This window comes from Leptonotus elevatus, chromosome 21, assembly GCF_054856555.1.
Source record: "Leptonotus elevatus isolate MCC_2025b chromosome 21, RoL_Lele_1.0, whole genome shotgun sequence".
Lineage (NCBI taxonomy): Eukaryota > Metazoa > Chordata > Actinopteri > Syngnathiformes > Syngnathidae > Leptonotus > Leptonotus elevatus.
The window spans coordinates 16317660-16389748 of NC_141259.1; the positions used below are offsets into that span (position 1 = coordinate 16317660).

The 72089-nt window shown below is 43.5% G+C and overlaps 1 protein-coding gene across 1 annotated transcript; it reads right to left on the reverse strand.

Annotated features, from left to right (window-relative positions):
* Positions 1-5767: 5767 nt before the first annotated feature.
* Positions 5768-36277, reverse strand: LOC147156154 (cadherin-10-like). The gene is made up of 12 exons (XM_086065567.1): positions 36094-36277; positions 28484-28831; positions 17827-18121; positions 14937-15056; positions 14479-14646; positions 14035-14216; positions 12236-12489; positions 11329-11465; positions 11120-11241; positions 10591-10699; positions 10171-10422; positions 5768-7636 (listed from the first exon to the last, which is right to left on the reverse strand). Exons 2-12 carry the CDS (start codon positions 28685-28687, stop codon positions 7146-7148), a joined length of 2334 nt encoding a protein of 777 aa, XP_085921693.1. The 5' UTR covers positions 28688-28831; positions 36094-36277; the 3' UTR covers positions 5768-7145.
* Between the last annotated feature and the right edge of the window lie 35812 nt (positions 36278-72089).

Genomic DNA, 72089 nt, shown 5'->3' on the forward strand with positions numbered 1-72089 from the left:
AACAAACACTAACCACAACAAAGTACAAGGAAAACTTGACGTCATGGGAGCCAACAACAACCCCAACTTCCACAACCAGCCACACAAAAGCCCGTTTCAATGTATCCGCACAAGTTTCTTACCGTTTGAGCAGTTCGTCCACACGGCGGCGCCGCTTCGGAACTTTTGGAACCGGGCTTTCAAAAACAAGCTCCATACTTCCAACGTGAATACTCTTCCAGTTTGATGACGTATGCTCCAATTGTCGCGTGAGTGCGCGCGAACCGCGCGAACCGCCGGTCCGTCAACAATGGCGGATAGCCGTAGTATACTGTATGTCTTTATATTTCGATACTGTAAATGTTTTGGATCATATGCCGAGAAACCTTTCTTAGGAGAAGTAATATGGCGGCCTCGCGGCTTCAAAAGTCTATTCAGATCAGTGGTTTGTCTTCTTCGCTGATTCTTCTTTTATGCTTTCCTCCCCGTGGCTGCGCGACAGCGCCACTCCAGACTTGGCATATACATTGCAGCTGTTAAACAGCTTTCTTCTTTTGGACACACGCGTGTCTTGATACGTTTCTGTATGAACAAGATTCTTTTGAGGAACGTGTACCGTGTGAACAGGTCCTAAGTGCGCCCGCCCAGGCAACTAAATACACGCAAATTGACGAGACAACGAGCCCCAACCTGAACAAGACGCAAGTGTCTTGATTGGTTGGCACAAGGGAGGCGGCTGATGAGAACAGGTGGAGATGAAAAACAAACGAGCGCACAAAAGTAAATGGAATCGGAACAAAGTCGACAAAAACACACAACACGTCGAACTGCAGACATGTCCATTGAGAGTATTTTAAAATGATACGACAGCACACCAGCTCAGCCACTTGTTTTGCAGCGGTTTTGCAGTGGTTCTTAATCTTGTTCACACTATTTTCTTTTGTCCAGTGTGAATGTGAAAACAAATTCAACAGCGGCCGACAATAACGTCTTCGTTTTGCTGACCCCAAGGTCTCACAAGACTTCTGTGCAAGCGTAAACCAGCCCGCCAGGCTCAGTTTAGGACGCGCGTCCCTAAGATTTTCTTCCTTTCACGTCCAACATTCTCATCGTCTCATTTGCGCTTCTTGTAAATCTTCCCGCCGCCGCTGTTAAAACACTTGATGAGGCCCCAAGGTCGTCTTATGGGGCCTGTGAGGGCCCGGTACTTTTCCAAATGTATTTGCCGTTTCTTTTAACCTTCCAAGAGAGATGAGATCATCTCCAGACATGTGAGTTATAAATCTGGCACAGGAAGACAAATAAAGCTTTGCCCCCCCCCCCCCCCCCATTTTCCTTATTAAAAGGTGACTTCATAGTTTGTCACCTTTAAAGTCAAAGCTGCATAATGGAGGACATTGAGCGCTGTTTACTGTCATCTTCATATTACTGATGAAGACAAAGCCAAACGAGCGTTGACGAGACAAGAAGCAAAATGAAGAAAGAGTTTTGCTGCTCTCTGCTGGTCGATGTGCAACTGTTAACACAATGGAAAATAAATGGCAGGCAGGCAGGCCATGTTAGGGCAAAAATTCAGGTTGAGGGTGCAAAGACTTGGTGTTTATTGCAATAAGGGGGGAAAAACATGCACACACTTGAATACTTTCCTTAACATAAAGGAAATATGCTAAAATACGACTACTAATAATAATCATAAACTTTAATAGACATTTTAATAAAGACATTAGGGTTTCAAATATGGTTTCTATTTTTTGATAGGGATTTAAATGAGGTGTTCCATGGTTTGAATTGCAATTTTGGTTTCAGGTCAAGGTTCTGTTTTGAAGTTAGGGTTTCAAGTCTGTGTTAGGTTTTCAAATAAGGTTTAAATTGTGTGTTCTGTTTTTTTTTTTTGTATTCGGGTTTCAAGCCTCGCTTAGGATTCCAAAGCAAGTCCTGTCTTGAAACCCTAATTTGAAACTCTCATACACTAACAAAAGAATTTAACCTCATTTGTAACCCTTACTTAAAAAAAAAAAAACTTGTCTTGAAACGATTTCAAACCATGAGGGTTTCGAGTCTTGATCAGGATTAAAAAATTAGGGTTTTTTTCACCTTCCTTGGTTTTCTTTGGTCCTTCCTCGGGTCTCCTGACGGCGGTGTTCGGTTTAGGTGAACGGTATAGGATTTTTTAATAGTTTTTTGGTGAACTAACGAATACACTCACACATGCACGCACACACGCACGCACGCACCCCCACACACACACACACATACTCACCCACATACAAAATAATAACAATAAAAAAAAATAAAAATAAAAAAAAAATAAAAAGAGAGCAATGATGATGACATTACCGAATGAACAATACTGAGCTCTTAATAAAAATAAATAAATAAATAAATAAATAAATAAAATAAGGGTTTCAAGTCAGGATTTGGTTTGGAAAAGAGCGTGTTTGGACCTCAAATTGGGGCTACGAGGCAATGTTAGGCTTTCAAGTTAGGTTAGGTAGGGTTTCACCATGTTTAGGGTTTCAGGGCCAAGCAAACATGTTGTGCTTTCAATCATCCAGGAGGTGGCGCCAGATAGTCAAAGAAGAAGATGTCTGGCACGGCAACGTTTTGTATACTTGACAAAACAAAACCAGGCCCTGAAAAGGCTTCCACGTACAAGAGAAGCAAAAATGCTCTCTCGGTCCAAGCTTTTATTGTCCGTCACATCCCGCACGGCGGAGCAAACGGGCGTACGTTACTCGGATTTGATTCAGTCTGACAGAGTAATAGCCGAGGCGGGCACGATGCATCCAATATGTTTTTTTTTGTTTGCCCATTTCATCTCGGCACTTCGGTTTCCCCACAGAAAAAAATCCAGAAGGGCCGTGAACATGCAACAATTTGTTTGCTCGTTAAGATGCAGATTCTTAATTGCTTTTGCTGGCAATTATAACAAAGTCGTCGGTACGCTATTGTCGCCATTGATGCCTTGCCTTTTTGTGCTTCCCAAGTCATTTGAGAGGGAACGGGCCGTCTCTCGCCTTTCTCATTGTTTTGAATGTTCGTGCCACGTCCGCGCACCGAAATTGCTTTCAAGCCGAGAGCGAGCGCGAAGGCGAGCGAAATAGAAGTTGCGGCGCGATGATCCATCCTGGCGCGGGGCCACTTCGGGACGCTGACCTCGGCTGCGGGCAGGTTGCTCTTCATGCGCTTGGAAGTCACACCCTGCAAGGCCATCTGGACCGTTCGGATTTACTCCCTTGCGCGCCGTTCTGCTTCCCGACGGGGGGGCCTGCGCGCTCCACCTGTGATTTCCAGAACATGCGTGCCAATGTGGGACAAAAGTATTGGGACACAAAAGCCATCTCAAGCCTTTTTTATTTACAAGATTTTTATTTACCTATAAGAAGATATCACCTGGCCACAAACGTATTCTCTAAAACAGGGGCCACCAACTCAAGTCCTCGAGGGCCCCCCTATCCTGTCTCGTCCAACACGCCTGATTCAAATGATCAAAATCGCTATCAAAGCTTGCAGATGAAATGATCATTCGAATCAGGTGTGTTGGAGCAGGGAGTGATCTTTAATGCGCCTCTCATACTCACATCTCACATTCACCTTTAATGCACGTATCAATCCAAAGAACGACATTTTTGAGAATGCTGCTGAGATGGTCATTCGAATCAACTGTGTTGGAGGAGGGACACGTCTAAAACATGCAGGACTGCGGGCCCTCAAGGACCCGAGTTGGTGACCCCTGATCTAAAACTGTTATCATTGATACCTCCAATGGGGGCTGCCATCTTGAAGTCATGTCAACAGAGGGCGCGTTTTGATTCTTTGGTTCTCCGGGGGCCTTATTCTGCATGCTTTAGACGTTTCCCTCCTCCAACACAGTTGATTGAAATGACCATCTCATCAGCATTCTCAAAAATGTCGTTCTTTGGATTGATACGTGCATTAAAGGTGAATGTGAGACGTGAGTACGAGAGGCGCATTAAAGATCACTCACACCTCGACACTCCAGGATTGCGCTAAGCCGCCGTCTCGGCTTCTGCCCATCAACCCTCTCGCTGCAACAGTTGCTCAAGCAGAGCACAAGATGGCCGATCTGCTAACTGTAAGCCTATTCAAGATGGCGCACAGCGAGAAATTCAACAACAAACACATTCAGTACGTGTTTGGCTGCTTCCGCTTGCACGAATAATCAAGAGCCAGCAGGACGTCCCAAATCTCGGGGCGAGCACGTGGCCGTCAGTAACGCACGTGCAGGCGCCAAGGCAAACGGCGTGCGCTAACGTCCCGCACGGGACTCCCACCCACACCTCCTGAAAACCTTGACGCGGCGACATGCGGCAGAAAGGTGTCAGGACACTCGGTGACTCGCAGATGCCCACCAGCCAAAACGATCTGCACCACTGACCAAAGGTTTTTTTTTGTCGCTTTGGATCCTTTTGCCGCTTGGAAGAGAGACCGGCATGAGGTTGGAAGGAATTTCTCAGAGAACTTGTTCTGGATGTTCTTCAATGGAATCTTGGATGGATTTGGGGATCAGGCCAACCAATTTTGCAAAAGAATCTGTATTCTTTGTAGTCTTGGAAGGCGACGGGTTCGAGGCAGAGGTACCTTAATCGTTCATGTGCAAGTTCTCTGAATTGAACCCATCGCTGAGAGGCAATGGGCAACAAAGGCGTCAAGGATCCACATCTTATGTCAGTACCTGAGTGGAGGGATGGACACAAATAGAAAGAAATGAATTACTCACCCACACACACACACACAAAAAAAATAATAAAAAAAAAATAAAAAAAAATAAAATAAAAAAATAAAAAAGAGCAATGATGATGACATTTCCGAATGAACAATACTGAGCTCTAAAAAAAAAAAAGAAAAAAAAAGAAAGAAATGAATTCCAGCCGTGATACACACTTCGATTGGGAAAGGTTTTTGTTTGTTTTGGAAACTGCTCGTTCTGACAACATGCAAACACCAAACAGAAGTCAAATGTGAACACGCTCACCTGATGTGACGCACGTTCCCTTTTTTGAGGGTCAACCTTTCGAAATCCAGCTCAGACCTCACGATGCTTCCAATATGACATCAGATGAAATCTTGCGGGGGAAATGTGGTCTCGGCCTTTTAAAATAGCGCAGGTTCGAGACACGAGCAAGCACTGCGGGTGGGCCGCATCGCGACATTTCCCTTTGCATATTTTAGTAGCGTGAAACCAGCAGCAAATAACCAAGCGCAAGCTTGTTTCCGGTGAGTCGGCAGGGGGGCATGAAAACATTGTGAGGCGGCCGCCGCCGGTACGACGCTTCGGCAACGGAGATGTTTGCCAGGCTGAAGTCGAACCTTTGAGAGGCCTCTCGCATAAGCAAGTGCAACTGTAAATGCCTCATGGAAGGTTAGAGATGGTTAAGGAAGATTCTTGATCTCATCAAGTGAAGTTATTGCTAATGTGGGCCAGCACTGCTCGCTCCGACATCCCCCAGCCGCTTCGCCACTGGGGGGTCACGTGTCATGTTTTATTCCATGTGACATGCAAATGGGTTTCTTACATCAAAGGCGACATGTTCTGCTTAATCATGCACTCGCATGGTGCGTCCAGATCGGAACCCCGAGGAGAGGCAGCCGCCTTTTCCCCCTTCTCTTTTTAAAGCTCAGCGGTGGCCACTGAGGTCCAATTAGTTGCAACATTTCTTGGACCTTATGTACGGCGCTTGGATCAATCGTGATGCTCACGCTGCTCCGCGTTTTACTTCTTAGACTGAAAATCATGGAAATAAAACAGCCCTAAGAACCCGAGAAAGCAACTTTGTCTTCATTTTATTGTGAAAATAAATATAAAAATATAAATATAAAACAATATGACTCGGCATTCGAGCAGCATGAATCCAGTGTTTTTCCTACAACGTACACTTTCTGGTTACATGTTACGCCTACATAATGAAATGACTCCAGTTTGACAAATTAACTGCACCGACCGTTCACATGGACATTTCTCATCAGACAAATAATAGCAAAGATTATAGTATAGAATGTTTAAAAACACTTTTGTACATGTACACTTTTGCGTGGGCTCCCAAACACAATCCGGCGCCATTAAACATTGAGTGTATACAATACTGCTATCGCTCTGCTCAGTTACAAAACACATCTCCACGCCATGTTCACAAAAAAAAAAGTCCTAAAAGTCATCAAAAGGCATCTTTACTTATTATGACCAAAAACAGTACAACTTTGAGAACTGGACAGTCACGGTTGAGTTCGTATCCCCCGTTGGCCTCGCGTGCGCACGCGCGTGCACGTGTGGGAGTCAAACAGACAACTAGTGGACTAGCGCACTAGCTAGCGCATCAGTCATAAACAGATAATTAACTTGATACATATAGGCTGACGGCAGAGGTGGCAAATAACAGGTCCAGAAAGTAAAAACCCTGCCACGGTTTGGCTTTAGCCCCAGGTGCCAGCTAGCGAGCTCCCTAGCATCTGTTAAGTTATTAACATTGTTTTTCAGTTTCAATTTATATTTTAGCCGTTTTGGATTTAGTTATAGCTGTGTAGCTCAATGAATAGTATTGTATTCTTATCTGTCTCACTTTTATGAGAAGGGAAACGGGTTTCTTCCACTGCTATCTTGAAGGGAGTTTAGTCTAGTACCGGTCTCAGCCGGTCGGAAGAGGGGAGGCACAGGCTGATGTATTATTGTTTTTCTCTAATCTGATTTGTATTCCTGGGAACTTGCTGAACTTGCTGATGGGAGGAGACTTTTCGTATTCATCCACTTTTCAATAAATAATGATGTGCAGCGGAAGGAGACACACAATCTGAACAGAACACGCTTTGAGTGTCGTCAATTGTTGTCATCAGAAGCTTCTGTAATAATGATACCTTTGCAAAGGGACTTCTTCACCAGAATCTCACCATTCAGTTAATTGAACACGCAAAGAGTAGAATAACAAATATTATCTACTCTAACACATCCGGGCTAGGGAGCTCGCTAGGGAGCTCGCTAGCTAGCACCTGGGGCTAAAGCCTAACCGTAGCAGGGTTTTTACTTTTTACTTTTCTGGACCTGGATTTGCCCCCTCTGGCTGACAGTAGACTCGCTAGCTCACAGGCTAGCAGGACAAAGGATGTGTCTGACTAGCTTGCTAACAAACAACCCGACTGGGTCGGGGCTCCTTCTAGGTCTCCCGATCCGGGCTTCTCCCGATGTACATTTCCGCCAGCTTCTTGAACTGCGGCCCCCAGCTGCTGAGGTAATCGTACTCCTGGTCCCCCTCGGTGGCGGCGGACTCCAGCGAACTGAGCGATTCCGCCAGCGAGCCACTGCCTTCGTAAGCGTACGTGGCCAGCGAGTCATAAGGGGGAGCGGTGGGGTCGGAATCGTTCTCTTGGAGCCTCCCGTTAATGAAGTCTCTGACGTCCGCGTTATCCTTTATGGGCGATGTCCTCCGAAAGGAAAAGAGCATTTCGGGGATGATGTCCCTGCGTAGCTTGTTAGCATCCATCACCTCTGGATTGCGCAGCGTCCCGATGTCAAAGGCCTGCGTGTCCTCCTCGCCGCCGCCCTCGTCGTTGTAGCTGACCACGTTGTCCCGGACGTCGTCTTTGGATATGATCAGAGGCTCTTTCTTCCTCTGCCTCTTCAGGGCGGCGAAGAGAACCACGATCACTGCACAGAAACAATAGGAACGGCTAAGTGGGAAGAAAAATTCCAATTGAGGCCCAACAAAGTTACAATCAACACTGGCTGATATTATATTGCCTATAAATGCCCTTAGAGGGCAGCAAAGCACCTTTTTCGATTAGACAAGTCTATGGAGGGACTAAATAACTCTAACATAGCTGACGCTACAAGATGATACCCCAGCATTATCTACACACATTGCTATAAAAACAGGGAACCTACTGAAAGAAAGATTAGAGTCTCTTCTATCATCAGGAATAAACAACTATATTTCTATCTGTTTTTGTTTTGCAGCAATTAGCATTAGAATATAGCTCGGTTTCATCTTTATTCACAAATCAGTGGGGAAAACAGCTTGTTTGCAACATGGCCCCGGTTGATCTCTTATACTTTGCCGCCACCTGCCGGCCGTTTTTGTAATAACTACCATTGCTTCAACCTCTACTGCAGTTCAGAGGCTGCATTAAAGCCTTCTGTATATGGAAAACATAACAATGGCATGAATATGTCTTTGGGACACTGGTAATACTTAAAATAGAACATATTTGTACATAATGAAAAGAGAGAAAGGGTAAATGGCATACATGCTACCATGTAGCAGGGCATTAGCGAGCAGCAGTGAGCAGAGTGGAAAACACATTTGCTGCCATTGATGAATCCTCAGCACTGCCTGAGGCTTTTGCCTCTTATTATTAAAGATTCAGTGAGAAAGCTTTTTAATTTATTTTCCCTTGAATGGCCCGGCGATTGTATAAGATGCACTTCGCTCGGAGGATACTTTTAATGCTGGCCGGCGCACGGCCTCTCAAATCGCCTTTCAGTTTTTTGGCAGCAGCGACGCAGTCAGCGGCTACTGAGTCAGAGTGGAAAACAATCTCTAGAATTTTCGACGAGCACGAGTCCTTCACCTTTTATGTCCTCACTGCGGGCGGCGCGGTTGTCCACTCGCCTCCCGCCAGAGTGCTAATTACAAGGCGGCGCGCGTGGGGTCACACGGGGGCGCAAGGTGGCCGTTCCGAGCGGCGCCTTGCGATCATTTGTGACGGATTGGTCGCCGCGTTCTCCGACGTGACAGAAGGGGACATAGTAAGGAGGACACACGCTCATTCTCATGTCCAACGGGTGCGCCCATGCTGAGGCCTGCGTGATATTTTGCTAAGCGCGAAACCCGTTAGGTGGTGAGTCAGATGTTTTGACAGTTTGCTGGGGAGAGTTGGTTGTGGGTTAAACTGTCAGTACACCAAAGTCGCTCTTTGGCAAAAGGTTTGGACATTTCATAACCAAACAACAATTCAATGGAAGTGGACTACAGACACCTTAGTTAACCCTGGATAATAGTTTTTGTTCCGAACCTATACCAATTTCTCATGGAAAGTTCTCCCAGGTGTGTGGAAGCTGGAGATTGGTATGCAAACAGACACACTGGAACATTGTTAAAATAATTAGCTTGTATGAGTTGGGTCAAAAGTAACCCGATTATGGATCACAAATGGACCGATCCACTTTATGGGTCAATTCGACTCAACTTTCTGGGTTATTTCATACAAAATGACACCACTTCTTAATCCAAGTAAAGGATCTGACCAATATTTATGAGTTGTTTTACACTAAAAGACCCATTTCTTGACTCAAAGTAAAGTGGATTTGTTTACTCATAGTTGGGTTATTTTTGACCCAACATGGAAAAACAGAACTCATGGTAATGCGAAAATGAAGAGAAGGAAAATTGATAGTATAGTTAGCTTCTAGGCTATCAGTTAGCACCTGTAGGTTGGAGACATCAACCCCCTTCACCATTCTCTTAAATCCTTTTTCCAGACTCAATCCATCATTGTCACCAAGACCCTGATCCCTGCCCTGATAACTAATCTTGCAACCAGGTCCTGCATTTATCTGGGGTGCCTTGCAAGCCCACGGATGGGCTGCATTACCGTATGTCCAGAACTCTGCTGCCAGAATTCTCACCCGCTCAAAGCCTTGGCAGGACATCACCCCCCACCCCTTGCATATTCACTGGCCCCCAATCAAGTTTTGTGTACTCTGATCCTAATGACCAGTAAATTCCTCCATGCTTTTGGCCCACCAAACAGTTTCCATTTTTTACCACGTTACAGTCCCCTCTCAATATTCGCAAAAGAACAACAGATGGAAACGGGCATGTCCGTTTTGCGCATTTTCAGTAAATTTGCTTAAACATTTTCAAAACAATGGGATAGAAACTTGACTAGTGTTTGCTATGAATGAAATCAGGTCCATCTGGTTTCCACTGATCATTCTTAAGACGCTTCTACTCGTGGTAAATCCAGTCGCTTAGAAATGGTCTGGAAAGACACACGCCTGAATCCACAAGCGTGTGTCTGACCACAAACGGACAAATGCTTGTCTTTGATTTTGTGAAACATTTTGAGTGGAAGAAAAATCTATTTCGTTTCTATCATCTGCTGCCGGCATGTCAAGCTTCATATTTTTGACGACAGAGCTTGTCATAGTTGCAAAAGTCTGGCATTGGCAGAACTCACTGAGCAGAATGATGACGCAGAGCAGGATCGCCACCAGGGCGCCGGTGGTGAGTCCATCGGAGAAGGGCAGCACCTCAGGGTTGCACGACTGCATGTTGCCCCGGCTGTCGCAGGCGCAAACGCGCACGATCAACGTGCTGGTGCTGCTCTGGATGGGGTAGTCGTTGTCCGAGATTAGCACGGGCAGAAAATAGACGCTCATCTCGCGCCGGCTGAAGCCTCCCCGCCGGGTGAGGATATTGGCGGTGTTATCTGCAGGATGAGGATGGAGAGCACAGAATTGCTATCAAACCTTTGATAACCTCGTCATAAGTCGCGGCCGAGCTGGACTGCTAATATTTTTTGTAAAAGTCACCACATGACTGGAGTTTTAATGACGCTGATGCAGAATCCAGAGTAAAAGTCACCAAAGTTTCTCACCTTCCTGGTCACTTATGGTGAAGTTGGGATTGTCTGCCTTTATACTGAAGACAAACTTGTGGCCGACCAGGGGCTCGTCCGTATCCACTGCACTGATGGTCTGAATCAACTGTTTGAAAGAAACCCAAAAAGTATTAGCAACGCAAAAGCTAGTTTGGGGAATTACAATCCAAAGATGACAGTGAGCACAATGATCTGCAAATGAGCTCATTAAAGAATGAGCTGCCTCTCGTTTTGGCTCTGCTGTGAACAACAACAACTCTTGGACGGCGACACGGACGCGCGACTGCGCGCCGCTAACGTGCTAACAGCAGCCTTCTTCCTCTCTCAAAGTCAGCGAGAGCGACCGCTTTCGCTGCCAACTGGTTTGGTGCGTTGCCCAATGACAGTTAGGACTGCTGTTTGTTCTCTCAACTTTACTTTTTCCCGTCGGGCATGAGAGTTGTGCCTTCAGTGTGAAATATGAAATGTGCTTCAAATGTGGAATGCTGAGCTTATGCTCAACATTTTTCACTGGTTAACAACGTACCTGTCCTGCTTTGACGTTCTCGCAGACAAACGTGTCGTAAGACATGGCAAACTCGGGGGCGTTGTCGTTCACGTCCAGCACTTTGATGAATACCGGCACGCGGGCAACCTGACGCGGGTTGTCTACCAACAGACCAAGCGGTTTAGATTGTCAGCGGCTCGTTAGTAGCGCACAGAAATGACCAACGGGCAAAAAGTTAAAAGACGCACTCATTTCCGAAGCCATCACGGAGATGTTGTGCCATTTGGACATTTCCCTGTCCAAAGCCTTGCGGGTTGTGATGGTGCCATTTGACGAATCGATGTTGAAGAGCCTCTCGAGGTCGGTGTGACGATCAATGGAGTATCTGCGCCAATTTGCCCAAAAACTCATTAGTGCCACCAAACTTTCTACCACCAATACATGCTACATCTTTCGTTTCCAAGGGACAAAGATGTTGTCATTGTACGCCGCAAGCGTCGGAGCATAATCTACTGCCATTGCTTTTGTGTCATGTTGCCAAACAGGAAACAGCCTTCGGGGCTGCGATGGTTGGTTTGCCACTCAGCTTTGCATTTCTGCTGCTTTTGCAATGTATGCCCTTCCGTTCTTTTTACTGTTCAGATCGTGAAGGTTGAGCAGACTGTCGCGCATGGTATGTGCTGAGCCGAGTTAATCCATACCAATAATTTGACCTTGATTCCTCTTTTAGTAGCCTGTCGAATTCTCGATCCTTTTCTTTTTTGTGTGCCTCTTCTCGTTGTGGCAGCTGGTCCACAAAAGCTGTCAATTATTGTTAAAGTGTTGGGCGTTTGCCGTTTACTCAAAAGTAGCAGACGTGTTTTCTATGCTGCCAAAATGGCTGCGCTAACGCCCAGTTTGGGACGCACGACGTCAACGTCCAGATCTCTTGGTGAACAGGGCTCCAAAAAAGATGTTACACGCTGTTTAATGCTACTCATAGTTTACTGCTAAATTAAGCTCAAGAACATTAAGTTAACTCGTATAATGCTAATGCTAATTAACATCTATGTTGTGAATGAATCTCTTATCTCAAGGCACCACAGTAAAATGAAATAAACTGTCATTTACATACTGCCTGTTTAATGTTGCTTAGTTTTTGAGTGTGTCGCGTACTTGACCATTTTGTTTTCGGCGTCGGGGTCCCGGGCCGACACCATCCCCACAAAGCTGCCGGCGGCCGTGTCCTCGTGCACCTCGATGATGTAAGGGTTGCGGGCAAAAACGGGCGGCTCGTTCACGTCCTCCACTGTGACCTTGATGGTGGCAAAGTCCTTGAACTGCAGACCCTGGATGTACCTGGAGTCCAGGTACGTGTTTCTCACCTCCACCCTAAACTCGTAGTCTCGCTTGCTTTCGTAGTCGAGCGCCTGCAGATGAGAGGGATCGGCATCAGGAATCTCGCCGCAGGACTTGCAATAAGCACTTCAGCGTTTCCATTTGTCGGCCTTTATCTCAGCCGCGCACTCAATTGGAAGTCACAAGTCAGAGTGAGGAATGCTGATCGGGAAGATCTTGAGGGAAAACGATGGCTTTCTGGCAAAAGACTCCTTTTATATTATTTGGTTCAAAGGCCCAGGATATAGCTGGTTTTAAATGTCACTTTCTAAAGCAAATTCTGTCATTTATCCTTTCTCATGTGAATGAATCTTATCAGGCAGCTCTCTCTAATCCAAAACGCTGCGATTGTGCGTTGGAAGTTACTCACTATGAGACCTGAAAGCTGATAAAAGTTCAGCTAAATGAAAGCACACAGGCAATACGCTCAGTTTCATCCCATCCAGGAACTTAAAAAGCGACAAGGTAATATTGCAGCGAGAAAGCGTGATAACGGCAGCAGATTTTTAAAACCTGGGCAGTGGTTCAGGATTCATTCGGGGGGGGGGGGGGGTGAATTAAGCAGATCTTCTTGTGGGGTTTAAAGCGTCTCAGGCACATTAATCTCCTGCGTGCCGCTCGACGCGTCGCGCCAGACTTTCCTCGCGGATAGAAAGCGTCCTCGGTGCAGATCATAGCAGCTATCAAACGGCATAAAACAGGGATGTCAAACTCATTTTCATCGCGGGCCATATCGTAGTTAGGGTGTAGCCCGCAGGGCTGTTATGACTGGAAATCACAAATCTGGAGTCACCTCATCGGATTGTCGTTACGTATACACAACCGCCGCTGCATTTACGGTTATTATAACAATAAATTGAGTTTGAAAGATGTGATGGAAAAGAGTGAGTATCAAATATACATACTGTTGTTCAATTGATATTAAAAGTGTATTCTGTTGTCGCTGCGCCTCCCGGATGGATTTTCTTAACGATTGGTTCTCGATCCCGCCCATCAATCTGCCGTAACGACGTCATTGTGTGCTCATTTCCTCGCTGCGCATGCGCACTTCGAGCGTTTGTAACATGTAGCCGCTGAGCATCGGGTTCAACCATTCATCGTTGTTGCTCCACGGATCTCACCGCATACGGTAAAAATGGCTGACAACCGCAACAGGACATCCGTCATAAGTGGGGCCGGCTGCACAGACGGATGAAGATGAGCTCGCACGTTCCCGACATTTTACATATCATTGGATAGATATTTCATATTTGATATATCAAATGTCGGGATTTACTTGACTTATTTCTGAGTGTATCAACCTTTACTAGGCTCTTTCACTCCCCATTTTTAGACTTTAGGCGTTTCCCCCGGCCGAGCAGGAGCGCTGTTAGGATGGTCTTACGCATGCACATTTTACAAAAACTGACAAACAGACGTTCGGCTTCTACTTTTCGAGAAGATCCTTGAATACGGCTTTAAAAAGTGATTTCTGTAATATCTCTATAAAGTGAAGAAAAATTGCAATTTTGATCTGATCGGGTCTCGGCCCCGAGCCTTAATTGGGTTTCACACGAGCCATAAAAAGCCCAAATCACCCTTTTGATGACGACGATGCCCTCTTGCGTTGTTTTGTCCGTGACGATGTTGAAGTTGTCATGGCCTCCCACCACGCTGTACTCCATCTCGGCGTGGCGGCCCACGTCGGGGTCGTCGGCTTTGATGCGGCCGATGGCACCGCCGATCTCTGTGGATTCCATGGCGGTGATGCGGAAGGAGTCTGAAACGGGTTCACATCATTGCAAACATTAACTTGTTGATGTTTGAAAGGGGGCATGGCGGAATCTCAAAAAAGTATAACAGTCAAGAATGATCATACTAAATATCAGGAACAGACGCTATACTGAAGTCAGAGGGTTTCTTGACACCCACAATGACTTCTCTACGTATGATGACTCATTTATTAAAGTTAATCAAGCTCTTAATACGGTACATTTTGAAAATATTTTCACGTATGTAATACTTTGGAAGATGATGCTTACGGTTGGCAAAGCGGGGCGGACTGTCATTGACGTCGGAGAGGGTAATGCTGACCGTGGTGGTCCCCGAGAGGCCCCCCATCTGTCCGGCCATGTCCTTAGCCTGGATCACCACCTGGTAATTCTCCTTCACCTCCCGGTCCATGCCGGGTAGTGCCGTCTTGATGGTGCCTGAGAAGAAGAAGAAGAAGAAGAAGAAGAAAAAACCTGACGTCTCTGCCACATTCTTTTCCCTACTTTAAGTCGTCTTTCTCCTAATTAGCTTAGTGTTTTAAGAGACGGATTTGCAAGGTTAGTGCCGTAAAACGTGTCTTTAGCGGTGCTTAAGAACGGGAGAAAGAAATCCTCATTCTGCGGGATGCTGTTTAATGTTCCGTCACACTCTTAACGAAACCTTTTTTATAGACCGCATACGAGCAGGGGGCTCACTGGCAAGACGGCGGTTGCTTTGCTCCGCGTACCGTTCTCAGAATCCACAGAGAAGTAAGGCTGTCCCTGCAGAATGCTGTAGACCAGCTTGGCGCTGTTGCCGTACGTTTGGTCGTCGGCATCAGTCGCCGTCACGGTGGCCACAGAAGTACCTGTTAAAGAACAGAAGCACAGTTTATAAAGTTTCTAACATTACAATTGATATCGATTCAGCATGTTTTATTACAGAACTGACAAACCAAATACAGGCCAACCACATCCCGTTAACTTTCCAACACATCATTTAAAGCGGATTATTTAAACTTTACTTACTCGTCATACACGGCAGCGAGAGCGACAACACTTCCTGATCCCCTATCAGCTGACTAACACTAACCAATCAGAAGCTAGCATACTTAAGGTAAAAGCAAAGTGAATGACGGAGATTCGACACATCAATTTAGCGACTTGTACAAAAAAATACCAAAATGTATGAATGCGTAAATAATAATTCTGGAAACATAAATGTATGAGTTGCGAGTTTCTAAAGTTTCTAACATTGCAAATTTGCGTGTTTACAAAGTCGCAAATTATAAAGTGACAAATTTGTGGGGGGTTTCCTCAGAATATTGCTCGCACCCTCTAAAAAAATATTTTTTCATACGTGGCCCTAATACGCCGTCGTACCTTTCGGAGATAACCGGGTGACAAGAAGTCTAACCTGTCAAGTCAAACCTGAGATAGACATTTGTTGGTTAGAGGTTAGCAAAGTGATAAAGACACAGAGAGTGTGAATGTCTGATTTCTTTGTCTGGCGGAAATACAAAGAAAGGATAAATGTGCAAAGGTTATGGGGTGTAAGCGGATAGTTTTGCATATCCATTAAGAAGTCTATTAAGAAGTATAAGTGTTTGTTTCTAGACAAGTAAAAAAAACAAAAAACGTGACCCTCAAGTCAGGCAGACTCCACCTTGCAATATGTTGCCCTTAAATAACCTCATTAACAGGCTGCTAAATGTCGGCTACGCATAACACTGCAGTTTAATGGTAACGCCATTTTATAGGGCTTATTGCGGTGAAATGTCACGGTCGGAGCGGTAATGAAGGTTGTCTATTGCAGAGAGGGAAAAAAAAAATACAAATAAAAGCCAGTGAGAGAAAGAGGTGTCCTTTTGCGGCTCCATATCCTCCACAAGGCCGCGTCGCTAATGCCGTCCTTGGCATTCCGGAGACCTCCGCCGCCGCCGCCGCCGCGTACCGTTCGGGTCGCCGAGTCTCTCCGCATACTAATGAAGCCTTGAACATCTGTCCCACTTAGTGCCAGAACTGATGGCTGCCGCCTCTTCATGGCCGGCTGACTTGATGAAGTGCGGTGTTCATTCCAAACGGTTTTATTAGTCGGCCCGATGACTAACGGCGACATTGACCCATCTTTAGCCAGCGTCATGAATCCCCCAAACAAGGCTTTTTGTTATTTGCCACACAGATAATTGGCTTTTGATTGACCTCCTGATTGCTCAATTGTTTTCATTTGCGGCCGCATAATTGAGAATATTTTTTCATCTGACACTGAATTATGTTTTATAGGCATACGGCTTACGTTCAGGCCATTTGGTTTATTTATTCTCGAAACGGAATGAAATAAATGCGACCAAGCAAATCCTTAATTGGAGAGAGTGACAATCAGAACATAAAGCGCGTGGAACGCCTATTAAAAAAAAAAAGGAAAATGACAGGGCTTGTTGTGAATGTTTAATGAGGCTGACCAAACACAAATAACTTGAATAGAACATCACATGACGACTAAACGAGCTCCACCGCTTTTGTGTTCTGTTGATCGTCACAATTTAATGACTGAACACAAACGAATGGGCTGCTTCTCACATGCGCTGCCTCGTCCTAATTCACTGGAAAGTGCGTGAAATATTTATTTGCTTTTCAGAAACTTTGCTTGTGCACTTGCTGCTTGTTGAAGTGAAATTAATTTCATTCACACAGTATATGATTTTGATCAGGGAGCAAAGTCTAGAAGAAGAAACACTAAAATGCTAATTCATGGACTATTCACTGTATGTAGCTAGAACTAGCAACTTTGAACACTGGTACATTTCATTTGCACTTTGTGTCTGTTAAAGCAGAGCAAATTTAACACATTTAACAAGTATTTGCTCAGGGAGCAAAACCAAAAGACGAATGAAAAAAAAGCAGAAGCTCACTCAACTGCTACACACTATTGGATTTGCAATTTAGCTTAGCTGAATTCATTTTGACATTAGCGATAAGTGTTTCTTTTTGCTTGTAAGGATTAGAATCTGATTGTTTTTATTTTTGGTTTAAAACAATTTCAGGTGACCAGATTTTCAAAATAAAACACGGGACGCTACAATTTCGCTGAAAAACAAATATAGGCTACAATATTTTCATAAAAGGATGGATTATGTACCGTGAATCCTGCCGTGTTATGCTATTACTTTAACAAAGGCTAAATGCTAACTTGGCAACAATCCCCCATTGTAGCAAAATATGGCACTCGAAAGCTCAGCTTGTGTTGAGTCACATCGACGACCGCAATATTAGGATAGCAGGACGACATTTTGATTGCGTCTCTTTTCTCATTTTTGCAACTTTTATTGACTCAAGCTCAGTCAAATCAACTTCCTTTGTACTTCACCAACGTGTTGCTCAGATGACATCGATTCATTTCAATTGATTTTATTGTCAACTTTAAGCAAGTGATTTTCCTTGCTAGCTGCTTTGCTCGTCTGTATGACACTTTGATTGTGTCCTCTTGGTCCAAACCAATTCTGGTTCTTTATCGACTTCCGCAACTGCTAGTCTACTTTGTTGACGTTGTCTCTAATATGTAGAGTATGTATTGCAGCAATGTATTTTCGGCCCAACTCGTTCACACAAAATCTTAGCCCAAAGTCGACGTCCACTCACCGACGTCCGACATCTCTGGGACGCTGGCAAAGTAGATGTCGCGCTCAAACTTGGGCGCGTTGTCATTGATGTCGTGGATCTTGATGTTGAACTCGGTGTCGGGCTCCATTTCCTCGTTGGTGTTTCGATCCAGTACTTTGGCGTGGAGCGTATACATGGACCTCTCCTCGCGGTCCAGCTTCTTGGTGGCGTGGATGTCGCCCGACTTTTCGTCGATCAGAAACAGCGTGCCGGCGCCCTCTCCCGTCAGGACGTACTTGACGGCGCCGTCGTCTTTGTCCATGTTGGAGTGCAGCTGGGAATTACAGAGAGAGGACTTTTGATACAGACATGGACACAACGGATTGCAACCGTGGCCTTTTTTTTTCTTCTGTTGGGAGAAGAGGCCCTTTGTGTGATGATTTCACCAAAGCAGTCAGGCTGCAGAACATAACTTGCACTCCAAAGCTACACTCAACAGCGTTTTTAAGTGTATTTCCTCACACTTATTTGCAGCAGCCGACCATTCGAGTCATTCATCCTTTTGAATCGGACGGCCACGACGGACCCCAATCGATGCAACAGCGATTTGGGGGCAGCGCCGGTTGCACTTAAAGCGCACTTTACGTCCCATAAAATCCCACAGAAGAGCTTTTTATGCTTCACTTCTCCTTTCTTCTTTTTTGTGCAGTAGCAAAGCTCAAACGCATCTCCCATTTTGTCACATTAGCACGTCTTGCTCAAGGACATGGAAGACTTCTTCTCAGTGCTCGTTTATGACTGAAGTTGAGGCTGTATTGTATTTGTAGCATGGGCCATTTGTAGCACCTCGGTCACTCGGGAATGAAAGAGTTTCGTGTGTGATGTGGTAAATTACCAACACAATAATTGGGAATTAAATGGGATGAAGTCCTAATTTGAAACTCTAACCTTGAGTTGAAACTTTTCCGGCGGTATTATTGTTAAGTTAACATTGTTTTTCAGTTTCAATTTATATTTTAGCCCTTTTGGATTTAGTTATAGCAGTATGGCTCAATGAATAGAATTGTATTATCTGTCTCACTCTCAGAAGAAGGGCAACGGGTTTGTTCCATTTGCTATCTTGAGGGGAGTTTTGGTCTGGGGCCGGTCTCTGCCGGTCGGAAGAGGGGAGGCACGGGCTGATGTGTTATTTTTCTCTAATCTGATTTGTATTCCTGGGAACTTGCTGGGGGAGGAGACATTTCGTATTCGCCCACTTTTCAATAAATAATGATGTGCCGGAGTGGACGACACACAATCTGATGGAACACGGCTTCAGTGTCGTCAGCTTTTGTCATCAGAAGCTTCTGATAATTATAATACCTTTGCAAAGGGACTTCTTCACCAGGATCTCACCATTCAGTTAATTGAACACGCAAAGAGTACAATACTTAATATTGTCTACTCTAACATTATGTACACATTTGGCGTAAGTCCCTCCCGTAACAGAATTCCTTCATAAAACCGAAGACCCCTGGGCACTGCTTCCAAATTCCTCACATTTGGTCAGATTATTTTGATGGAGTTTGTTGAAATAAAGGCTCCTGTAATTCACCCAAACTTCCTGTATAGCCTTTTTTGTGTGTGTCTCTCTCTACTCCCCACCAAATTCAGTAGGGAGTTACTGGGGACCTTGACGTTTGACAACCGCAGAACACGAGACCCACGAAACATCCCATCAACACTTGCAACATATCCACAAATCCTTGCGGCTTCCAATGCTGATTTCTTGTCACCACCAGCATCCTTGTGTCAACTTGAGCAAAATCAAGCGATTGATATTCTTATATCTTGGTTTAATTGCTTCAAGCTGTCATTTCCATGTGTTTTGTTATGACAGAAGTCGTCACAACTTTCCATTTTTCTTCCCCAAAACAGGCAAGACACGCTAAAGTGTCCCACCAGCGCCTGTGACATATTTCACAAATCACAGTGTTGGATTTATCTTCCGAATTGCGCGGTTGAGAAACGACTAGAAGCTGACCTGCGGCTGCAGCGGTGGCTAAAATTAGTCACCTCTGACCTATCCATCACCTCCTCGCAGACGTGACAGATGCTTGATTCAAGCTCATTATACTCGTGGATCTGTTAGCGGCTATTTTTAGACAGCTCGTCGAGTGCGTTTAATGACTTGTCGTTGTACGTCGCCATGCGACTTGTTAATATTAATGTCGCCACGCTGCGAGGAAGCTAATTATTTGTTAGCTGCCGAGAAGACTGATGTCAACAGCTCAAGTTGGGTTTGGGCATGCGGAATGCATTTGTAAACGTCATGATTCAGTTACTCGAATGAAAATGGGTTTAAAAAATATCGTTGCCAGGCGGATCTTCCACTCGCCTTATTTGCGAGTTTGGAAGGACGTCGGATTTACGAGGTCTTGGAGACGCGAAGGTGGGGCCTGTGAGTGACAGCTTTACAGCGGTGAGCTATTCGCAGGAATTTGTTTGCATCTAAATGGGCTTCCACGTGTGCGCTTGCCATGAACCGCCCGCACCTTGTTACGACCTGCAGGGCGCCGCGCAACAATCAACTCCCAGGACAACATTTTTATGGTTATTGTCGACAGGAGCTCGTAGCATTTTCCATCAGCTGTCATTGGCTTATTTCCATAATGGGAAGCTATGCCGCCAGGCTGTTTACAGCCTAATGTTCTGTATCTTTACCAACACGGAACTCAGTAGGCAGACAAAAAAAAAATAAAAAAAACTGTCTCAAGAGGCCATGGCTGAAGAGAAGGAAAAAGCATTTATTTTGGCTTCCTTCAATGATGGACTTGTGCTCAAGATTCTTGCCAATTGCTACCAAATTGGAACCACTTGTACTATACAAATGCTAAAAATGAAAGAGGCTAATTTGCGAAATTTGAACTCGTTTGACATTCGTATATGGATCCATCCATCCATTTTCCAAACCGCATTTCTTGAAAGTGTAAACTATCTACGACCCAAAAAGATGCAGAACGTCGGCTATTTTGGTTTGAAGCTATCATTTCAGAATCATTATGGTAGTTTTTTAATGTATCTTACAAAGACATGTTTCAGATAGCAACTATTTTAAGTTCCTGTCGTTGCATGTTGGTGGAGCATTGTTGTTAGAGAACTGGAAACTCGACAAGATCAGAGCTTGACCAAATGTCTTGCGTGATTGCATTCCCTGCGATTTCTTTCAAACTGTTTACTGAGGCGCTCATTTTTGACATCTGTGCTAATTACTGAATGTCAACCTAAAACATTTTTTTTAATTTTTTTGGTTTAACTCCCAGTGGCCGTGTCTATTGTACAAAGAAGGAGCGTGACACAAACATTAAAACTAATCGCGTTGATGCTATATTAGCCAAGCTCCGTTGCGCGTCACAAGCAGGCAACCGGAGGGAAGAAACCTTCGAGCGCAAGAAACACGTTGCATCCTCTTACAAATGCTTACATGAAGCGTTTTCACGCGGCTTCAGGAAATTTAAATGTTAGCATGGCAGCAGCGTGTTTGCGTACATTTGCTGGCTCCGCTTGAAAAAGAAACAGAAAGAGGGGGGGGGGGGGGGGACACCTTTTCATGGTCGTACAACACAAGCACAGAGGAGAGCCTTGATGAGTGAAATTGCCTCGCACAAACACTGAGGAATTGTCTGCAAAGCAAGGAAATCATTGGCAATTCTTGTCAGCCCTCCGCTCCATGTCGCTCGCTGCTGCAGCGACGAGATAGCGGAACAGAATGGAGACGGAATAATTACTTTCGCTGTGTTTTTACCGTTAAAACAGTGCGGCGTCTCGTGCGTTCTCTGCAGGTCCGACTCGGACCTCGCTGTAGCTGTAGGCTGCTTTCTTTATATTATATTTCTTTCAAGTGGTGAGCGAGGCCGGCGCCACATCTCAAGCCTGGCAAAAAAATATGAACACAGCTAAAATGAAATAGTAATAATTCTTATGAAGGCAAGGGTTTTATGAGGCAGGGCACAATGGAAGGTGCCAGCGCCTTAATGGGATTTTGCTCCCCGCTCGCTCCCCGCTCGCCCCCGCTCGCGTGAAGTTTGTGGATGTATTGCTCAGCATTGCAAGTGTCGGCCGGCTTTAGAAGTGGGGCTGCCACAGCTGCACAGAGTCAGCCATCGCACTTATTAGCCGCCCTGTGAAAGTCACTTCAAATGGGATTGAATGGGCTTACGCTTTCCCATGCAGGGGCTGCCGCCGCATCACTGCCGGGGTACATGCCAGCGAAGTAACCGAGTACAAATATTTCTGTTACTCGACTCAAATCATTCACTGCTGTTGATTTGTAATCCAAACGTTTATTGCCACCGACTATAACTAAGTACAAGTATGTTTTCCAATGGGTAGACGTTGTTGGATTATTAACATTGTTTTTCCAGTTTCAATTTATATTTTAACCGTTTTGGATATTAGTTATAAAGATATAAATATAAGACAACAGTTAATTCATGTTAAGCCAATCTATAGTCCTTTGTTCTCTTTTGCCTGGGAGAAGGGTAACAAGTTTCTTTTCTATATTATCTAAAGGGAGTATAGCTAGTACCAGTCTCAGTCGGTCGAAGAGAGTCCAAGGACAGGCTGATTTATTATTGTTCAAGTCTAATCTGATTTGTACTCATGGGAACTTGATGCCTTTTTGTGCTCATGGGAGGGGAGGGACACACAATCTGAACGGAACACGGCTTGAGTATCTTCAATTTGTGTGATCAGAAGCTTCTGATAATTATTTACCTTTGCAAAGGGACTTCTTCACCAGAATCTCACCATTCAGTTAATTGAACACGCAAAGAGTAGAATACAAATATTGTCTACTCTAACAACGTGAAAGACGGTCTTGCTCAGCTTGTCTATGAAATTTCGGTTTGTAAACAATTGTAACGACTAACAAATCTTTGAAGATGGAGGTATTGCATCGCTTTGGATTAGACATTAACGCAGCAACAGAATGAGGGGATACATCTCACACGTCGCATCGATTACGAGTACGTCCGTCTGTGTCTTCTGTAGGACTCGTCGCAGGCTGGGTCGCATGTGGACTGCCGTCACCGCGTTGAATGTGGACAGGCCCTTCAGTTCATTTATGCTCAGCAGCGCGTGTGTCCTCTGGGAGCGGAAACAGAAATCTTCGCAAACGGCCAATCAACAGCCAGCGTCAGGCTGGGGGAGGGGCTTTACTCAAGGTACTGCCTTGCTATTGGCGTCCACAAACGAGTGCTCCAAAAGAGCCTTCGCTCAGGTCTTGTCACCGTGGAAACGAAGGCTAGATTCAAAGGCCGCGTAAATTCGGACAATAGCATGCGATTGGAGTCGCATCATGCGACCTTCGAATTCGACCCTTGGTGGACGCAGCCTACAAATTTGGACACAACCTTTGTATTGTATAACCCAGGGGTCTCAAACTCCATTTATGTGGAGGCTGCGGCAAAAGATTCTCAGTGTCTCCGGGCTGCTTACCCAGCATATTCAAGTCCGTATTCAAGTCCTCAAAAAAAAGTACAACGAGTCCAATTTTCTCAGTCCTTATTAATAGCAGTTCAGAACAGAATTAACGGTTCTTCAGGACAAGATTGGTGAGCTGCTCCTCTCTCATCTCCCTGCTACTTTGCATCCTCCTCAGCATGTCTAGTTGATTAATGATGTCTGATTTCTTGAGCTTCGCGACTTCCTCTGTGCATTCAAGACATGTCGGGTTGCTCAACAAAATAAGCGTTCCGTTTATTTATTTTTTCTTCTTGAAATTGGATGTCCTCGTCGCCAATCTTTCTCTTCAAGGCCGGTTTTGAAAAAGACAAGACTGGGACTGTGTGACAGCAAACCTTTACTTTCCACTTCAGAATTACATTTTGCGAAAGCTGTTATGAGCTTGAGCTATGGCAACCTATTATGGGTGTAACGGTTCACAAATTCCCCGGTTCGGTTCGGGTTTCAGTTATGTGCTCACAGTTTTCGGTTCAGTTCTGTATGCAGTTTTAGAAAAAATGATTACGTATTGGAGTAAAATGTGACAGTGTATATTATTCACAGCGTATATTAATCAATTATTAATCTATTCATGCTAGTAGAATATAGTGGCAAGCATAACAAATGCAAGTCGGAAAGTGTCCGGACGTATTTGCTCGTTACGGTGCTCGAGGCTTACGAGTGTCGGTTAGCTGTGTGCTATGCTATCATCGATTATCCTCGTAAATAAAACACCTGAGTCATGAACATAGCGATTTCCGACGTCCGTTTCATGGACCACAAATCTTGTGTTGGATTAATAAAGACTTGGCAGCGATGAGCGATGGCTCAGGACGCTAAACGCTGTTAGCACCGTAGCGTACACTCGCGTCATGAAACCCGAGAACTTGCTCTACCCGCCCTGCTGCAATATGATTGGCTGCAGCGTCGCTGGAAGGATATGACGCACATGAGGCGCCGCTGTAACCATGGACGGCGCCGTAGTCATGGATGGCGCCATAATGGATTAGCGCTTATCGCTTATGAAGGGAGGAAAAAAAAGAGCTGCGTGAAAGGACCGAACTGATCTGGGACGGACTGAACCGAAACTACTCAACCGATTGGATTTAACGGTTTTCAGCCCTACAACCTATAAGTGATTAAAAAACAACAACAGCAACACACCCATGGCAGTGACACGCAAAAAGATGCCACAAAAGGCCCGGGTCACAAGTTTGAGAGCCCTTGGCTAAACAGTGAATAAAGTATGTGTGACGGTAGGTCGTCGAAAGTGCGTGCACCATAATGAGAAAAGATGACACCATCTTGCTCTTCAATGGAGTCATGCGGTGAGTCAGTGTCACGTAGGGCACATTTAATCGTCGCATATCCGTAAATAGATGATTTCCGTCAATCTGCTTGGCTCATTTTCTCAGCGTTTTGGTCAAAAATCCGTGCGTTTGATGAAGCTCGACTATCAATGACTAAAAAACAAAAGTAAGCTAGAAACAGTTTTTTGGGAGTCAAAGAGTCGAATCTTTCCGGGTAGGTTCATTGCTGATATTGTCAGAGAACACAATATTCTTGAAACAGCTTTCTAAATGCTCCTCTGTACGTACAGTACATGCGAGTCAGGTTTTTGTTTGCGTTATGGTTCAACGTCAGACTAGGTCAAGTTTTATTGTATGTTTTTCAGTCCATTCGGCACAAGCGCCTCATCCCACGCTCGATTCTCCACTATCATGTTCCTGCGTGAGCAATTTTCTGTTGGTCTATAAAACATTTTGTTCTTTTAAGCTCACAACAACTCTGGCTTCATCTTCTTTTTATTGCCGTGATTTTATCTCTTGCAATTTAAGGAGTTGTGGCAAGTCCAAAGAAAGTAAAGACCGAGGAAGCTAAATGAATTATGCCCATTGAAATAAAACGTCATCATAGAAATACGTGGTTTGCGCATGGTTCACTTGACGATACTCAATTGATAAAGATTATGATGTCTGCGGATCTCACGCGGCTTCGTCTGTCCTTCCTTCCTTTTCTCGGTCTCTCCTTCGGTCTCTTGAGGCCTCCCTGATTTTATGATTTTTGGATTTGTTGGGGTCTGGATGTTTCTTGGGTTGGGGAGGAGTTCTGGTGGGTGGCCCGGTGGGTGGTGTCTGGTCAGTGCTGGATTTCACCTTCCTTGGTTTTCTTTGGTCCTTCCTCGGGTCTCCTGACGGCGGTGTTCGGTTTAGGTGAACGGTATGAGATTTTTTCTAATAGGTTTTTGGTGAGCTAACAAATACACGCACGCACGCACGCACACGCACATACACATACACACCCACACACAAAAAAATAAAATAAATAAATAAATAAATAACAATAATAAAGAGAAATGATGATGACATTTCCGAATGAACAATACTGAGCTCTTTATAGAAAAAAAATAATAATAATAATAATAAAAAATAAAAAAAATAAAAATAAAAAGATTATGATGTCAGCCAAGGGTGATTAATTAATTTCTAAACTGCAGCGACCTACTGTATGTCCAGGGAAATTTGTAGGGAGGAAAGTGGTGAAAAGATAAAAGTTCAGTGAACATAAAGTGGAAAAAAAAGTGGTTGTTTTGTTACATTCTATTTCATTTTATTACTGTATATTTTTATAAGTGCGACATAGTAGTATTGTTTAAAAAAAACATTTTGGATTTAAATGGAAACCATCAAGTAACTATATATTCAACCATATTTTGACACAAAAAAATGTTTTTTGCCTTAAACATTGCTGCTAACAATTTACTACAGTCTGAGTTCAACATATCAATTCTATTCTAATCCGTATTTGATTCTGTTTTTCATGTTTTCAGGAAAAACTGACGACAAAACGGCTCCATGTTGCCATCTCACCAGCGCATTTCCATTCAAAAAGAATTAGCTTTGTCTTTGCCTTTTCTTTGCGTGGCATTTGATTGCCGCAATCATGAAATCAACCTTTTAAGCGAGCGTGCGGGGGCCGTTGCCCGGGGTTTGATTGAACAAGAAACAAACAAGGCCTCCCGTCTCCAATACCGAAAAATGATCTTTTTACGAGTTAGACCATCAAGACGGCGCCATTAAGTGCTTTCTGCGTCCTTTTCGCCTTCGCCTCGAAGAGCCGAAATTAGTGATACGTATGCACCCACCGCCAGCGGCGCCAACCCCCCCACCACCCCTCGCCTAACCCTCAGCAATTCATTACAGTCTCGTGTTTTTTCTGACAGCGGAATAATGAAGGATATTGGACAGCAGAAATGAAGCCCGTGCTGTCATGCAGCTACGGGGAACATCAAGGCGAGGCGCGTGGCAGCCGCCGCATCAACAGATAACCCGCCTCACACTTGGCATTTACTTTGCCGCCGCATCACATAACACAACAAGGCACATTTCATCCGCCCGCCTGATTGATACGCTTTCTTCTTCCTCCTCCCCGCCAATCCATTTGTGTGTGTGCTTCCAGTGTGATAGCTGCAGCAGCAGCAAAGAAGAAGTTGTCAGAGCCCCCCCGCGGCTCACCCCGGCGCACTTGTTTACCGCCGAGGATGAGGTGCATGATGAAAGGCAGCCTCCTCCGAGAAAATTGGCTGTCGACAGTCACCGCATTTGCCTCGCCGGAGTTGATAAGTGTAGCGTTTCCTTCCTCATCACACCTGTCTTTATTGCGCCAGCCCCGGCCCGGCTGACAGCAGCCCCCCGTCTCTGATCCGGCAGGAGCACACACGTCTCACAGCTCATCATTTTTGGAGTTGGGGGGGTGGGGGGGGGGGGGGGTGCTAGCGGGAAATGCGCGGAACCGCAGTTTAGGAAGCGGCGAGATTTGTCTGACTCATATTTCCATGCGGAGCCGCAAGCTGCCGGGTGGAATCAATCTCGGGATCCTTAAGACCACCACAATTGGCCCGAGACCTTGCTGTGTCTGATGCTCCGCCGGGCTAGCTAACAAACTCTGAAAATCGAATGTGAGCTGCCCTCCGCGAGATCTCCTCCAGCTCGAGGAGCTTTCAGTCTTATTTTTGAAAAATCGATAGGTCACAAGTGATTGATTAGTTGCTCCATTGTTGCACGAGCTCTTAACTTTCTCATGTCAAACAAAAGTCTTTTAATACCTCTGCAGTCAGCAATGTTCAATAAAACACTTCCGCTCAGCAGCTGCCAGTCAATTCAACCATCAGAAAATGGAAAGGGGTTCCACATTAAAGTAGAAGTAACCCTGCAGTGACTAGCAGATGGCATTGTCACAAATGTCAAGGTCCTGGGCAGCCTTTTATCAAATAAAAGACCTCAACCAGATCTGTCGAGACGGAATCAAGATCAACGTCTCTGTCCGAGTTCTCTGGTGTCGCCTCGGAAGCATGCGGTCTCAAATACCAGCTTCTCATTTGGGCGAATATCCTCTCAAGGGGTTGCTTAAAGTCACGACACTTTGAACCAAAATGGAGGACTCCATGTTGAATTCTGTGTCGGGGTCCTAAGCCTTTTTGGTGAGGTGGACTTCTTTGTTGGAAGCCCCCGATAAATCACCTTGGAGCTTTAAGTTAAAGCCAATTTGACTTCATTAGGAAACGATGATTCTTCGCACCAAAAGAATCATAAATACCGAAAAATAATGATAGGGTGTGATATAAAGCATTTTCCACAACTTATCATCTGGGCAAGGATCATTTGATAAGTATACATATATACTTATCAAATCAACACCCCCCAGGTTTGCCAAGGATTGGGTTGGCTCTCGATTTGAGTACTAGCCAAATTTGACTTGGTTCGTGTCTCATGAGTGTCGGAGGTAACTTCAATGGGTTCCTCTCGCATTGGTTTATCTCTCGTCTGAGGGTGGATCTCGAGCCGATTGCTAAATTATTACATTTTTAACATTGTCTATACAAATATGGCTCGTGGAGCACAAGCTCTTCATGGCAAAAACATGTCAAAGTCGTTTGACACTAGCCTGCTTGATCTCAATGAATTGATCAATAAATAGCTAATTATCTTTGTTGGCTCCAAAATGCTCATATTCAATAAAAAAGCCCAAACAAGACTTTTACTTGTAACTCGTCTCAACCTGATGAAAACAATGCTCGATAGACTTCAGTAAGTTTCTTTCGCAAACCGATAGCATTGTGTCAGTCCATTCCTGTTTCAGCCAATCAAAGTCCTCGGCATGGAGTCGGAGCGTTCACAAATGAGGTTTCACCGAATCTACCGGCGCGCATTACCTTGCCGACGTACTGATGATCATTTCCCATGTATTCCTCCATCAGAAAGAATTGATTCCACATCCATCCCCGCTTGGAGCGCTGCAGAATCCTGCCGTCGCTCTCTTGCATTGCAAACACATTCCCAGTATTCCCAGGCTCGACGGGCAGAGCGGCGGCGGCCCACAGGGTGCACAGCATCAGGACCAGCCGGCCGATGAGCATGGTATCCAAGTCAGCGGGGGTCGGACGCTTCTGGAAGGACGACTTGGGAATTACGGAGAGGAAGTCGGGACTTGATGACGGCTGCAAGATAGCGTGAGCACAACACACATTGTATTCCTCACGGTGATCCCAAACACCAGACGCCTGCGGGGGGGGGAAAAAAACAACAAACTTGAGTTATAAATGTGCGGGGATGTTATCGAGTAGAAGAGAATACACGATAGGGGCGCTCAGTTTACATCTCTGACATTTCAAGGTTAAGGACCGTGCAATGAACTTCACGCTCAGATAGCATCTTACTGTTTTTTTTCTCCTTTCTATTGGATTGTTTTATATTTGCGGCCTAGAAATGCTTTGTATAAAGATTTTTTTTTTTGTCATTTTGACTTTACGACAGCATCATCTTAGATCAGTGTACAGTTAGATGTCCAGGTATGCTTCAGAAAACGTGGATTCTAGGGCCCGTTCATTTTGGGACACACTTATATTAGGTGAAAATCTGATCCATATTCATATAAAATCTACACATATATGAAGATATTTTTTGTCTTTTTCTGCAGTAGTACAAATTGTCAAATTCAAGCGTTCTTGTCCAGTAAAGTCAACTGTGATTTGAATTTGACTCTGCGATTTTAATTCTAATATAGAAAGTCAATTATCTTTTTTTTTTTTTTTTTTAACAAATTGTAAATACAGTGTATTTGAATACATAAACCAGACAACTGTAAATGCACACTTGTAGACAATCAAAATGGAAGTATTCATTTAGCAAAATCTATTGTTGTCGTTAGTACGGGGACTTGGCGGGAAAAAATTGCTCTGCCTTGAGATTGACTGCCAAGCAGTTCAAAGTGTAACCTGCTCCTCTCCCAAATTCAGCTGGGATAGACGACAGCTCACTGTAGGATGAGCACTATCAAAAAAAAGGGATGGATGAATATATTATTGTTATTCTCGTTTGCAGTGGTTACAACTGCATTGCAACATTTTAACAAGAGCTCAAACGTTCCTCACATTTTGGGAGTGGAGGTCCACGTAATGAGTTGTTGTTAAATTGCAAATATCATTAAGCGTGACAGAAAAAGTCATTTCCATGTAAAATAATGTCTTATTAATGCAGCAATTTTCCGTCTTGTGTAAATTCATTAGGAAGGTTAATTAAGTGTCGCTGCGGCTCGCGGAATTACAACCCAATCCAGAAATGCGCCTTCCCATCGATGCCTTGCATGTTGAGTCGGACGCATTCATCAGGCATGATGCTTGTATTTACTTAGCAAAAGTCAACCACGCTGGTCTAATGCGTCCCCAGATGCAAAGCGGGCCTGCGAGCAGATGAGTGGCGGGCCTAATTCATCCGTGTGTGAGTCGAGTTGGCTTCCTTGGCCTCAAACTATCCCACCGCAGCTCCTCTGTCAGCAACTCTGGGATTAATCGTGTCGCTCACCGGTGGAATTTTCCAGCTAATTTGTTTTTTGCGTTCATTACTTTCAGTCAATCCCTTCGATTCCTTTTTTTTTTGCTCCTTTGGCACTACGATGCAATCCAAGACAAATCACCCTGTCTGACTTATGAAAAGTATTTCCTAATATTGGCAATCTTCTTCCTCTCTGAATCCCCACCAGGACTTGGACCTGATAGGTAATTTGGCCGCACTTGAATAATTAATGGTCTTTTAGGAAGTTAATTGTAATAAATCTCTCTTTCTAAAAGGGCCCATTAAGTATGTCCGCCACATCTCCAGACCACAGTACGTACTTCAGGGGTGCTCACTTGTCTGTGACTTAAGCTCTTCAGCGAGGACTCAAAGGTCAATGGACCACTTGGCCCAAAATTTGAATACCAGGAACACTTTTTCCTTCCCACTCGCTCCGTAGAATCAATGTAGTTTACACATGACAAAATGGCAATAGCTTTCAACACAGGGGTGTCAAACTTCGCATCCTGGTCACATCTTGCCACTAATGCTTTTCATGCAGTTAGGCCAGGGAGATAAAGAGTCCAAGTTGAGTACCCATTCCACGTTGGTCCTTTTCTTAGGACTTTGGACATGCAGTGTGAAAGGAGACTTTGGAACAATCCGCATGGAGAATGTACATATTGAATTTGACCAGAACTATAAATTAAATCTTGGGGGTTCTGAAAAAAAAAAAACTGTAGGAACTTGTAAGAATTTGAAGACATCTTAAGAACGGGATGGAATGTTGCCACTCACACATGGAAGCCTTCGTCCCACTCACGGCTTCATCCACAATCAGCCTGTGATTGACCGGGAACCAATCCAGGGTATAATTCACCGTGCGGAAGGGGATCCTGTCCCTGCAGCTGTCAAGTCACACTCATGGCATGTGATTGAATTGTGACCATCGAGGCTAGCCTCCAGGATAGAAGGTAAAAAACACAATCCATCCATCCATCCATTTCCTGTACCGCTTGTCCTCACAAGGGTCGCGGGGTTGCTGGAGCCTATCCCAGCTGGCTTCGGGCAGTAGGCGGGGTACACCCTGAACTGGTTGCCAGCCAATCGCAGGGCACACAGAGACGAACAACCATACTCACAATCACACCTATGGACAATTTGGAGTGTCCAATTCACCTGCCATGCATGTTTTTGGAATGTGGGAGGAAACCGGAGTACCCGGAGAAAAGCCACGCAAGCACGGGGAGAACATGCAAACTCCACCCAGGAAGGCCGAAGCCCGGACTTGATCTCACAAGGTAAAAAACACAAAACTGAAAAATTAAAGGGAATTTACGAAAGACAAAAAGAACTGCGTGCAATTCGGCAGAATTCTGAGGACTCTTTCAAACCTCTACCTTAGGAAGGACTATTGGTAGCATTGAAGTACTCCTACAGTATCAGGATCAGACTCATGGCCCATGATTGACGTGAGACCAGTCTTTCACGTCTCAGAATAGGCTGCAAGTCATAATGTGTCCCTGAGCAGGACGAACAATGGAAAATAACAGAGGAGATGAAATCCTGAGGACTCTTCCCAGTCTAACGAAGCGGCAATGGTAATGTGGTGCACAAAACGGACTCGCAAGCAATCTTTAAGCTTTAGCACCTGATGTGACCCTGATAGAATAAACTGTATAGAAATAACAGATGACTGAAGGAAACCGAATTTTAAGGAGCCACCATCCATAGTGAGGGGCGGCATTTTGTGGAACTGGCGTGTAAGCACGATTCCTAACACGCAACTTCTGAAGAATCCTGAAAGCCTCGAATAACTTCCTGGAGATGAAACTTCTGAAGAATCCAGAAGTAGCACACGTACGTGTTTACTTTTGTTTTTGAGGTCACCGAGGAGTCTCGATGAGATGGATGGCCACGCGGGTTTGCGAGGTAAACGCGTTTCCCGCCGAGAGCTGACATTATCTGCGCGTTGCGGCTTGGCGATCCTGTCTCTGCTTCTAATTTTATTTTCTCCATTATGCGGACGGGCGGGCGAGTGTGACGCACGCCTTCTCCAGATCAGGAAAACGCCGCCTGGCAATTAATCTGGCCTGACGCTTGTTATTGCATTTTCTAATTAACATTCCCGCCCGTCCTTGGGCTTTAATAGCATTCTGGATATGAATCCTTGATGGGGTGCGCCCTATCACGCGTCGGGATTCTTCCAAACACCCTATTAAGGGATGAGCGAGCATGCGGAAGCCTTGCCAGATCCTATAGACTCAAGCTGCATTAACTTATTCAGCCTATTAAAATCAGCGGGAGTATTAAAAAGTTGTTTATGACTAGATTAAGTCAAAGGCAGGAGAGGAAAAACTTGGGATGTGAAGGGACCAAATGAGAGCGAGTGCACTCTTAAAGTGGCGTCCTGCGCTTGTTATCCTTAATCTTGTGCTAAGACGCATCTTGGCAGGCGCTCGGCTCCGCTCCATTTGTGTAATCTGCAGAATTATACATTCTTGTTTTGCTGAATAAGAAGCTCTTTGATCAGACGTAAACTAGCTGCTCGTCATGAGGGGAGGGAGGGGGAGGGGGGGGGGGAGGGGAGGGGGGAACGCCTCGCCGGGCATTTGTATGCTTCCCGTAATTGAACACGCTCGCTTTCAACCGCAACGCCAAACTTTAAGACACTAAGCACTTTTCGAAAACGTCACTCAGCACTGGAGGGCGGGGAATTGTTACGCCACTCGCCAGCCACATGGGCGGCGCCACAATCGGCAAATTCTGCCTTTGCAGAGACGGTAAAACTGAGTTTTAACGAGATGAAGCATTTTCTGGAGAAATTGCATGTGAATGCTGAAATAAAAACATATTGAATGAGGTGAAATGTTGAAAAATATGGACTTATGTCAAATGGTATATAATGATTTGGAATGATACTGATATTGAAAAATGGATAGAAAGGTAGTGGTGAAAAAAAATACAAGCATTGAATGATGTGGAATGATATTGAATGAGATTTCCTTATAGGGAATTTGGTGAAAATGTGCAATATGTGAGTGAAAAATATAGAATTGTTGGTACGTGGGAATTGTGGGAATGTTGAAACTCATTCCCAAGGTGAACTGAACATTTTGTGTCATGTTTATTATAGTGGTTGTAAAAAAAAAAAAAAGTTTAGTGACAACAAAAATCATGATCAAATCAAAATGTATTTACTATTTAGATCGACATTTTATAATCTGAGGGATATTCCCATTGTGAAATTCAACTAAAGCAACTAAATACATATAAATATATACACAAGGTCATATGATGACATGTATGTGACATGTTAATGAACATCTCAGCCTTGCCGTTGGATTGGTCAGCGCCGACCCAACATTGTGGCCAGAGACTCAATGCAATCAAATTCCAATCCAACTGAACATTTCCCTCGAGAACCATCTAGAATCAAGAAGACCCCTCCCACATGTATCACATACATGTTGAAACATCAATATCGCTTCTTTTTTAGCTTAACCAGTAGTCCAATTTCACCTTTTTTTTTTTTTTATAACTATCATAAATAAATCACACGTACATGAATTATGATACATTAATAACACTGTTAACTCCTTTAGAGATGCTTATAACTGCTTAATAAACGATTAACACTCCGGCGTAATTAGCTATTATAGTGGCGAACAGCCTCATTAAGCAGTAATTAGCCCTAAAAACAGCACCGTGTTCTTCCCCTGTGATCATTACCAGGAAGTCTTTGAGTTAAATATTCCAAATTGTAGACTCGACGTTGCATCCGAGGATCAGCTCCTCAACATGTGAGTAACTTTGCGAAAGACGCCCTTTAAAGACTGCCAGCACACTCTTTAATTGATTATGCCATGAAAGTTAAGTGTGCACTTTATGGTTTATGAATGCTAATAAATTGTCCAAAGTGCGTTAGTGTGTGAGCGGACGTTTCAGTCCGTGAGCGGCGCATGAAGAAGAGAGAAAAAAAAAAAAAGATACATGAAAGCCAATGAATTCAGGGAGGATCTTAGAATTCAAATGCATCTTGCTTGACGTTTCAAGCAGCTGACCTCCACCAAGGCCCCCCCAAATCCTTCATTTGGAAGCCTGTCATTAGCATTTAGGCCCCAAAATTTGGAAATATGAAAAGATGCTGAGACAAAAAAAAAATCCTTGATACACGGCAGTATTTGATCTATTGGTCCATGACAAAAAAAAAAAAAAAAAAGTAGAAGTGTCTCACATGCAAATAATTAGAAAGGATTTGAAAGGTACCATATAAAAGGTTTAATTGTATGTAAGACTAGAAAAGCGAGCGAAAATGAAAACGTTTCATTTCTCACAATGTATTTATGGCAATCTTATTTTTTTTTTAAATCATGCTCGTCGTTACATGTATGTAATACTGCGTCATGGGCAAAAGAAAAGCATTGACTAAATACATTCAGAAATATCAAATATAAGTCTTGTTCATGTCCTGAACTGGCACGTTTGTAAAAATGCATTATGGGCAGAAACGAAAACGTTCTTATAACTAACAACGGCCGACTTTGTCCTAAAATAAAAGACAACAGCGAGCATCACGCAAATGGTGGAAGACAATCAAGTGATCTTTTCACATTTCATCATGTCAGAAACAAAAAGGCTTGCTTGAACGAAGGCTACTGTTCATACGTAAAACGACATCATGAGGACAACGGAATATCACAGTTTTACATTGGTTAATTTTGCCCCCCCTTCCCTTCCCAATGTATTTTTTACATGGCAAACTAACATGACCAACAATAGAAGCCAATTAATCAAGTTAAGTTACTGTAACAAGTATAATCAGGCACTACGCAAAAAGCAGATCAAATTGTTGACAAAAACCTAATTCATGAGTTTTTAGCGATTGGTGCAATCAGAGCGCGCGGAAGGGCTTGGTGAAGACCACCAAAGTAGAAGTCCAGCATGATGAGGGATGACGCGGCTCCTCTTCTCCACTTGGTGGAGCCCTCGACCTTCCGGCGCCGTCTTCCTCAGCCTCCCTCGGCCGGGATGCAAAAAGGCAGCGAGGGCTTGCTTGGCCGACTGCCGCCTCCGCCGGAGCTCGCTGAGCCGTGCTCGTGTTCCCAAAGCGATATTGTGACACCGAGCACGTTTTCTTGTTGAGACCCGCAAAAAAAAAAAAAAAATCCACTCCACTTATTATTAGAAGAAAAAGCTGAACCAGAGCGCACTCGTTCCTTCTGGAACGATGCATCATCCTTCTCTCCCTCTGCAAGGAAGATGATTTCTCATGGAAGATGAGTGAGTGATAGGCTTTCCTGGGATATATTCACATGCATGACGCGATGTGAAATGGCTTGACGAACCTCATGCGCGTCACTTTGGCCAGTGGTGGAGGGGGGGGGGGGGGTGTGGTGGGGGGTACAATCACACCATCACAGATAAACAACCGTACAAACTAAGCCATTCAACCTGCGCAGCATGCAAAGTTAGTCAAAGAGAGACTCATCCAGTTATCTGTTTCCGATCTGCCGGAGTCGATCCCAGATGACTTGAGGCAGACTGGATTACAAGCCGGACCGATTGCCCGTCAATCTCAGGGCACGTATAGAGACAGACGACCATTCACATTGTCGGCAAAACGCGAACTGAGCCCGAGCCAGCTGACTGCACCGTGACACCATCCGGTCCGAGACCATCCATTTTCCCTAACCACTTATTGTATTCCGGCTCGCAGGGAACTTGAGCCTATCCCAGCTGACCCTGGGAAAAAAATGGCAGACGACACCCCGGACTGGTCGCCAGTCAATCAATCGCAAGGCACACGAAGAAGAGGACAAAACAATCACTGAACTGAAGCTCCCTGCACCGAAGTCAGGCGAGCGCACCCCAAAATTCCTAAATCTATAATATGACTTCATATTTCTGCCAGTCTGGCCTCTTTTTTGAAGTTGGACGGAAACGATTCAGCGTCAACAAAAAAAACACAACAAGTATAGTTCTTACTTACTGGCGTAGCGTAGCCTGCCTTAGGGATGAGGCGATGCTTCTCCTCCTCCTCCTCAGCGGTGCTTACTTAGCAGCCGAGCATCCGACTCCCACCGGCAGCGACGACATTCCAAGACTGACAACGGCTCAGCTGCCGGGAGCGAGTGCGTGCGCAAGTGTTTGTGTGTATGGATGTGCGCACAGAGTAAAAGAGAGAGAGAGAGAGAGAGTGAGTTCCTTGTGCGTTGTTCCTCCCTCCCTCACTGTGGCCTCTCCCCCCTTTCCCCCCCTCCCTTGTACTTTCTTCTCTTCCCCCCTCCTTCTGTCTTTCTGTATAGCGCCGCATCACTTTTGGCTCGAGATGTCACAGAGGCTGAAGCCGAGGCGACTCCGCTCCTGATTGGCTGCCATTCACGAGTTGGCGATAAAGAAAAGCAAACGGAGGGGTGGGAGTAAAGAAAGCACAGAGGGAGGGAGGGAAGGAAGAAGGAGGTGGGGAGCAGAGCGGAGCGCGGTGCCCTACATGCCAGGGAGCAGCGCCGGTGTTACGGTTCGGATCAGCCCTTCTGAATCGAAGTGATTTTGTGGAATTGGCGGAATCAGTGGTCGCTGTGTCCATTTCTGTTTTTTCCTGGTCCATCCTCTATCACAGCCTGGAAAAACAGCTTCCTTGGCCTCTGATGATTCACAAGCAACACTCAGAACCTCAACCAAAACCTTCAAAACCGTCTCTACCGTCACTGTCACAAGGCTCGGCAGTTTGAGGCGTTACGGCCCATTGGCCTTTGGCTTACCAAGGTTCAAATGTAGCACATCCAAGCCACGACTTGTAGGCTGAGGGTTCGGGTTAGAGGTTGGTTTATCTATTGGGAATGGACGTAAATTCCACCGCAGCACAGTTCGAACCCGGTTCCAAGCATTGCCCGAGCTGGCCCCAGGAGTTAGAATTCCAAGTTCCAGAATTCCAAGTTCCAGGATTCCAAGTTCCAGGATTCCAAGTTCCAGGATTCCAAGTTCCAGGATTCCAAGTTCCAGGATTCCAAGTTCCAGGATTCCAAGTTCCAGGATTCCAAGTTCCAATTCATGGAGGTCAGGCAAAGGTCTCCGTCGGCCTCCCCTATCTAACCATGACCCTCTAGTCCCGGTTACGAAGACCCGTCCCCCTGGAGCACCAGAGTCGGATTTATATTTAAGAGGGCGTTCGGTCAAATTTTGGAACGAATTGTTAGGGTCGTCCTACTTTGCAGCGAGTTGCGCCATAATCTTGAGAAGTCTCTCAAAGTAGTCTACAAAAGAACCTCAGTCTGGATGTCAGGATTCTTTCAATGACATGTTAACTTCAGGCAATCTTGGATCCATTTAAAATAAGTCTTGCAGCGTGGCGGACTTTACGTTATCATGTTCAAGTTGGGATTTCAGCAGAGATGGATTTTTTTTTTTTCATCCGTACAATAGGATGACAGACTGACGTGGTCTCGCAAAGTCCGGGTCTCTATAGCCGTGTGGACTATTGGGTCTTATATCATGACTCTCCCTGTCTCCAGGAAGTTTTCCCCGAGACCTGTGATGAGTGTTTCGGCGCTGTCAGCATCCGTCATTACCGGAGGGACGAGCGAAAAGTCCGATGATTGCAGAGCAATATTTACATTTTGAAATGTGCTGCTAACCTCTGCCTTGACCTTTCAAAGGAAGCGCCTCGGGTAATTCCGGAGGCTCAAGGCATTAAAGGGTATGGGGGGGGGTGGGGGGTGGGGGGGGGTCTCCTCCACATGCTCCATGTCGATTCTGTGGATTCACGCCCCCCTTGCACGTTTGCTTTGGACGCGAGCTTGAATTCACCAAAAGGAAGGTTGTGAGTTTTGTTTGATTTTTATTTACGTGCGATAAGAGTTTAATACAGATATGAAATGTAAAAAGTCCTGATCTGTCGTATCTCATAGGCCCAAGAGATAGTCCAGGTTTTGTGGGGAGCTTTTGAAAACGTTGTTTCTTACCAGTAGGTGAACTTAATGTCTGCACATCATGGTGAATATTTGAAGCCAAATCGCAACCACACAGCTGGAGATGGTGTTGAGGTTTCAAATGAAGGCTAGGGTTTTAATCTCGGGTTCCGGTTTTAAGACTAAGTAAGGTGTTTTGGTTAGGGCAGGGATGTGATTTTTCCGCTAATTCGCGGAATTCCGCTTTTTTTTTATCTCCAAAAATAAAATGTTACAATTTTTTAAGTGGTAAAAAATCAGATTTCGTCTCTCGACAGGATTCCATTTTAGTGTTTCCGTAACTGAAATGAAACGGATCTTGCGATTGGCTGAAGTCTCCGTGTTGACCAATAAACGCGCTTGTTATAAAGGCATAGGCGTATGCCATTGTTCATTTCTCAGAGGTTTTTGCCGGGTGTTTAAAGAAAGATGTCCGTGATCGAACGCAAAGATGCTCCGCGAGTTAAGGAAATGGACAAGATCGTAAAAAACAAGTTTCGATGGGACCGGTTAGAGAAGGATATATCTACAAATGTCGGAAAGAAGACTGTGACGAATTTGTTCAGTGACTTTATTCGGAAGATCGATCGTGCCGGGAAAGCGCTTTGCATTTGGTGCCGTGATGCCGTTGACGATGGTGCGAGAGGTTTCAAAGCTCTGGAAAGTCACGCAAAGAGCAAAAAACACGTGAAAGAACTCCGGTCAAGAACAACAAATTATTCCATCGCTGGAAGTTTCGAAAACTCCAAAACTTTACGGCCTCCATCCCTTATTGACATCACAATCGGAAGCGGTAATCGAGAGACGTGAACCTGCACCAGTTGCTGACAGAGTCGTGAATTTTGAGGTCGGTGGTAAACGTTTCAAATGAATCGAAATCAAATTTTCGAAAATATTATAACGTAATAAAAATGGCCATAAATATTTAACATGGTTAATCATTGACACAAACTCAAATGAATGCTGCATGTTTGCACTTTTCAGCTGTCAATATGTTGACTGTCTTGATGCAGTTACAGAGATGATCTTTTAGTCAATCGTGCATAAATCCGGCTCCATTTTCAGATAATTTCACTTTGGTCAAATCACATCGCTGTTAGGGATTCCAACTAGGGTTGAGGTTTCAAGGCTCGCTTGGGATTTTAGACTTCGAGTTAAGGTTTTGAGGTCTGGGACGGACTCTTGCCTCAAACGGGTTTTGCCGGCCACCGGCCACGCCTCTCAAAACCCCCTCGCAAGCCCTCGTCCAATCTGCTTCCTTTGACTGAAGGCCGCCGCGTTGGAATCAGCCGTGCGATGAGCGAGCCTGCTTGGCACTCTTCATCATCTTCTCACACACACACACACACACACACACACACTCAGCTCCATGTTGGACGCTTTTCGGGACACCAAACGCACACAGTGGCGGCGCTGATCCAGCATTTTAAAGGACGCGCTCTTGACTATGAGCCGACTTGCACAGCAAACAAGCGCATATATAATATACTGTATAAATATGGATCTTGACAGATGTATTAGTCCCGCACGAGTTCCCACTGGCATCATCCAACATGCATAGCTTTAATGTGGACTCTTTCAATTTCAGTGAGGTGTTTTTGGCCTTGAGTTCGGCCGCCACGTAATTCGCTCCTGATTATCAGCTGCGGCAGATAAATAAAAAAATGCAAACAGGCCAAAGTAATTAACATGGGAAGGAGCGGCGAGGTATGCCGAACATCTGATTAGGCCGCCAAGTGCTCGCGCTTCATCATTCCTCTCCCTCGCGCACGGATTAAGAAGGCGGGGCCTCACAATGAGCTGGCATGTTTTGGCGTTGGGAGGGTGCGAGGATGTGCTGGTAATGGGGGCACGCCGTGTTTACCTACATCCACACGTGCGTGTGAATCTGATATAATCTGTGTATCTTTCTTGGCGGAATTAGTATTAATTTACCTGCGATTTTAGGCCCGTGGGACGTTCATTACGCCGAGACAAACAAACTGCAACAAGCTTTGCGTTTGAAGGAATGCGCTCGCATAGCCGGCGTGAATTCCGATCATCCTCATCGGATTTCCAGTGGACTTCATTCCTGTTGCCTCGCCCACACTCGTCCCCCTCTTATGTCCAATGAGGACTCCATTTAAAAGAAACTGCAGTTGCAAGACAATTGTAAGCCAGGGTTGAGGGTTCAAATAAGGGTTTACAAGCCAGAGATTGGGTTTTCACTTTGGGGTCTCAACCCTCAGTTTGGGTGTTAAGCTAAATTTAGGCATTAATATGAGGGATTTGAAGTCTGGGTTAAAGTTTTAAACTAGTGTTAGCAAACCAGGTTTTGCCAAACCAGGATTAGGATTCAAACCAGTTTTAGAGTTTTAAATGAGGTTTTCAAGAGAGAGTTATGGTTTAGAAAGAAACGAAAAAAAAAAAAAAAGGGTTTCTACAAGCTCGATTTCACTTTGGGGTCTCAACCCTCAGTTTGGGTGTTAAGCTAAATTTAGGCTTTAATATGAGGGATTTGAAGTCTGGGTTAAAGTTAGTTTTAAACTGGGGTTAGCAAACCAGGATTAGGATTCAAACCAGTTTTAGAGTTTTAAATGAGGTTTTCAAGAGAGAGTTATGGTTTAGAAAGAAACGTTAAAAAAAAAAAAGGGTTTCTACAAGCTCGATTTCACTTTGGAGTCTCAAGCCTCAGTTTAAGTGTTAAACTGGAGTTCGGCTTTCATATTAGGGATTCCAAGTCTGGGTTGGAGTTTCAAACTCAACATTTCGTGTTTCTAGCTCGGGTAAGCCTTTCAAATTAGGTTTTCAAACTCGATTTAGGCTTTCAAATGAGTGTGGTTTTGAGATTCGGGTTAGGGTTTCTAATTGTGTGATTCCGTGAGTGTTTTCCTGCGTATCGCTTGGTGGAATCGGTTTAAATTCGCCTGCAATTTCAGGCCGCGGGACGTTAATTACGCAGAGACAAACAAGCAGTAACACACTTTGTGTTTGAGGAAATACTCTCGCATCATGACAGTAAACTCCAACCGCCTCATCTGATTTCCAGTGGATCTCATTTCTGCTTCCATGCGCCCCCGCATCCCCCGCGTCCTAATGAGGACTCCATTAAATGAAATCAAAGTTTTCCAGGCTGAGGAAAAAGCTTCCTTAAGTGCCGCCGTCTCCTGATCCTCTCCCAATTCTGTGCGTCAGCTCCCATCAGCGTCACCTGCCTTTCACCTCCGTAGTCACTCCGCCCGCTGATTAACTCCCTGATTTCCCGCTCACGGCCCCCCAAAGGCCCCCCCCCCCACCCCCACTGTTTGCCACACCAGAACAATGTCGGTGTCGGCATTTGGGTTCTTGATGTGCGACAAGCACGGGGAGTGTCTCTTAAGCAGCCGGCCACGAAGGATCCGGAGGCACAACAGCTGGGAGGTAATTGATCACGTTCATCTGGCAGTGGCTTCGTTTGCAGGAAATCAACATTCTGATATGAAGACGGCGCCGCATCATCCAACGCTGGCTTTCAATCTGAATGAGGCCTGATTGGAAAGTAAACAACGGCGACGACGTGCGCAGTGTGGAGATGGCGGACGCTAATGGACATTTAAGAGTGTACCGGCAACTCCGGTCTCTGTTTTCATGTTTGATGGCGTTTGGGAACTTTTGATTGCAGTCCCGCGTGACATTTGTCTGGTTTTCCATCCAATTGTTGAAAACATGTTAAGCAAATTTACTGAAAATGCGCGAAAAACGGACATGTTTCCATCTGTTCTTCTTTTGCGACCGTTGAGAGGGGACTCCACCGCTGTAGGTGGCGCTATGCACCATAGAGATGTGATTGGCCGCTAGTTTAAAAGAAGAAGAAGAACAGGAAGCGACTTAGCGTTTCTTTGCTGTTTTCCATCGAAAATAGCATTCGTATTTGCTTCTTTAATTAATTTCCAAAAATATTTCTGTTTCGTCATCCCCCCGCAAACGTACTTTATCGTCCGACATTGCTTTAGGACTACAAATGTACGTGCGACGTGTATCCGGTCTTATTAAGTATTTGCCAACAGCAAAAATAAAGAACGAGATGAAATAGAAGTCGAAGTCATGGAATCTTTACGTTGACCTTTGCAGCAGCAAAATGAGCAAAAACCCGCCAGGATTCTAACTTTGACCACAATGCAATGTGTGATTCTAGCTAAGGTCATCTATTTTAAACTAAGCAAGCAAAATGATTTTTTTTTTCCCCCTTTAAGTCAGCCATTAGTTAGCCAGCCATCTTGGAACTGGCCCTGAGCAGAAAGTTAAAAAGAAGAACGATTGACTTGATTTTAACATGAATGATAAATACTGTGCCATCACACAAAATGTAATTGGACAGTTAAATGTGGAAAGAAAGAAGAAGTGATGACGATTGACTTGGTTTTGGCAAGCTCTTGAACTTTCTTCACTTTAATATAAAAAAAACAAAATAAACTTTGATAAAAAAAAAAAGCCGAAACAGCAGTTTTCCTTCTCATATCATTTGAGGTCTTATTTGTCTGAGAGCGGCAGTTCACTCGTGGAACCCGGGTTTTTTGGCGTGGCTCTCTTGAGGATTCCGAGCAAGTCTCTGCTCTGCGTGAATTAATGATGATGCCGAGCGTTTGATGGAGCTCCATCGTTCCCAACGTTTTTTGGCCGGGCTCGAGCGCTGAGTCGTTAGAATGCAAATGTGGGCCTTTTTTCCACCATATCTCGTGTATTTCACCTCCCGCTGTCTTCACTTAAGCACCAAAGTGTTACCTTTCGACGCAGCGAGGCCGCTGGATGATGCGCGCGCGGGTTTGAAACGTATATTTCTTTGAATCTTGTGCTCTCGTTCCTCCATTTTGGGATGGGTCACGTTTGCTGTTGATTTGGTGCAACATCAGTGGAGAATGTTAACAAACATATCCCAGTATGAGTGTGGCAGAAAATGGGCGGAGCTTCTAAGCCTAACCAACCATCCGTTTGTCAGAGTCTAACCTGAGGCCACTGTTCACTGCAACCCAAGAGTTTATTTTCCAAAAATGAGTTTGAACTTTGGTAATTCAGCCATTTTCCTCTACCATTTGCTAGTTTTTCAGTGTTTTGACTTTGGCGTTCTTGGATCCCAACCAGTTTTTCTTTGCAGTTGTTTGGAAGTTCTTGCTTGAGCTTGTGAAACCCGTTTGGTGTCATGCGCTGAGCTCTCCCTCATTGCCAACCATTTTAGCGCATTTTAACGTCTTTCAAGACCTACAGAAAGAATATAGTTGCGCTTTTGCCAACCTTCTGGTTACGACACAACCCGCCACAATAAAAACAATTTCTCACTATCCACCATTTTGGTTGTTTACTTTCGCCTCGAATGCTTTCAGGTCGGAACTTGGAAAAAAAATGTTCGACTTTCCGACCATCCTCGATCGCAGCATAAATACACACAAAAGTGACGAGACGACGAGAGACACCTGGACAAGACACGCGCGACTGAGGGAGCTGATTGGATGACGCAAGGGACGGGGGACGAGAAGCACAGGTGGACATGATAAACCTTGACGAGACTTTGGCAAATGGGAAACCTGACAAAATCCAACCAAAACCAAAGCAAACAAAAATCCGATCATGACAATCTCACGATACAAATGCAGCATTAGCAGCTTTTATTTGAGTAAACTTTTAGGACACGCCTACAGCATGATTTGTACTCGCAAGTCCCCAACAGCCTTCTGTGACATTTGTGAGCAGAAGAAAAGCGCTGCATGAGGATTCCAAAAGATAAAATATATATATATATATATTTTTTGGCTTCTGTCCTCGCTGAAGCGTCGGCACCTCACATTACACAAAAAATGCAACAACTGATTATTTTTGGTCAACCATGTCGAAAGCTGCATAAGCATTTTGCTGAGTGCTTATGAAAAAAATGACACAATTTCCTCTGAAAAGTGAATGAATTGCATTTTTAATGGCATTTATTTATTCTCGACTCAACTGGATATCAGTTTTTTTTTCTATCCCATTCGATGTCAATTTGATTTGTATTGCACGTTTCACGTTGCATAATTCCACCAAGTGGGAGCGCGCGCAGTCTAAATGATAAATTAAACAGGAGAGGGCAAAGAACGGACCCCTGGGGAACACCACACGGAAGAAGGCTCGTTAATGTGAGAAAACTGTCACTCAAAGAAAAATGCCACTATTTTGATTCTAAACATCATCCGCGACATGTCAACAAAATAAGACACAACCTACTTGATCGTGTTTGAATATTCAGTCTGACACGTCTTTCTGCTGGTTTTTATTCATGGGCGGTAGTGTGCTTCCCCCCCCTGGAGCATTATATGGAAAATGCGTTGCTATGGCAAAATTTATAGAGGTTACAGGCCATGAAATCAAACGATTATGAATTCCGTTTTCCTGTTTCGATTAAGTTTGGGGCATTTTGTCCAAGAGAACAAAATGCAACACGCTCAAATGACTGAAAAAAAAAAAAAAGTATCCGTGGGAAGGAAAATGACCGCCGACATGCATCCTGACTATTGCATGCACATGATTTTTTTTAAAAAAAAATCAAATATTGCAATATTAATCAAATCTGTCAAAGTCGACGGTGTTGTTATTCGTGACGGACTCACGACAAGCAGACATGACCAATCATTACTGAGAGGCAGACAAGCACGAGCCGGAGACTTTCCACTGATCACAACCTTTCATCCAGACACTCAACAACTCCATTCTTCTATCACGCACACACACACATAGAAAACCAGGATGCTTTTTTTTCCCAATAGGCGGGCCATGTTTTCATCAACAGCGATGCTGATAAACGGCTTGACACGCTGATTGCGTTGGATGGGAAAAAAAAAAAAAAATGCCAGCATGCTCGCTTCCCGCCACAATGTTAGACCAGCGACATTTTCTCAGGCTGGATCAAACGTTACAATTCCCATCGACATTGCTGCAACTCTACAAGTATCAAGAAGTCAATAATAATACATAAATATAGCAATATTTAACATGACAATAGCGTTTAGTTGTCTTGGAGTGGCTCCCCCATTGATTGAGGAGGCCATATTGAATCGAAGATGCACAAGAGCTAATGTAGCATAATGACATCATATTAATGTCGCAAATAGTTTGCTGTTATTTACACTATATTTAATGTTCCATACGCACTAGAATTGCTCGACTGACGACACCAAGAACGAAATACCTCAGTGGTTCTTAACCTTGTTGGAGGTGCTGAAGGTCAACCCATTTCTATGCGCATTCATTGAAACTTTCTTTACTGTATCGAGTGTGTGTGGTTTGAATAAACGTGATCACACAGAAAGAATAAGAATAAGGCAGGGAACACCTGAAATATTAAATTCTCATAAATCCGAGCCTCAAATATTAAATCGGTGAGAAATTATTGACCAGCCGTGTGCCGCTTCAAGACCGAGCGCTTTCTTCTCAGTCACGAACGATACTTTTGATTTGATTTTTTTCAGGACTTTTATGGCCAAGAAAAAAGAGCCCAGCACAATCTTTTGGTTTCTAACAAAAAAAAGTGATTCTAAAAAAAAAAAGGATCACAAAGTTGTATTTTCTAAAAGAAGTCAACTGATTCTTGGTTTCTGATTGTGTGCTGCTCCACAAAGTGGGCAAAGCCGCTCCTCGGCGTGCCCAGGATGCGTTCCGGATGCGTTCCGGATGCGTTCCGGACGCGCTCAATGAGCCCCACATGATTCATCCCACCGATTTTTTCAAGCTTACGCGCAAATGATCCTCAGTCAAACGTCGGCGTGCTGCAGGGAAAGAAGCGCCCGCTCGGCTTCATTAATTCTTCACCAATTAGCAAAAGGGGCCAAACACGATGCTGGCAAGGAAACGGGAAAAAAGCCAAAGAAGAAAGACGTCGGCACAATAAGCAAGCGCACTTTAAGATGACAAAGCGGCGGCGAGCGAGCGAGCAGCTGCCTTTTGTGCGTCGGTCTGACTTGAAATAAAGACGCACAATGGCAACGCTCGCTCGTCTTTCTCCGGCTTTTTAATCAGCGTTATGGATAGCTGCTCCACTTCCTGTCCCCGCCGCACTAAGAGGGTGTTTAAGCTGGAAAATTGATTTTTTAAATGAATCGCTGCGACTGAGGAGATAGTTCAAGACACGTTTTTTTTTTTTTTTTGGGTGTCTTTTCTCCTTCTGCCGCTAACAAGAAGAATAGGAAAATATACATCACTTCGACTCGTAGCACGGATGTGATTATTGAACATTTGAGCCCAAATAGGACCAATGACAAACATTTGTTTGTTATCTTGCCCTTGGGTACACACAGACCAATCATCAGGCCAATTTTCAGACTATTATCTGATCTCTCTCACCTGGCACGCAGATCCCGATCATCGATTCCATTTTTTAGCAAGGTTTACCCGATTCAAATCAGAAAAAAAGGTTTCGATCAGATTCTCAAGTCATAAGTCTTCCAAAGATACCAATAATCGGTCTGACTTTAAGGCCGCCTCCCCACATTGGCATCCTCGGTCGGCAAAAGCCCAATTATTAGCTGTCTCATAAGAGTACAAGCATATTGATAATCAGACCGATGTTTCTCCAGCCTGGTTCAAACAAGCTGATAATCGGGCTTGTTTTGATCTCAACAGAAGTCAGAAAAGACCTGATTGTCTCTTACGACCGAAATCAGGAAAGGTCTTATGATCAGATTCTCCCAAGTCTGTTGGTCTGATACCCCCATACTCACAAAGTCAGCAAAAACCTGATTATCGGACGACTCAGCAAAAATCCTGATTATTGGATAGTCCATATTAATAATCAGGCATCGCCCCCGTCCAATCAAAACCAGCAGGCCTGACTATCGGATATTTTCCTGGTACACAGCTTTAATAATCGGGTATTTCAAAGCATTTCAATGCTTATTTGTCAAAAGTGGCGACGATGCAAGAGTCCAAGGACGATGTCACCGCACGGCAAACCCTTCTTAAAGCGTCGCAGACGGCTGACAAAAGATTACAAGTAGATGAGTTTTCTGTTGGATCGATACCAGAGATGATCGTTCAGCTTCATGACCATTGATCAGCTCCTGAGTCGATCAATAAGTTGTCAATAGCGACAATTGCCCAAGACGGTAAATTGACGAAACGCCGCCGAAAGAAGGCAAATTAAAGACCTCACTTGATTAAATGTGACCAAGATGAGTCAGCAATATGTCACAATATGTTTCTTCACTCTCAAACAAATGTATCCTCTTTTTTATTATTATTTTTTTTGTGTGAAAATAATAACGCTTTATTGTTTTTATCTCTGCGCAGCCGATTTAGCGTCATTTTTATTTGAAAAGCACCTCATCATAATTAAGGCTTTCATTTTTTTTTTAATAACCATGGTTAAAATGTTTAATCATTCAATGTTGTGAACGTTAATAGGACTTCAAATTTGAGCAGAATTTGTAAACAAAAGTTGTTAAAGCGCTTAATTAAAGGTTTTATATGTAATTGCAGCTCATATCAACAGCGGTGCCATGCTTTGTTGTTTTATGGCCACTTATCCAACTTTGCCATCAAGCCCCGCCCACAACTAAATGGAATGAGTGGCCCTTTGATTAATTCAAAAACAACAACAACAATTTGGGTAAAATGACATTTTGGCACACCCAGAATATTCTTCAAAAAACAAAACAAATGAAAACAAAACTTCCAATATGTGAATTTGAGTGCGCCAAACTGCGACTATGCAATAGTTGACTGTAGTTGCAATATCACCAATCATCACTAGATGGCAGACATGTTTTAGATGCGCAACCAAAATGGCCGCCTTCCTCTGAGGTTTCTATTGAAGTTTTGTGCCTCCTGTCAGGCCTGCCAGATTTCATGTCAATCGGACCGCCGACAGAAGATATTTTGTCGTCAAAGAAGTTTCCTTTTCGCCAAAGCAAACGTTTGTTTTGCGCCCCCCGAGACGGATTTTGCGCTTTGCTCAACGAAACGGAAGCGCTGACGGCAGCGGGTACCAACGAGCGCAGCGTCAGGTTGCGCCGCATGTGCGGCTCAATCTGTGAAAAACATCTCCAGGTGGCGCATAAAAGCCAGGATTTACGGCCACGGGCGTACGTCTTCGGGGGGGGGGGGGGGGGGGAACCTTTCCAGGAGGAGCAGGTGCGAGCGTGGCGCTTGTGTTTTCTCCAATAATCTAAACGTCGCCCGCCAGAGGCTAATGGATGGCATCTCATTTGCATATCAATTATTGCCAAGCCGGCGGTGATCTAAGGCACGTTGTGATTTAGGCCGGTGGATGGCGGGGGAGGAGTCTGGGAATAAACATTCTTCTTCATCATCATCATCATCATCATTGTCGTCAATCCCAGTTTGTTTATTTTGGAGAAACGGAAAGCGGCTATTTATGGTGGCCGCAGTTTGTCATCTCCTGCTCATCTGCTATAAACTGACATCGAATATTCTTTTATTGCACATTTACTGTAAATCTCCTGTTTATATTCTATAAAGCTACGATGCGGCTACAGTGCTGTGCAGTGATCATTAAGTTCTAAGTAGCGACATAATATTTATTTTGTTAAACAAAAAGATAATTCAAAGCTTTGGTGTCGCCATCGTTACATTCTACACTGTAGTATCTGTGAAGTTGAATGTGTGTGTTTCCCTTTAAAAGCAGGTCTGGCCTGTTGACTAACATGGAAGAGAGCAAATGATAATTGCCTGGCTGCTAAGCGGCTAAATTGTTAGCCGCTATTTATGGACAGTGACGGCAAGTGGGCTAATAATCGGTGCCATCCTAACCACTTGTTATGGATTACAATTACCACGAGCAGCCACCGGGGAGCGACTGCGCCGTGCCAGGACGTCGTACGCTCGTATGTCGTTTGCTTTTGTAATTCTTGACAAACCGTAGCGTTATTTTTGCGGCTTTCCATCTAAAATATCCGCTTCTTTGATTAATTCCAAAAAGATTTCTCTTTCGTCGTCCCTCGCAAACATCATCGTCCGACATTGCTTCGGGACGACAAACGTCCGTGTGACGCAATATCCGGTTAAAATGTGCAACGTGTATCCGGTCTTGCCAGCGGTTATTTGCAAAATCTGTTTCCATAGCCAAAATTCGCATTTTCCTTTTTCCGAAATTCAACCCCTCTAAGCGTAAAAACTTGTTTGCGAATTTTGGGCCCTTTTTCTAGCGTTTCCATTCAGTTTTATTTTCGCATTTCTTGAAAATTCAAAAGCAAATGGCTGGATGGAAACCCAACTCGTGTTTACTTAGAAATATTTTCAAAAAATATAAACATTTACGTATCGCCAAATTTGTGATGTTGACTGCACTGGAAGCTCACACTCGTGTTTCCCCCACTCCAGAACAATGTCGGCATAAATTTAAATCATTTCATTCACACGCGGCAGCCTATTAAAATGTTCATATGGGGCCCTATTGTGTAAGCCTATTAACTTAGAATGGAGTGAAGTAAATGACAGTTTGTGCTGTAATAAGCTCAAGCAGCGTGTTCAATAGCTCGCTCCGTCCGTGGCACTTTTTTTGTGTCACTCGTTTAGAAAAGCAACGCGATGGGAAGTCAAACGCTAAATTGTCGTTAATTGTTCATTGACTCTGTAGGATCTTTGTTTGTGATTTCAAAGAGCTCCCCATGTTTTCGATGATTCACACCCTTGGAAATTTCTCATATTCTGAACCATAATATCTCATTTTAGGACCAATAAAGCACAGTCACATGAAAAAAAAAAAACAACCCTGAAAATCGCCAATTCATAAGTCTGTATATTTACAGTTAAATGTTTTACGTTTTTTTTTGTGCCAGATGCGGAAGAAGGCCCGATCTGTCCAAAATGGTTCCTACTCTAATACTGTCTTGGCTCTGCCTCGTCCATGTGACAATGTGTGACGTGATGCTCTTAACTTATTTCAATTGGTTGATGTGGAAGATGAAGATGAAGATGAAGGTGAAGATGAAGATGAAGAACCAGGAGAAAGGTCACAGTAACACTCATTACTTACCGACCTACTTAAGTGGCAAAGAGGCCTAATTAAAGCCGACCCTCACTTTTGCTCTTTCAGCTGTTTGTTGAACAGAAGAAGCAGCGAAATACGCAACTGCGGAATGAAAACACTCACAAGGGTCATGGATGTGCTCCACCGCTGTATTATTGAATATTATGCACGGCAATCCATTTATTGCACTGTACTTGTTATTTCATGTCACACGCTAGCCTTTTTTTTTTTTTGTTCATCCATCTGCACAAATGACAGTTATGTCTGCAAAAATGCTGACATGGTTGTTTTTGGGGCGGGGGGGCGGGGTTACGGGGTGGGGGGGGGGGGGTAGCTAATGGCCGTCATCAGTGATCTGGCTCCCTCAGGTTTTTTATGTTACGCTCCATTTTTTAAGAGCGGCTCCCTCCCTCCCTCCATTTCCTGTTTGCGGGCGCTCATTTTGTTTTTGACGCTGTCAGCGAGACTCATCAGCGCCATCAATTTATGAAACATTGAAGAGTGTCAAAGGGTGTAACATTGTTTGTATGGAAATGAGCGTCCGTGCCCAATAAGGTTCCAGCAGACTGCGGTTGTTGTTGTCGTCGACGCGCGCCGAAAACGAATCTCTTTGTTTAAACTCCGGCTCATCATTTAACGACTATCTCCACGCCATTAATTTATGCAATTAATGTTCTAATGAGTCAATTAGACTTTGATAACAAAAGGCCTTGGCAAGTTGAATTAATCTATAAACGGATCATTGGAAACTTTCCGCACACTGGATGTACTCGGACGTAATGACAAAGATTGGAATGCGGGACTTTTATCGTGTTGATGATGTGACTTTGAAGTTGAGAAGGGGAACGGCGGCTTCACATTTGAATCCCACTTTTAATGTTAGTAATCAAAATGTGATGGAGCGCATGCGGCAGACCCCCAAAGAGTGCACACGACGCGCACGATTGGCAAGGTCAATGCGGCGCCGTGTACTGAAATGACTGCCATTTAGCACCAACTTGTGCTATTACGCCGCACTCTCCGCCGTCAACCGCGTATTAGCCCAATTGAAATTGGATTTCCTTCATCGTTTTGTATTCATGGGCCGAGAAAATCACCATGTTCAAGGCGTTCCCGTTTGCAAAAAAATACAAATCAAATGTTTTCAAATTCAGCCCCTGAAGTCAGTTTAACTCAGCAACATGAAATTTGCTAGGAATGTCTCGACCTACAAAAAAAAGTCTTAAGAAGCCATACCTAAAAGGACACAGAATGTCCACCATGTTGGTTTGAAGCGGCCATTCCTTCAAATGAATTGAAAATGCAGCCCCTGAAGCCAGTTCAACTGAGCAACATAAAATTTGGTAGGAATGTCTACCATTAGTAGACCGACGAAAACGTCTCAAGAAGCCAGACCTAAAAAGACACAGAATGTCCACCATGTTGGTTTGAAGCGGCCATTCCTTCTCCAGCTGCCCTTCAAATGAATTGAAAATTCAGCCCCTGAAGCCAGTTCAACTGAGCTCCATGAAATTTGGTAGGAATGTCTACCATTAGTAGACCGACGAAAACGTCTCAAGAAGCCAGACCTAAAAAGACACAGAAAGTCCACCATGTTGGTTTAAAGCAGTTTTTAGGTTCATGTTGGCCATTTGCAGCTGTCTTTCAAATGAATTGAAAATTCAGCCCCTGAAGCCAGTTCAACTGAGCACCATGAAATTTGCTAGGAATGTCTACCATTAGTAGACCGACGAAAACGTCTCAAGAAGCCAGACCTAAAAAGACACAGAAAGTCCACCATGTTGGTTTAAAGCAGTTTTTAGGGTCATGTTGGCCATTTGCTTTCAAATGAATTGAAAATTCAGCCCCTCAAGCCAGTTTAACTCAGCAACATGAAATTTGCTAGGAATGTCTATCATTGGTCTACAAAACTGTCTTGAGAAGCCATGACACAATCTTCAGGAAGTCGGCCATTTTGGGCTCATTTCAGATGTCCTTCAAAAGCAAACTTCAACTAGAGATCTTTCTGATTGCAACCAGATCTGAACCTCGTAAGGTCGGTCAACCATTCTGTTTTTTTTTTCATGGTATGGGGGCAGACATTGATATGTACACATATTGGCCGTAACACATAAAATGTTTGCAAATTCATCCTCCAAAGCTAGTTTTACTTAGACATAACGTGTTTATCATCAATTTTGCAATTTCCAGGAATCCCAGGTCTGAGCTCATTTATTATTACTTTTAATCGTGTAGACGAGAGCATTCCTCTTTAGATTGTCACAGAAAAAAAAAAGAATAGACTGGAGGAAACAAAAGGTCAGCATCTATGAAATGAAGTGTACATTTAAATATTTTTAACCAACAATTTCAACAAGTGTCCAAGGCCCATGTGGAAAAAGTTACAAGGATTTAAAGTTTCACATGTATTTTTTTTTTTACACAGTGAGAATTAGTGGTTGGATTAAGTTGTGTATTGAACGTTTTTAAATGAAGGTGTACGTGTTTCCTATGCGGGCTGCGTGAGGAAAATGGCCTTTTGCAGAAAGTCTTTTTATTTGTCCGCCTCATCTATTTCCGAGCCTTATCATTTTTTACATTATTACGTTTGCCTGCCGCCCTGACCCATTTCCAGCGAGGAGCAATGAATAGATTGTCCTGTATTTAACGGAAGAGCTGTGAACGAAACGCTGACATTAAGATTGTGTTTATCCAGCTTTATGCCATCCAAAGCCGTCATTTTTTGCGGCGTGAGAAAGGCTTGTATTATTTAGCGGCGGCGGCGGCGGCGGCGGCACGCCTTGCGCACACAGGTGTGACAAATGTGGCAGGCGCACCTTTGCAGGTCAGACATGATGACACCAGCAGTTATTTGCTGCAAAGGGCGACTTTACTGCATTGACATGCCAACGAACAAAGCCATCGCGTGTAAAAGGAAAACTGAAAGTGGGTCGTCCAGCATGACAATGACTCAAAAAGTCAGAGAGGGCAAGCAGGGCATGCATGAAAACGCATCTGGAATTTGGACTTTTCAACCAGTAGCCAAGAAACGGAAGGATCTTGAGTTTCAATCGAGAGAAGTGAAATCTGATGAAACCTGAAGCGTTTCAGGCAAAATGCTTCCGAACACGTTGGACCGTGTTTCACAGTGCAGATGGACAATAACCTGAAGCTTACTGAAAAAAACAACCCAATGCTTATTCACTTAGTGGAATGTTGTTATTCACCTGACACAAATCCAATTGAGTTTGCATTTCACTTGCTGAAGATAAAATAAAAGGGAAAAAGCCCCAAGCAGCAACAAGCAGGAAGTGAAGGAAGGAAGTTGCAGTCGAGGCCTGGCAGAGGATGAAATCCAGTGCAGAGGTGGCAAATCCAGATCCAGAAAGTCTGGCTTTAGCCGCAGGTGCTAGCGAGTGAGCTCCCTAGCTAGCTCCCCGGGTGCTTGGCTAACGGCAAGGGCGCTAGCTAGCGTGGACGTGTCTGCTACGTGGCGTTAAAGGAACTTTAAATGAACTCAAAATGAATGCACTCATTTTGACACCCCTATTTATATGATGAACTTGGTTTTGTTCATATAAAAAATGTAGTTGTATAAATTCAAATGATGCTTTTGTAATATTGTACTAATGTGATGAATGTACTTTAACGAGTATGCGGAATGCATTTGTCAGAAGCACCTTGAACGTTCGTGAATGAAAAGAATGAAAATGGCCGTCATCCGTCACGCGTGCCGCACTAATCTCACTCGTCGTCACTTCATTTGTTCCTTCCTTGAGTTTGTTTGTCGAGCGGCAGCCTGTCGCTGTTTGGGAGATTTGAAGAGAAAACGTTTTGTTTTTTATGTTTTTGTGTACGCGGGCTGTGACGCCGGCGCTCATAAATAACGACACGAGCGCTTTTGCGCTGACACATTCAATGACAATCCGCCACAGATGGCGCAAAAACCAGATACTAAACACGCTCATTAGCTACTCAACTGGTGGAAAGAAATTCATTCTTTGCAAGAGGAGATGGAAAAATAAACAACTGAGGCGTGGTTGCATAAATGTGCACACCCTCTTCGAACTGGGGTTGAGGCTGTGTGAACCAATCACATTCAAACTCATGGTAACAAGTCAGCACCATTTTAAGCGCCTCTGATTAATTAACACAAAATAAAGTTCAGATGTTCTAGTAGGCTTTTTCTACATTTTTTTTTGTAAATAAAATAGACGTGTATAAATATAGTGCTTTAATGTTGTGAATCTAAATAAGCAAGTGTGCTTCATTTAGAACTTGTATGGACATGAAAGTAAAGAAGATGTTGCTGTCAGATTTATTTTGTATTTTTTTTTATGTCATCATTTCAAATCTTGCGCTAAGGCGCTGATAATGTGTCATACGGGATGATAACAGCGGGCGGGCGTCACACGGCGCTCATCACTCCGACACAAACTCTGATCCGCCCGATAAAAGTTGAGCGCGTCGGTGAAATCGTCTCCCGACTTCAAAAGGACTCTGACCATATTTGGTCATGATGATTTTAACGAACGCAGCGGGTGGCGCGCATTAAGCCTTTTTTTTTTTCCCTTTTTCTTTCTAACGACGAGCTGCCTCAGAAGTGTGACTGTAATCCCGCAAACTGAGCCTCGCACTGGACTTCTTGGTCTTCTAATCCGTCGTAGCAGGTTCATCACACATGACCTTGGACGCGCTAATCCTCAGACGGGCGGGTTGTCACGGCGACCGAGGCCGAAGAGCAACACATGCTACGTGAACCTCAGGCCCGACGGGGTAACAAGTCTGTCGCTAACATGTAATGTGCTGAGGACGTCTTGCATTGAAACCACATCTTTTGTTTGTCTGATCATATTTTTTATTTAGTTTAATAGTATAGTTTAATCCTTTGCAGTCAGTTACATCCTGAAGTGTGGAGCACACATTTCACCAGACACTGGATCAGAGGTGGCAAATCCAGGTCCGGAAAGTCAAAACCCTGCCACAGTTTGGCTTTAGCCCCAGGTGCTAGCTAGAGCTAGCTCCCGAGGCAGCCCCTATGGTGCTCGTTTACCTGCTAGCTAGCTCCCTAGCTAGCTCCCATGGTGCTCGTTTACCTGCTAGGGAGTGTTAGATTATTAACATTGTTTTTCTGTTTCAATTTATATTTTAATCGTTTTTGATATTAGTTAGAGATGTGTAATAATAAGACAACAGTTAATTCATATGTTAGTCAATCTATAGTCTTTGTTCTCTTCCCTGGGGAAGTAAGGTTTCTGATTCAATCTAAATGAGGGGATGTTTGTAAATGCAATCAGAGGTCGGTCCATAAAAATCGCTGGTGCGATGAGGCGCCGGGGGCCAATTGTTTACCCACATCTTGAATGGATTAAGATAGGAAATGAAGTAAGATTATCAAGTAGTGTATTTCACTGACAGAACAAGATGACAGGGGGGAGTAAACTGTTTATGTATAAATAAGGGAGAGCGGAAAGAGAGGACACACTTCTAGACCAGATGCTGTTTGAGCAAGGTTCTAAAGTGACTTCAGAATTCTGGATAAAGCTGGCAAAACTTCTTCACGAGATCTCAACTTTGAGTTTTATTTGAACACGCAGAAATCAAAGAAACGATTTCTAACAGGAGCTAGCTAGCTGGCTAGCACCCCTGGGGCTAAAGCTAAACTGTGGCAGGGTTTTTACTTTCTGAACTTGGATTTGCCACATCTGACTGCGTGTAGTAAATTGATAATCATACTAAAAGGAATCATTAAACAAGATAAAGTGTTATCACTATAACCAGGCTAAGACAACTACATAACGATACCAATACAAGAAACTAAAGGGGAATTCTTTGATGTGGAATTCATTGGGACGATTCCGGATGTTGTCAGAATAATGATGAAGAAAAATAGAGAAACTTCTGGACTGAAAGAATAGCTGCAAAGTACGTTTGTCAGGAACTGCAAGATTGCAGATGATGTCATCACAGATCACAGTTGCTTTTTATTTTTATTTTTTTTATTTTACTCTGCTGTCCGAAGCTCACTCAGCATTTGCCTTAAAGGCGGGTTAATTAAACAAAATCAAATAATGTAGCCATATTTTAAAATAATATTTTTTATTTATCATTTTCTCCATCGGTTGTGTAAAAATTTGCCAAATTGTGTTTGTTTGGCCTCGCCGCCGCGCTATTCATAGCCGTGGTGTATAATCAGGAAAGAGAGCATCCCGCATGCACGTTTCATTCGGTTTAAAGTCAAACGGCGGCTAAGCCAAGCTTTAAAGGAGGCCTAATCGTAGGATAGCTTCAAAACGTGCGCGCTCATTAGCATACTGAGCGAATGCTAATTGACGGCAGATGAGAAAAGTCTGATAAGAACATGACATTTTTGACATTTATGTAGTTGATTAATTAGGCTAAAATCAAAAGGTCCCGCATTGGCTTACGCGGCGTCATAATGAGCCTAATCGCATTTTTTTGCCCGTTCATGTTGTTAGCATTATTTAAACCAGGTAATTGTGTGAATTCAACTAAATACATTTTTAATTTCTCAACGTTAAGTGTCGCACCTCCTCTTCTCTTGTTCTTGTTTTTGTTGACTTTTTCCCGACGTCTCCTCTTTTAATCAGCTCGCTCTCACCGCCGTACTGCATAATCAAGCAAATACGTTTTCAAAAATAACTTACCCCCACTGGATGCAGTGAGGATGATGAAGATGGTGATGATGATGATGAGGCCACAGCAGACACACAATGTGGCTCGGGGAAGCTTTGTTGAAATAAAGCAAATTTATTCATATCCATTTTTGTTTTTTAAGGAAATAATGTCAGAATCTTGTGAAAAAGAAGATATTTCCTTTTTTTTTGCAAAGTGGGAAATATTACTAGAATTAATTGATATTTTATTTTTGAGAATATAAATGCATGACTATTTTCAGATAATGTTTATCTATTTCCCCAAAACAACTTAGGTGGTAAGATATTTTTTTGTTGTTTAGAAAAAAATTACATGAAAAAGTGGTACAGTATTTAAAAAAGGGCTATATTTTCAAAAAAAAATTATATATTTGAGAATCAAGTAATTTTTTTCTTATAGAAAAAAGTCAAACATCCAATTCATTAACAAAACATGTACTTTTGAAAAAAAATTGTTGGGGGGAGGGGGTTATTGTATTTTTCAAAAAAGTATCACTACAAAAATTGGTTATTTTTTTCTATTCAAGGAAAAAATATATTTTCAAAAAAAGGTCAATTTAAAACAAATTCAGAATTTGAAGAAAAAAAATCCCTTTTGGCAAAAAATACAATTTCCACAAAATTATTTTATTTTTATTTTTTTTAATCTCTGAGATTAAAAATCTATTTTTATAATAAAATTCATATTCTTCATGTGTCTCAACACTTTTATTCCTGCATGACGTGAACTTCGTTTTTTTTTTTAATTGCACTATACTAACCGAGTTCTGACATGAATAACAAAAATTTGCGTGCAATTATCGCCTGTGTAAAATGATGTCAGAATTGTTGTCATTGTACCACAAGGCGCAGCAAAATTGAACACAGTAACATCCCATCCAAGAAACATAAAAACAATGAAAAAGAGAGGGGGACATCACGGGAAGCTTGGGGAGGAGCACAGTATGAGTTTGGAAAACAACAACACCTCTCAGCGCACCTGCACTGCCACAGAGGTAGGAATGGGCCAATTGCCTTTTGATGCCACAAAATGGCGGCAAAATCACTTCTGAGAATGCAGGACCAAAGAAGCTCCTCCCTCTCACGTCACCAATCATATTATAAAGGTTTTTGATGTATTTTTTTTTTTTGCAAACATTTTGTCCTAATTGAGGTGAAAACACGCATTGGATGAAAATGCAATGAATTGCGAGCACTCGTCTTTGGTTGCCGTGGCGACCGTAAACCTGCGAAAGGACATCGCAAGGGGTGCTAATCCGGCAACGACGCACTCTCGCCCCCACTCCCGCCCGTGACCCCCTTTTTTGCGAGGAGCTTGACTTTCTTGTGCTGCCCACCTTGGCACGCAGCGGGCTTGTCTTGACATCAGAGCTTGGCCAGCGGCTGCAGCCTGGCGCGGCCTCCAAGTGGCTGCGGGAGATAAGGCGGCCGCGGGGACCTTTCCCAGTCCGCCGACTCGGCCTTTGATGGCGTCGCCGGTGCTTGCCGCTGACGTCCCCGCCTGGGCGCCTCGATTAATGCCGCGCAAGTCTCGCCGCCGTGTCGTCTGTGAAGAACATCACACTGCCAATTAGTCGGCTTTTTTAAAAAAAATATATAGTACTTGAATCAAGCGGCCTGTTTGTTATCCAGCTGACACTCACTCATGTTTCCAACAACAATAACAATAACACTCGCCATCTTGCCGGCGTCCCGAAGGTCCGACGCCACGCTTATCTGAGACAAACAGGGTCCGCCCCTTTGGACCCTCTCGCGATGTTTTTGAGAAGTAAAACATAAAAAAAAAAAAAACTAACTCAAGAAGGAAGGAATTTTGTCTTAATTATACTGTCATCCTTTTTTGGGAGTTTGCATTTTTAAGAGTCGAAACCAGTCGTAGGCAAACTCGACTCGGTCCTCAAGACTCAAGAATCCTGCAGGTTTCGGATTTTTGCGAGCTCCAACGCAGCATCGTTACCAGGTTTATGCAGAGCTTGCTGATGAGCTGATCAAAAATGTTTTCATCAACGGTAATTCACAATTTTGTTGAATGTTTTTTTTTATTTGAGCCAAATCCATTTCATGACTTTTAATGCTTTTTAATGACTTGGCGGAAACTCTGCCATATTGAAATATCTTGCTGTAAAATAAGTCAGCTTGGTAGAAGTCATTGAGAAAAAATATATATATTTTTTTAAATATATATGTTAGTTGTTTTTTCATGTAAAAAAAAATGCATCTGATGAGAATGACCTTTTTTTCCAAGAAAATAAGTATTTTTTCTTTCTTGTGAAAATCCTCGTAATCATGAAGCTGACACTGACGTTTTGGACCCCCAACAATAACAAGAACAGCCGCCATCTTGCTCACATCCCAGCGGCCCGTCTGTCCGCCGGCCCGCTTATCTGACAGCAGCAGGGCCCGCCCCTTCGGACCCTCGCGTTGACTACCGACCACGAAGGAGGGCTGGCGGCGGGTCCCGAAGGAGCTGCAGGCTGCCGTTGTTTGTTGCCGTTTGTCAAAAGCTGCCTTTTTCTTGCCGTTTTTTCGCCATCTTGCCGGTGCGCGCGACAGATTCCGATATGTCCAATTGGAACGATCATATGATCTAAATGTGGGAATCGGTGTCCGCAGCAAGAGACACCTTTTTTTTTTTTTTCCATGGAAGCTCCAGCTGCGATCCCATTTACCGTAAGAGATTCTTCCAGGAGGCCGATGGACTTTTTCGAGCACAAGTATTAGCATTTCTTCTTAAAAGCATCTGCCGTCTGATGCCTGTGGCTATTTTGCCCTTTTGGAAACTTTTTTCCCTCCTCTCTCCTCTTCCTCATTCGCACCCTCTCTTTTACCGATCTCATACCTGCTTCTTATTCCTCCTTAAAAGGTCGCCGGCAATTCCTCCTGGCCGGCGGTGCAACGTGCAAACGAGCCTGGACTCGCTTGCCTAATTATCCCGCCGCTACCGGGCATGTCCAGCAAGTACGCGCGGTCTGCCAAAAGCAGCCCTAATTGGTGTTCATTGGAAAGGTCCGCGCACGGAAGGAAATACTACAAAAGTAGCAAAAGACGACACGGAGTGCTCGGTTTTTGTTCGGGTTTGTACGATGCTGACCGAAAAAGAAATCAAGAAATCAAGCTAACAGCAGACGAGCAAACGACAACCTTATTCAGGGATGGCAAATCCCACAGGCTCTGATTAATTAAAAAAAAAAAGTTTCCTCGACTACAGTGGACCACATACTTTTTTTACATATTAGCAGATTTATTCATTTTTTTTGGGGGGGGGAATCGGTCAATATACTTCAATGCCTATTTTTGTTTTGTTTTTTTGCGGGAGGGGCAATCCAAACCTCCATTACCAAAATATATCAATAATAAATATTGCAGACCAAAACACATATAAATACGTACCCTAAATATATATTTTGCTAGTTGCAAACTTAAAATGATAGGTCAAGGGGTCACTGTATAATTCACATTTAACACATTTAAACTACAGTACACTGACGTCGCCACGAATCACATTTTCTAAATGCATGAGAACTTTCATGCCATGGACCTTTCACACAATGCAGAGACATCCATGTCACTTTTGTTTGCTCATTAAAACACAGTCTACACACCTATTTTCACTTTGACAGGTCATCTTGACCCCCCCAACCCCCCCCCCCCCCAATCTGTATTTTCCCGTGGTTATGGAAGCACCCGTCTAAATTCATTTGACGTTACGGCGGCAGAGAATATGTAAAAAAAAAAAAAAAAATCGAATAAAATAACGTGTCACACGCTCACCTGACGGCAAAGTTATATTTTTCCGCATCAAGCTGACATTTATTTGGAATGCAATTTAGCCGAGCGAGCGGCGAAGCTGTCACGTCGCTAATGAAGGAAGCCAGTTAGCGGCTGATGAAGACGAGCACATGCCAGCCGCACTTTTTGACACGCGCTCCATCAACGCCAGCGAAATCGAACGGAGCAACAAGTCATTTCGCAAAACACACGCTATTACATTTAAAGTAATAGCGTGCGGGATTGTAAGTGTAATAGGATTGTCATTCGCAAAGTGGGAATTTGAGGACACTCGATATCGCCTTCACTATTTCAGCGTTCCCGGATTTCTTTCCCAATCCATGACAGATATTTTACACTAGAAAAAAAAAAAAATCTCATGGCACACTACCAAGCAAAAGTTTATAAAGACTCGACGATCTCATCTGAATTTAAAGTGGCTTGACTTGGAGTCCAATTTTAGGCTAATATTAGCACGATGTCAGTCTGGCGTTAACTTTGTTATTTTTGTTGTTGTTGGTTGTTCTCATAATCTATATGAGTGTATTAGCGTGAACATACTGTATATAATCGACATCACAGGAAGAATAATAAATGTAGCTAGCTATCTATGCTAGCCGGATGTTTGCTTAATTTGTACTAACGTTAGCCTAGCGTTAGTCGCACTTTAACAGGTAGGAGTTACTTTGTGTTTTAAAAGTTCTTAAGTAAACAAAGTAGGTCGGGTTAAGCTTAACTGTTTGCCAGATATTTGCTCTTTTTAGCCTGATTGTGGTTTCATGTTAGCCTCATGCTATTTAAGAGTAGCGCCCTTGTTTCCGATGAGGCTCGGCTTAGTTCCCAGGCGAGTATTCCGTCTCGGCAGCAGATTTCCCGGCAATTAAACTGCGCCATAGTTTGACGTCTTATTAGCTTCCTGCATGTCTTGTTTATAAACGTGGCAAAAGAGAGCTATAGGCTAATGAAACTGCCTTTCAGGCTTTGCATCCTGAGACAAGCTGACAAATAATCGATGGCCGAATATCCCAATAAGCAAAAGATGATATCTGCGTTATGACCGCTGAATGGAAATGCGCTGCAACAGGACGCTCGCGCGCGGCCATGAAATGTAATATCATTTCATAGAAACGGATAATATAGCGCTATATTGCTTCCTATCTGATGTGAACTGGTGTCACATGACAAGCGGCAAAAGTAAAGGTCAGCATGCAGATTAGTTTGACAGACAGGCGGCGAATTAACACGTCAACTGAGAGGGGAAGACGAGACAAATCTACCCGACGACAACATCACTATTAGCAGAGGCGCTTTTGAATAGTGATACTTTGGTTTAGACTTTTGGCTTAAATGAGCTTATAAATCAAGGTATTATTATTACAAGATGGATATCCAATTGAAAGATGTGTTGTTGTTGTTGTTGTACGATAACCATCACAACAAAGCGCTTCTCCCTATATTAAATTTGGCAAAATCGTGTTGCTTTTTAATGACAGGAAAAGAGAGAACCAGATGGTAGCATGCTAATAGTGTGCTTGCTAACACACAGCGAGATAGCAACGTGAGTATTTTTGGAACATTGGAATTTTTTTTAATAAATGTATTTGACTAATGCTGTGACGCCACAACGTGTGCTCTGATTTCTAGTGAAATTCCAAGTGCATTTCTTTTCATAGTTTGTCCACTTTGAAAGCAGCTTTAAGGTTGCGCAAGCTGGCTAAGAAACTCACTAATGTGAGGAAACACACTAGAAAAGGTTAACTTGCAAGAGAAATGACAGAAATGTCAGTAGTGGTTCTTGTTCAAATGTCAATATTTTTGCTAGCGCAAACGGGCCATCAAGACAGAACCTTTGCACTTTTTTTAACTTTCTGCCAACATCTGGCATTTTCAAACGTGCTCATTTTCCTTTATTTACTTGCCTTGTCTTTTTTCTCCCTTAAACTTTTTTTTAAAAATAAGAAATTCTTCCCTTGTAAATTTGTATATCCTAAGGGAAGAAAAAGACAACTTTCTTGAAGAATTATGACTTTTTATTTTATCCCCACAAAATACGTCATATTTCCGACTTTAATATCATGCATTGGAAATATTGGAAATATTCTCCCCCGGAAGGCCCAAACCCTAACAATACTTGCAGCTCAACATTGGTTAGCGCTAATGAGCGGCTAAAGAAGTCGTCACAGTGCATCATTGCAGGCGGCCAATCATATTAGGGCGCTAACCAGGCGAAGGAAGGGAACAGGTGAGGCGCGAATCCATCAATTTGCTGGTGAAAATAAAAACAGCGGCCGAGCAGCTGAGGTTTCGCACGCGTGGAAACGCGCCAAAGCCTGACGAAGACTGACAGCTGTCAAATGCTGCCAGACGACGCCCACACGCCGACGCCACCTTCAACCTCGGCCGTCTCGCGAGTATTTCTAGTCGCTGATGAGGTGAAGGCCAGCAATTATTTGTTTACAACTTTCACTTCACTTTTATGGAGGACAAACTTTTTCTTTTAATGGATTGTTATTTCTAAATATGAGCTACATATTATCCGAACATTAACTATTCTTTTTTTTTTCAAATAAATGTGAGCCACATATTAAGACCAACGTTGGCTGGAATTAGCGCAACATTAAGATTGTGTGCATTAGCATTGTTAGCCTGATTGTTAGCCAGATGCTATCCCCAATATTTATCGTTATCCTGATGTTAAAACAGTGTTACACTAATGTTAGCTTCATCTCATACTCATGGTCAACCAATTTTAGCCTCATTTTAAAATGCTTCTAGCCTTGGGCTAATCTTAGCTTAATATTAGCCCTTATTTCTAAATATAAGCTACATATTATCCGAACATTAACTATTCTTTTTTTTTTCAAATAAATGTGAGCCACATATTAAGACCAACGTTGGCTGGAATTAGCGCAACATTAAGATCGTGTGCATTAGCATTGTTAGCCTGATTGTTAGCCAGATGCTATCCCCAATATTTATCGTTATCCTGATGTTAAAACAGTGTTACACTAATGTTAGCTTCATCTCATACTCATGGTCAACCAATTTTAGCCTCATTTTAAAATGCTTCTAGCCTTGGGCTAATCTTAGCTTAATATTAGCCCTTATTTCTAAATATGAGCTACATATTATCCAAACATTAACTATTCTTTTTTTTTTTCAAATAAATGTGAGCCACATATTAAGACCAACGTTGGCTGGAATTAGCGCAACATTAAGATCGTGTGCATTAGCATTGTTAGCCTGATTGTTAGCCAGATGCTATCCCCAATATTTATCGTTATCCTGATGTTAAAACAGTGTTACACTAATGTTAGCTTCATCTCATACTCATGGTCAACCAATTTTAGCCTCATTTTAAAATGCTTCTAGCCTTGGGCTAATCTTAGCTTAATATTAGCCCTTTTAGAATAGTTTTAACCAGATTTTAGCCAAAGTTAGTCCAATAGTTCCTCAATGTTCCAATGTTGCAAGCATCATATGAGTTGGGTTGTCCTGGTGTTAGCCCAATGTTTACTTAATTTTGGCTCATGTTAGCCAGATATAAAAAGATATGATTAAAACAAAGGCTATATTAAGAATTACCTTTATATTCAAATTTGGGTTTATTTCCTTGTGTGGTTGAAATGTTGTGTCATCTTTGTAAGTTTACTTTATGAACTCGATGACGTTTGCGTGACGATTTTCACAAAGTACATATGTACTCTCATTATGCGCGATGGTTCGATGGTTCGACGCCATTTATGATTCTTTTTTTTTCATTCTCGAGTGCCGTGTGAGAGAAAATAAGTGACACGTGGGATTGGCCACATCTGCTGTATTACCTATCGATATTATTTCCCATCTCAGCTAAGCAGCGCATATGCGGCGTGCGGCACGGAGCGGACGCATTCATGCACACAGACGGCAGCTTAGAATTTTCATTGATTGTGTTCCATCCTTCGCACTGTTTTGCATGACTGTTTTTCTCTAACGTGGGATTGTACGTCGCATTTTATTAAAGCAATGAGTGTGTCCATAAAAAATTACGAGTTGAGAGGTGATTTTAATGATAATAATAATAATAATAATAATAATAATAATAATAATAATAATAATAATAATAATAATAATAATAATAATAATAAAGTAATTAGTGGGAGGCGTATGAACGAATGTGATTGAACTATTGATAAGAAAACACAGGCATGCATTTTTTTTTATTATATAGAGACATGATGAAGAATGAATTATTACTCCAATAAAATTGATGAATAATTAAAATCCAATATGTGTAAAAAAAAACTAAACTATAAAACAATACCGTATGCATATGAACAAAAAGAATAATAATTAAAGCTGCAAGCATTTATTGTCAGAAACGTCTCCAACACATTGAAACAATTTGAAACTGTAATCGTTGGAATTCTAACCCGGGCTCGAAACCCCAACTTGATAAGCCAAACTCCATCTTGAAAGCCCTAATATGAAACACTAAAACCATCTTGAAACCCTAATCTGAAAGCCGAACCAAGGTTTGACAGCTGTCAAGGAATTCCAACACTCGTTCAAAATTCGATGAACCTGTCTTGAAACTTTCATATGAACTTGTTAATACTTGTTATTAATAGAGGGACAATCTGAAGACATGAATAATTGTAGCTTGATGGTGAAGTTTGAAACCCTGTTGAAACCCGGATGAACTTTGTGATAACGCCACCAAGTGGCCAACCTCGCAGCACTGTCGCAGAAGACAGCGGGGCTGGTATCTCGACCGACGCGCCGCCGTTCCGTCAGCCGCCGCCAACCCCGGAGACGTTGGCTGACTTTGTGGGGGGGGGGGGGGAGGACCAGAGAGAGCAGATGGCTAACAGAAGATGAACGCGATTTTGCATCCGCGCGACGACTTTCCTTCAGGATTCGTCGTCGTCTTTGCGGCAAGAAAGCGCAAACTGCCGGCCCAAAAAACACCAGCGCAGTTTAGCGTCGCCCTCATTAGCGCGCGGCCTCCAGGAAGCAGACATCACGCAAGATAACAGCCATTGTTGTTCTTGATGCTAATTGCTAGCCACAAGGCTTTGGGCCTTTCTTCACTGGCTACGAGATTTCTGCTTTTGTCGCAGCAGCAGGCTCTTAATTGATTTCTCTATACATTCTTTTCGTCGTTTCAGTAAGCTACTTTTTATTTCCCTTCTTGTCTGTTAAATGTCTCGTCTTTGGTTTGCCTGTAAATGTTCTGTGAAGTTAGCTTGTGTGTGAAAATGCGCTACATGAAGCTGACTCGCCTTGAACCACATCTTTCGGTTTTTAGTTGAAACCCCAAATCCCGTCAGGAAACCTGGATGCGTCATCTCCTGATTTTACAGCAGATGCTTTCACTGGCGTGTTGTTGGTCCTTTTGCAGCATTTTTTATTTTTATTTTTAGCATTGACGTTCCCGCTGCGAGCGGCGCCGGCTTGCGACAGGCAGGAGTTTGCGAAGCGCAACATTTGCCACCGTCACATATTAACAGCCCCAAAATAACAAAAGGCGGTAGGGGGCCGTCAGCGCCATCGAGGAAGCCCGAACGGCCCTCACGCACGTCACCCGCGGAGTTCAACAAGCAACTTTGCAGCCGCGGGAAACTTCAACCAGCCTCACTCGGAGGGGAAAAAATTCCAGCCCAAAGCCCTCATTTGAAACTCTAACTCAAATTCAAAACGCATATGGCTGATTTGAATCCATAGCCCAGACTCGAACCCTAACCTTAATGCTGACTTGAAACCCGAACACAGTTTTGAAACGTCAATGCTGATTTCAAGCTTTTATCTGAGCCCATTTCCCAGACTTAACCCGTAACTCAGGCTTGAAACCTTCACATTGATTTCAAACCCATGTTAGAAACCATACTTCACACTCGAACCCTAACCTAGGCTTGTAACCTTAATGCTGACTTGAAACCCGAACACAGTTTTGAAACGTTGAGCCCATTTCCCAGACTTAACCCGTAACTCAGGCTTGAAACCTTCACATTGATTTTAAACCCATGTTAGAAACCATACTTCACACTCGAACCCTAACCTAGGCTTGTAACCTTAATATTGACTCGAAACCCCAAACCCAAACACAGGCTTGACACCTTACGGCGGACTTGTCGTTGTCACCCTTCTTTGAAACCATAACCCAGACTTGAACCCCAGTTTCATGTACTCCGTCTTACAACCCTAACGCTGTTTTAAAACTCGAAACACAGACTTGAAACCTTGAAGCTGACTTGAAAGCCTTGTTTGAAACCATAACCCCGACTTGAAACCCGAGTTTGAGCTTGAAACCCGACTTTCAAACAACCAAAGGTTGCAGAACATTTTTGGAACTGGAGCCACCAGGCCATAGCATTTAAATGTACGTTCTTTCGACGACCCGGGATCGATCATCTGCCACGCGGACCAGGAAACGCCAAGAACATGACTGCGGCTTATTTTGAAGGCGGCGAACGTCCCGCTGTTTGCCTTCATGCGGCTTTCGTTGAAGGCACAACGGAAGCAGCGTGATGAGAGCAACTGGGAGCAAAGCCACGGGAATCAAGAAGAAGACGAAGAAGACGTGTTGATTTCTACAAGACGCGTGCTGCGGGCGCCGCCTCCTCAATTCCTTTGTTGACGTTCTCCGCAGACGAACAATTGAAGGATGTCTTCTCTCCTGACAAACGCAATGACCTCCCCCAAGTGACAAGCGCGTCTATATTTATTCATGGCTGTTATTATTTTTACGCAACGTGGCCATCCAATATGTCGCCGGCGTCTTCCTCTCGCCGCTTTCATCAGCCCGGCGTTGTCAGCGCCGCGCCGACGCGTCTCCTTTGAGCTCCGGCGCACGACGTCGGACGTAAAGAAGCCTTTGGTGGCGTCGCTGTCGTTTATTTACCGACGTGACACAATTGGACGGCGGCTTTGATTGGCTTTCTTCGCTAAAGGCATTAGCTGCTAATATCGTCTTTTATATATCTTTGGACATTTTATCAGAAAATAAACGTTCTTAAGATGAAAAGCTCTTCCGAACGAAGCTTTTTCATGAAAAATAGAAACGACTAAACTGATCATGATTAAGCATCACAATCGGACAAAATCCCCCCCAATGAAAACCTCCAGCCTTTTTTTTTATTATTATTTTTTTAAACCCAGGGTAATAGTTACCTCTAACCTGAAATTTTGGGGGCGCAAATAGATCATTTAAGGTCACGCTTTAAATCGCCGTCCAAAGTAAAAAAAAACGATAAATGGAACGGATTGTGTAGCACATGTTTCACAACAACAACAAAATATTCAAGAATAGTAAACATGGCCACTTCAAACCAAAATGGCCGACTTCCTTTTCAGTCTTGGATTCTTGAAACTTTTTTTGTGGGTCACCTCATGATTAACAAAGTATCTACCAAATTTCTTGTTGTCATGGCAAGGCTGAATTTGAATATTTTCCACCATTTGGCAGCAATCTGACAACATTTTGCCGAGATGTCAATTTGAATCCAAATCGATTCCAAATTTGACGTTGCTCATCATAAACATGCTTGAAGGGCCGAATTTGAAGAGGAATTGCGAGGCAGATGTTTGAAATCTAAATTGCAGATTGCGTGTGTGTTTTCAAAATCTTGCTAGACACATGCCCGCTAATTTTCATGCTAAGCGAAACTAGCTTCAGGGGAAGATTGTCATTTGTTTTTGGAGCCAATTAAAAAAATAAAAAATAGACAATGAAGAAAAAGGACAAAGAAATGATGATATATTATAAAGAGCAATGTTTTTGTTGTATTGAATCTCATCAGCATGCGTACCGAATGAAGTCTAAATTGTTTACGGTGCGAAATAATTGGTATGCTAGCAGGCTAAACATAAAGAAAAAGGTATTTCTTCGCGGTAATTGCCTCCTGCAATAAAAGACATTCCGTAACGTTCGCGCCTGAAAAGCGCACGTCTGACGGGCTGAACTGGAGACAGACGCGCGCGCACGCGCTTCGCATTGGCCTCGCCCTCGACCGGCGCGGCCCGGCTAACCGGCCGAGGGCGGATCGATGGCGGGTCAGAGCGAAGTCAACCGGCAGCCATGTGTGCTCCTCCTTAGCTTAGCGATTGGCGCCTTAACCCTTCGGACGCCGCGTCGCCCCTGTGCCGCCTTCCCCCTCCGTTGCTCTCGCTTTCAGCGCGAGAACAGCATGTCGCTCGTTAGCGCGACATCGCCGGGAGGAGGAAAAAAAAAAACGGTGCTTGCTAAAAGTAGGAACAGCCGAAGAACAACAAGATACTTGGAGATTCCTTGGCTCAACATTGCGCTCGCTCCTTTTTTTTTATATTATTGATTTTATAATATGGCCCTTCCTTGTGTCAACGTGAACCGGGGCTGGACGAGCACAAAAAGAAAAAACATTGATTGGACACAGTTTTGGTCTCGTGTTTGTTTTGACCTCCAAAAGTCTCACCAGCTGACAATAGGACAAAAGGAGACTGCGTTCCATCGGTCAGCGAACAAACGCAAGGTGAGGACTCCCGCCAACTTTTCCAGATCCAAGAAAGGCCTGAAAGGCTTGTCAAAGTGAAGCTGAAATGGTGACAAAAATGGCCGACTTCCTGTGTCTTTTCTTCTTGACGCCGAGCAAATGTCACATTTACGAAACGAATCTGGCTTCAGGGGCGGACTTTTCAAAAACAACGGAGAGTGTTAGAGTAGACAATATTAAGTATTGTACTCTTTGCGTGTTCAATTAACGGAATGGTGAGATCCTGGTGAAGAAGTCCCTTTGCAAAGGTATCATTAAAACAGAAGCTTCTGATGACAAAAACTGACGACACTTAAATCGTGTTCTGGTCAGATTGTGTCTCCTTTTCTCCGGCACATCATTATTTATTGAAAAGTGGGTGAATACGAAAAGTCTCCTCTCATCAGCCCACAGTACATTTGTTTACAACTCAGTGAATACAAGAAAATCCCCCCTTCTGTTCCCATCAGCAAGTTCCCATAGGTATAAATCAGATTAGAGAAAAATAATAATAATCAGCCTGTGCCTCCCTTCCGACCGGCAGAGACCGGCCCCAGACAACACTCCCTTTAAGATAGCAAATGTAAAAACCCGTTGCCCTTCTTCTGAGAGTGAGACAGATAAGAATACAATTCTATTCATTGAGCCATACTGAGTTAACATAATTATACCTACATCTACACAGCTATAACTAAATACAAAAATGGTTAAAATATAAAGTAAAACAGTAAAAATGTTAACAAAGTTAACAGGAGATTGTTGAGAACGATTTGTGATTGATTTTCTGCCGCCAGACTCTTTTCCGAGCAGACAGGAAGATGATTTAAGCGTGAAATATGGACCGTCGTCCACCTTGCGTTCAACACTGACGAACAAGCGCTTTATTCTTCGACAAATGAATCGCAGCAAAGTTTCCCCTCGAGGAGCCGACGTTGACGTTTCTAATGAAGAGAATATTCTCACGAGTTTGACGCCGACGCGTTTGCGACAAGGCTGTGAATGTTTTCTCTCCGACTTTTCGACTCGCATGACATCGCTTCCCCGGTGCACTTGTTGTTTTGTGAACGTGAAAAAGAAGAGAGCGACAAATACAGTCGCGCCGAGATCAAAGTCAATGAGTCATTAATAAGATGGAAGACGCACGCGCGGCCGCCACTTTGCTCCCATGTGACAGGAAATGAAAGCGCGGCTGAATATTCATCAGGCTCCTGCTGTTAATTGATGTCACCGTGACGGGGGGAACTTCTCAAACTCTGTCACCTTCTCTCTGCTTTTTAAACCGCTTAAGTATCGCCAATATGGCCGCCTTTTAATGTTGTATTATTGTTATTAAAATGATGTCATTATTCTAGTCATCTGCTCGGATCCTTTGATAATGACTAAAAAAAAACAGATGAGATAACATGGCATTGACGGCATTCAAAGTAGGGCTGGGTATCGATTCTAACTCCCTCAATCGATTCAATTTCGATTCCGATTTATTTATTTATTAATTTTTTTCATTTGATTCGATTCACTTCCAATTCAATCCGATATTGATTAATTATGGCGCATCAATTCTTCTTAAATGTCAAGGACATGATAAAAACTCCACAAATATTAAGTAACTGGTCAAATGATTTAGTTTATTAATGAAAGTAACACGTGTTATAATCCCTTAAACGTAAGAACGTGAACAGTAAATTTCAAGAAAATAGTAAGATGAATAAATAAAAAAAAATTAATCGGCCTTTAAAATGATATTTTCTTAAGAATTATTGGGGAAAAAATATATATTTAATAATCAATTCTTAAAAATAATAATAATTCTGATATAGTAATAACATAATAATAAGTCAGGTATTTTATAAATATAAGAAAATACTTTAAAATTTATGTGAACAGTAAATTTCAAGAAAACTGAGATAAAAAAAAAAAGCTTTTAAAATTCTATTTTCTTAAGAATTTATGGGGAAAAGAGATATATAAATTTATCTATTCATGGTTTTAGAAATCTATATCGGTCTTGAAAAGGAAAATCGATTCGGTATCGATTATTCGATTTTTTTTAAACCCAGCCCCAATTCATCATCACTCATCATTTGAGTCGGGTGTGTGTCTTGACCTCCACCGAACCCACGGCGTTCAATCGAACCCAGGTGAAGAATCGCTTCATCCTAATCCCTGTAAATCCTTACCTGACTTTCAAACCTTTAATCACAATCTGTCCCAAAGCATCCAGTTTTTCCTTTTTGTCAGTTCCCTCCTCAGTGTTCAGCGCGCTTTCGATTGATCCCTTCATTTCGTATTCAAGGATGTTTTTTTTTAGAGCGACCGTGTCGTTATCAGTCTTAGATTGACCTTTTGTTTGTTTTCCGTCTGAACTGATATGAATGATGAATGCTGCAAACCCAGCGAGTCATCTTACATAACTTTAATATTTAATATGGGGGCTATCTCATTGAAGTACTTACAAATGTCACGTTCATTTCAGGCGAGCAAAAAAATATGCAAATGAGCGCCACCTGCCATTAAAATGCATTAAAGTGTCCAAACGAGAAGCAAATATGCATAGGATTGAATTTTAAAAGATGCGCCATATGTTCTCGCAACAACAACAGATATCCTTCAACAATTACTGCGCTTGTGTGTGCGTGAAGTCGCACAATGTACTCCCGACGACACAAGTGGGCCGGCGTCTCCTCGCCCGCATCATTCTGCGGCCGCCGCTTCCCGCCATTAGCGAGATGAATCCATTGGCGGCTGATTTGCATAAACACCTGTCAGTGCTTTGTCTCCCGCTGATATCTAATGAATTTCAAGCAATGAGTGTGTCTTTGCAGCAGTACAGCATCGCCCCCCCCCCCCCCACGGCACCCACGGCACCCACACGCCATCACGACCCCGACAGCCCCGCGTCCTCCCCTGACACCGAGGCGTACGACTTTTTTCCTGTGTCTTTGTACGATAAACTTTCCGTGTTGACGCCTGTGATTAAGTCTGGAATAATTTGCGAATGATTCCGATTCCGAGCGTTTGGACAAGGTGTCTAAACAATGTAATCGATGATCAAAAATAATTTGACATTGATCATCAATTACAACCAGTTCAAGGGTGTACTTACCCGCCTACTGCCCAAAGAAAACTGGGATATGCTCCGGCACCCTTGTGAGGAAGAA

Bases quoted from the DNA above. Each gene is read 5' to 3' on its own strand.
- LOC147156154 (XM_086065567.1), bottom strand. From the start codon at position 28,687: ATGCTCATCGGCCGGCTGGTCCTGATGCTGTGCACCCTGTGGGCCGCC. The intron at 15,057-17,826 runs GTGAGTGGACGT...GTTCTTTAACAG, and splicing joins CCCAGAGATGTCGGACGTCG to GTACTTCTGTGGCCACCGTG. The intron at 10,700-11,119 runs GTACGTTGTTAA...TCTTTCAAACAG, and splicing joins AGAACGTCAAAGCAGGACAG to TTGATTCAGACCATCAGTGC.